A 69,308-nucleotide genomic window follows, 5' to 3' on the forward strand; every position below is an offset into this window, starting at 1 on the left:
AGGCAGACTGGGAGTATGGACCGACCAGTCAACGCCCATGTTCAGCGGGGAAGCAATTACAGAAGCCAGACCTTCCACCTTCTGCAACCCTCAATGACCCTGGGTCCATGCTCACAGAGGGATAGAGAATAGGAAAGCTATCGGGGGAGGGGGTGGGATATGGAGATTGGGCGGTGGGAATTGTGTGGAGTTGTACCCCTCCTACCCTATGGTTTTGTTAATTCTTTCTTAAATAAAAAAGAAAAAAAAAGTTGTAGGTATGAGGTCCAGGTAGTGGCACACCTGGTTAAGCACACACATTACAGTGCACGAGGACCCAGGTTCAGGCCCCTGGTCCCCACCTACAGGGGGGAAAGCTTCACCAGTGGTGAAGAAGGGCTGCAGGTGTCTCTCTGTCTCTTCACCTCTTTATCTCCCCCTCCCTTCTCAATTTTTCTGTCTCTAATAAAATTATTTTTTAATATTTATTTATTTTCCCTTTTTGTTGCCCTTGTTGTTTTTCATTGTTGTTTTAGTTATTGTTGTTGATGTCATCACTGTTAGATAGGACAGAGAAATGGAGAGAGGAGGGGAAGACAGAGAGAGGGAGAGAAAGAGAGACACCTGCAGACCTGCTTCACCGCCTGTGCAGCGACTCCCCTACAGGTGGGGATCCAGGGGCTTAAACTGGGGTTTTTACACTGGTCCTTGCGCTTTGCGCTAAATTTTTTTTTTTTAAGTTTGGATATGAAGGGAGATCTTCCAAAGAGGCCAACACAGTGGACTCTAAAGTCAGAGCCTGTGCTTCCAGCCCAGCTCCACCCAGCTCAGATGCTGCCAGAGGGATCCCGCCTTAATTTCCTCAGGCCATTTAAAACTGCTTTGATCTAAGCCTGCCACTTAGTTCTTCTTCTAGCATTTGCCCTTCTTCCTTAGCCAGTTAACAGCGTCAGGTTGAGCCTGATGTAAGGACAATCAAGAACTCCAGGTTTTTGTTCCCACCCAAACCACGCCTGATCATCTCACTCCTGTCACCTCTCCCAGGCAGCAGGAAAACAGCAGCTGAGCTGGTCCTGCTTCTAGCCTGGCCTCTTTCTAATCCACTTTGCATGAAACATCTGGTCATCTACTTTCAGTGAAGAAAAAACAAAAACAGTCTATTCCTGCTACTTCCCAGTCACTCAACAAATATGGGCTGGGTGCCAGGCTTGGTTCTGAGATAGAGCTGAACAAGGCTGCTGGGGAGGTGGCAGAGCAGGTAGAGGACAGGACTTGCATACAAGAGGTCTTGGGTTCAGTTCCCAGCATCTCATATGCTCCAGCAGTGTTCTGGCCTCTCATAGCCCCCTCTCAGTCTGTGTCTGTCTGTCTGTCTGTCTGTCTGTCTGTGTGCCTGCCTATCTATCTATCTATCTATCTATCTATCTATCTATCTGTCTATATCTTTATCATCTCTAATAAAATAAGCAAATCTCTAAGAAAATGGTTCCAATAAAGGCAAAGTCAGCTCACCCTGTGGCACAGAGGCTAGAGCGCTGAACTTAACAAGCATAAGGTTCTGAGTTTGGTAGCTGGCATCATATGGCATAATGAAGCTTCTGTCATACATAATCTTTTAAAAATATTTAATTAATTTATGTATTGGATGGAGATAGAGAAATTGAGAGGGGCAGAGGGAGAGAGAGAGAGACACCTGCAGCACTGCTTCACCACTCGTGAAGCTTCCTCCACTACAGGTGGAGAAGGGGGGCTTGAACCTGAGTCCTTGAATATTGTAACACGTATGCTCTTCTGGGTGCGTCAGAAAAAGACAATGTCAGAGAGGGGGCTGGGTGGTGGCACACTGGGTTAAGCGCACATACTAGGAAGCACAAGGATCTGCTCAAAGATCCTGGTTCAAGCCCCTGGCTTTTCACCTGCAGAGGGAGTCACTTCACAAGCAGTGAAGCAGGTCCGCATGTGTCTGTCTTTCTCTTGCCCTCTCTATCTTCCCCTCCTCTCTTAACTTCTCTCTATTATATGGACTAAAATGGGGAAAAAATGGCAGCCAGGAGCAGTGGATTAATAGTGCTGGCACCAAACTCCAGCAATAACCCTGGAGGGGGGGAAAAAAAAAGGAAGAAGAAGAAATAGGAGGAGAAAGAGGAGGAGGAGGAGGAAGAGGAGGAGAAATACAGGTCCATGAAGGATGATAAATGACATAGTGGGGGTTGTATTGTTAAATGGGAAACTGGGGAATGTTATGCATGTACAAACTATTATATTTACTGTTGAATGTAAAACATTAATTCCCCAGTAAAGAAATAAATTTAAAAAAAAAAACAAGGGTGAAAGGGAATAAATAAATATTAAAAAATAAAATAAAATAAAAGGAAGAAGAGGAGAAGGAGAAGAAGATGCCAGAGTGCTGAGGTTTCATCTGAGGCAAGTGGACAGTGGGGCTGGGTATGGAGGGGATTCTGGAAGCTGTACCTGTAGGTAGTGTGTGTGTGTTTGTGGGGGGGGGATGGGGTTGGGACACCACAGCCCAGCTCCACCATCCATGGAGCTTTGCCCAGCGCTCTGGAAGTCCCATGTGGTGTTGGGGTTTGAACCTGGCTCCTTGCACCCACTCTCTATGTAACCCACTCTAAGGTCTCAGTACTTTTGGCTCCAACACTTCCCACAACTCCTTTCCTTGTCCCTATCTCACTAACTTCCTGCAAAGTACACTTCTGTCTCACTGCATGTTACCGCCATAGGAATTTTTCCAAAATATTAAATGTAAGGGTCAGGCAGTTGTGTTAAGCATACACAGTACAGCATGCAAGGACCCGGGTTCAAGCCCTTGGTCCCCACCTGCTGGTGGGGAGTGGTGAAGCAGGGCTGCAAATGTCTATCTCTCTCTCCTCTCCATTGCTCTCTGCCTCTATCCAATAATAAATAAATAAAATTGTATATTATTTAATTATTGGATAGAGGCAGAGAGAATTCAAGAGGGAAGTGGGGAGAGAGAGACAGACACACCTGCAGCCTTGCTTAACCACTTGTGAAGCTTTCCCCCTACACGTGGGGACTGGGGGCTTAAAGCTGGGTCCTTATGCATTGCAACATAGGCACCTTCACCTGGCTCCATAGCCTTCTCTTAAGCCCTGTCTGAGGTTCGATCCTCCTTGGCATTCTCCGAGTCACTTGGGAGACATGTACTCACTGAGTGATTTTTTAAAAAATTTTATTTATAAAAAGGAAACACTGACAAAAACCATAGGATAAAGGGGGTACAACTCCACACAATTCCCACCACTGGAACTTCGTATCCCATACCCTCCCCTGATAGCTTTCCTACTCTTTATCCCTCTGGGAGTATGGACCCAGGGTCATTATGGAGTGCAGAAGGTGAAGGTCTGGCTTCTATAATTGCTTCCCTGCTGAACATGGGCGTTGGCAGGTCGATCCACACTCCAGCCACTCACTGAGTGATTTATGAGCATCTGTTTGAGGTCTGTGTTCTCTACTGAGACTGCTGGTCTCTGTGGAGTTTTGGCAGGAACGCTAGTTGTTGAGGTCACTATTTGTTCTTCGTGTCTTGCCCAGCAGCTGGCGCATGGCAGGAACCCTATAGACTGCTGGGTGAGTGCCAGGCTGCCCAGCCAAGCAGGCATCTTAGCATTCAAGGTGGTGGGAGATACAGAGGACCCCTTGAGCCAAAGGGGTGAGACTGGATGACCCTGGCAGCAGAAGAGCAGCTGAGCTCTGCAGTGACTGCCACACTTCCAGAAGGTTCCTCTAGAAGATGCTCACTGAGTGGGTTAGAGGAGGACAGCCTGGAGGGGAGGAGACCCAGCATTTCATTTACTGAATCAATCTTTCTTTCTGTCTGTCTGTCTTTCTCCCTTTCTTTCTTTCTTTCTTTCTTTCTTTCTTTCTTTCACTCTTCTTCTTTTTCTTCCTCTTCTTCTTCTCCTTCTTCTCCTCCTTCTCCTTCTCCTCCTCCTCCTCCTCCTTCTTCTCCTTCTTCCTCTTCTTTTTTTGCCTCCAGGGTTATTACTGTGGCTTGGTAGCCATACTATGAACCCACTGCTCTTGAAGGTCATTTTATCCCATTTTGTTGGATCAAACAGAGAGAAACTGAGAGGGGGAGGGGAGACAGAAAGGGAGAGAGAAAGAGAGACACCCACAGACCTGCTTCACCTCTCATGAAGTTTCCCCTTCAAGTGGGGAGCCGGAAGCCTAAACCCAGATCCATGTGCTTAGTACGATGTCCCCTTAACCAGGTGCACCACTGCCCAGCCCCCACCCCAACCATATCTTTACTGAAGCTCCATTGTATGCCAGGCAGACCCTGGCCTAGGTACTGGGGACAGCACTGTGACCAAAACCAGAGGTCTCCTATTCTGGGGAGCTGATGACAGAATGTGATGGTTCAGTGGTGAGGGTGGGGAGGGGGTTCCTTTAAGGCTTTGAGTGTCTATTTTTGAAAAAGATTTATTTATTTATTTATTTTATTTTTTAAACTTTCTTTTTTAATTTTTTTAAAAATTTATTTCTTTATTGGGGAATTAATGTTTTACATTGAACAGTAAATACAATAGTTTGTACATGCATAACATTCCCCAGTTTCCCATTTAACAATACAACCCCCTCTATGTCATTTATCATCCTTCATGGACCTGTATTCTCCCCACCCACCTACCCCAGAGTCTTTTACTTTGGTGTAATATGCCAATTCCATTTCAGGTTCTACTTGTGTTTTCTTTTCTGATCTTGTTTTTCAACTTCTGCCTGAGAGTGAGATCATCCCATATTCATCCTGTTTCTGACTTATTTCACTCAACATGATTTTTTTCAAGGTCCATCTAAGATCGGCTGAAAATGGTGGAGCCACCTTTTTTAAAAAATTTCTTTATTGAGGAGTTAATGTTTTACATTCAACAGTAAATACAATAGTTTGTACATGCATAACATTCCCCAGTTTCCCATTTAACAATACAACCCCCACTATGTCATTTATCATCCTTCATGGATCTGTAATCCCCCCACCCACCCACCCCAGAGTCTTTTACTTTGGTGCGATACGCCAATTCCATTTCAGGTTCGACTTGTGTTTTCTTTTCTGATCTTGTTTTTCAACTTCTGCCTGAGAGTGAGATCATCCCATATTCATCCTTCTGTTTCTGACTTATTTCACTCAACATGATTTTTTCAAGGTCCATCCAAGATCGGCTGAAAACGGTGAAGTCACCATTTTTTAATAACTGTGTAGTATTCCATTGTGTATATATACCACAACTTGCTCAGCCACTCATCTGTTGTTGTACACCTGTCTTGCTTCTAGGTTTTGGCTATTACAAATTGCGCTGCCAAGAACATATGTATACACAGATCTTTTTAGATGGGTGTGTTGGGTTCCTTAGGATATATCCCCAGGAGGGGAATTGCAGGATCATAGGTTAGGTCCATTTCTAGTCTTCTGAGAGTTCTCTAGACTGCTCTCCACAGAGGTTAGACCAATTTACATTCCCACAAGCAGTGTAGGAGGGCTCCTTTGAGCCCACAACCTCTCCAGCATTTGCTGCTGCTACCTTTCCTGATGTAAGACATTCTCATAGGCGTGAAGTGGTATCTCATTGTTGTCTTTATGTGCATTTGCCTGACAATCAAAGACTTGGAGCATTTTTTCATGTGTTTCTCGGCCTTTTGTATCTCTTCTGTGGTGAATATTCTATCCATGTCCTCCCCCCCCCCATTTTTGGATGGGGTTATTTGTTTTCTTGTTGTTGAGTTTGGCAAGCTCTTTATATATGTTGGTTATTAAACTCTTGTCTGATGTATGGCATGTAAAGATCTTCTTCCATTCTGTGAGGGGTCTCTTGGTTTGGATAGTGGTTTCTTTTGCTGTGAAGAAGCTTTTTAATTTGATGTAGTCCCATAGGTTTATACTTGCCTTAGTCTTCTTTGTAATTGGATTCGTTTCATTGAAGATGTCTTTAAAATTTAGGCGGAAAAGAGTTCTGCCAATATTTTCCTCTAAGTATTTGATAGTTTGTGGTCTAACATCCAAGTCCTTGATCCACTTGGAATTTACTTTTGTATTTGGTGAAATACAGTGATTCAGTTTCATTCTTCTGCATGTTTCAACCCATTGTTTCCAACACCATTTGTTGAAGAGACTGCTTTCCCCATGTAATAGTCTGGGCCCCTTTGTCAAAGATTAGATGTCCATAGGTGTGGGACCTTCATTTATTTATTTATTGAGTGAGAAGGGTAGAAAGAGAGAGAACTAGAGCATCACTCTTATGCTTGAGAGTCCCAAGCTTCATCCACTACACCACCTCCTAGGCTGCAAACGAGCCATTTCACCAGCCTTTTTTCTTTTCTTTTTTCCCCACTTTATGCTTTATGTAGGTTATTGCTGGTGCTGGGAGTCAAATCTGGTTCCGCTTGCATGCAAACCCTGTGCGCTACTGCTGTGCTGTTTCTCCAGCCCAAGTTCCACTTCTTACACAACAAAGTCTCTGGTCTGAGGCCACAAACCCTACTACACAGCAGAAACCAGCTCATGGCCAATATCAAGCTATGACTGAGAAAGGCTGCGGAAGTCCAATCCAGGATGCCCCCAGGCTGCTCTTGAAAAAGAAGAAGATCCTAAGTGGAGGCAGGAAATTGATGAGGGTCCAGAGATAGATGTGTTACCACTTTAAATCAACACCCTGGGGTGGTGGTGGTGGTGATGGTGAAACAGCTCTTTGGGATGTTTGGGATGTTGTGGCAGGTTTGCCACGTACTTGCCCTGGGTTTGAGCCTGGGCCCCCACTGTGTTGAAGGAAGCTCCGGTGCTGTGATTTCTTTCCGCCTCTCTGCTTCTTAATTGTTATGTCATCTCCTGAGAAGCAGGGTTTAGTTTTAAAACATACAATCTTTTAAATTTTAATTAAACTAATTTATTATTAGATAAAGACAGAGAGAAATCGAGAGGGGAGGGAGTGATAGAGAAGGAAAAAGACAGAGACACTTGCAGTCCTGCTTCACCCCTTGTGAAGCTTTCCCCCTGCTTGAACCCTGGTCTACGTGCATTCTTTTTTTTTAATATTTACTTTATTTATTTATTCCCTTTCGTTACCCTTGTTGTTTTACTGTTGTAATTATTATTGATGTCGTTGTTGTTGGATAGGACAGAGAGAAATGGAGAGAGGAGGGGGAAGACAGAGAGGGAGAGAGAAAGATAGACACCTGCAGACCTGCTTCACCACTTGTGAAGTGACTCCCCTGCAGGTGGGGAGTCGGGGCTCGAACCGGGATCCTTTCGCTGGACCTTGTGCTTTGCGTGGTGCCACCTGCGCTTAACCCACTACGCTACAGCCCGACTCCCTACGTGCATTCTAAGTGTGCACTTAACCAGTTGCATCACTGCCTGGCCCTGAAGCAAACCCCTTTTTAAGGTTGTAGTTCTTTTTTTGTTTGTTTGTTTGTTTTGCCTCCAGAGTTATCACTGGGGCTGGCACTATAAATCCACCGCTTCTGGTAGCTTTTTTTTTTTTTTCCTCAATAGGATGGAGAGAAATTGAGAGGGAAGTGCAGGTAGAGGAAGAGAAAGATAGACACCTGCAGACCTGCACTGCCACTTGTGAAGCACCCTCCTGCGGGTGGGGAGCCGGGGGCTGCAACCCTGATCCTTGAGCTTAGTACTAAGTATGCTTAACCCAGTATGCCACTGCTGACACCCAGTATTTTTTTTTTTACTAGCAAGTTTGATTTTTAAAAAAAAAAAAACTTATTAAGGGAACAGTGGGTAAAGGTTAGGTAGAAACAGTAACACTTTAATAGGAAAATATGCCCTTTGAGGCATGGACACTTCCTTTGGGACATAACTACATAGACATTTAAAAAAACAGTTTGGTTTTCTGGCCAACTTGCACATCTTTTCCTATACAAATGTGTGTGTGAATCCCAACACCTGAGGTCTAACCCTAGTTCCTTTCATCATCTCTTTTTTCTCTTCTATTTAATAATTTCTTCTTATTATATTTATTATATTTTTATTTAGTAGATAGAGACTGTCAGAAATTGAGAGAAGGGAAGACAAGGAAAGAAACGGAGAGACACCTACAGCACTGATTCACCACTAGTGAAATTTCCTCCCTACAGGCGCGCCACTGCCTGTCCCCTTTCTTTTCTTTTGAAAAATATTTTACCTATTTATTTTAATGAGAGCTACAGAGGAAAAGACACAAAACGAAGCACCAGAGCACTGCTGAGCTCTTGCTTATGGTGGTGCTGGGGGATGACCCAGGGATTAAAGAGTCTCAAGCATGAAAGTTTGTATTTTTTAATTTATCTATTTATTTTCCCTTTTGTTGCCCTTGTTGTTTTATTGTTGTAGCTATTATTGTTGTTATTGATGTTGTTGGATAGGACACAGAGAAATGGAGAGAGGAGGGGGAGGCAGAGAAAGGAACCTGTAGACGTGCTTCACACCTGTGAAGTGACTCCTCTGCAGGTGGGGAGCCAGGGCTCCAACCGGGATCCTGACGCGGGTCCTTACGCTTTGTGCCACCTGCGCTTAACCCTCTGAGCTACCGCCCGACTCCCCCATGAAAGTCTTTTGCACAACCATCATGCTGTCTCCCTAGCTCCATAGCTTTTTCTAACAGATGGAGGAGTCTGAAGGACCGAAGCCACCAGACCAAGTGTCATCTTGGTAGTGTGCAGTCTGGGAAGAAGGCAAGATAAGGCTGAACTCGGGAAAGAGGGAAGAAGAGCTCCTTTGTAGAATGCTGAATTTTAGAAATTGTTCAAAACGTCGAAGAGGAACTTTCATACGGTAGCGATTCAGTTTGTAACTTGGCAACTCCCCACCATACCCCATCCATCCTTCTTACTCTGTTGGATTTTCCCACCTACGTCCAGCTTTCCCAGGAAAGCTGAAAGAATACTGCAGCCCAGAGAGAAGCAACCACTTGCCTAGGACACAGAACTTGGAAGTAGTCGCCACAATCCAAGTCCCTGGTGGGGGACACAGGGTTGCCTGTTGTAGAAATAGGGTCTAGCAGTCCTTGTTTCTCTAGAATGGAGTGACCCTATGGTAGTCATTAGCAGGGTCCGGCGGGTAGGACAGCTCTCAGAGGGAGTGGGGATTTCCCAGCATTGTGTGCTTCCTCTAACTGCTCCTTTAACACCTTTCCCCTTTGTGTCATTTTAGCGCGAAAAAGTTTCTCCCAAGACCAGGTGCTCTTGGGCGCCTCCGCACTCTAGAACTACATTTCCCACAATGCTCGTGAGACACGGCAGCGCCGGAGAACTACATTGCCCAGAATGCCACGGGGGCGAAGGACGCGCTAAGCTTCGACCCCTACATTCAGACATCTAATTTACCCACTCTCGGTAAGTAGGGTTCAAACAGCAATTTCTTATCCTTTTCCTGCCAAAACTTCCGTTCTTGGGTCGAACTTCCGACTCCCATTATTCGCTGGAGGCGGCGAGAGGGTGGGAGGGAAGAGGCGCGTGGTGGGGCGCATGCGCTCTCGGAGTCGTCTCTGGGCTCCGAGGGAGGTCGTCCGTCGGTACCTCCAGCCTTGCGCATGCGCAGCCGAGATAGCAGCGCCCGGGCGTGGAGGCGCGGGTTTGGTGGCACTTTTTAGCAAAGTCGCACGTGAAGGGCAGCGGTGGCCGGAACCTGGTGAGTACGAGCCAGAGGCCATGCTGGGGAAGCAGGTAGCACGCGGGGTTGGGAGGCTGCTGCCGCCAGCAGGCGAGGCCAAGGTGGAGCCGCGGGGCCTGGCCAGCACGACTGGGGAGGGGTCGGCGGTAGCGCGGAGGTGGGTACTGTGGCCCCGGGACCGGCATCCTCCTCGTTGCTATGCAACCGGGGGCGTCGTTGCTAGGTAACGGAGGCGAGCGCTTCCGGGGAGAAGCGAGTTCGGAGCGCGGCGCTGGGGTGCGGCCGCGGCGGGGTTGACTGCCAGCATGCAAGGGGCGGAGGGGGGAGTGGGGGAGGCCAGGCTGCACTTCACCGCCCTCCACTTCGACGTTCAGCCCTTTGGGCCACCGAGCCCTCTGGGGGTCCCGAACCCCGGGATCTGGACGCATCCCCTGCCGGCCACGCCACCCTGCAGGACTTGGCAGGGACGCGCGGTTCGAAATAGCTCAAGCCGCTGACACCCCACCCCGAGTCGCGGGGGCTGGGCCCCGGGGAGGCGCTGCGAGCCCGGGGGATGGGGTGGCTCCTCCGCCTGCCGCCCTGACCCCCAACAGTTGCTCGCAGGCCCGCAGCTGTCGGGGCGTAGCTGGGGGGCCGCACCCACCTGCCAGCCTCAGGCCTCCTGCATGCTCCTAGGAGCTTCTTTTCGGCTCAGTCTGGCACATTTGAATCCACTTTAAAATAAACTCCTTCCCCTATTTTAAAATAAGCTCCTCTGCCTCCTCCCATTGCTCCGCTCCGAAACTCCTTGGCAGGCCTCCAACTTGCATTTAGTTATTAGTCATCCGTCTGCCCTGGGCGCCCGGGACTCCCAAGAAAAAGTTAAATTGTAGATCTGGGGGAACTACTGCCTCAGTTTTGATTGGGGACGAGGAGGAGGAGGAAGGGGGGAAGCAAGCTAATAGAAATGCTCAGTGACACTACTGTGTAAAAGCAAGTGTTTTGGCGATTCGTGCCCCCCCCCCCCCGCAGCCTTTTGCGTAGAGTCTTTGTAGAAACAGGTGAACTTGATGGCTTTCAAGTGGAGAATGAATGTCAAGGATAAGTAGTCGGTGCCGGGTATTGGTTTCAAGTTGATGGCAGATCTGAGTATGGGATGCAGTTCTTGGCACACTGCTACTGGCCAGGGGGCCTTGCAGACCCTTATGTCTGTGCTGTCCATCAGTCCTAGTCACCAGGCTGGTTATGCATCAAAAATCCCCAGGAGGAGTCTGCAGGACACCTTACTTGGATTGTGCATTGCTTTGCCCAATGTTCAAGACCTAGGTTTGAGCCCAGCACCCACTGGATTAAAGGGAATTTTACTGCTGTAGTCTCTTCCTCTCTCTTTTTCTGCCTTCTTTGTTTCAATCTCTCCACCCTCTTCCCACAAAAAAAAGTTCTGGAGAGCCCATCTCTGGGAAAGAGTAAGCTAGGAGCCCCCATCCGCAGGTGGTGCAGGCTCCTTGTTCTGGTGAGCTCTGCCCACAGGTTTTTATTTAGTTATTACCCCCTTTTTGTTGCCATTGTTTTTTATTGTTGTAGTTATTGTTGTTGTTGTCATTGTTGGATAGAACAGAGAGAAATGGAGAGAGCAGGGGAATACAGAGAGGGGGAGAGAAAGATAGACACCTGCAGACCTGCTTCCCCATTTGTGAAGCGACTCCCCTGCAGGTGGGGCTCTAACTGGGATCCTTATGCCGATCCTTGTGCTTTGTGCCACATGCGTTTAACCCGCTGAGCTACTGCCCGACTTCCTGCCCACAGGTTGTAAGAAGGCAGCAGAGATGAGAACCACTGTTCTGTAAGGGCCTCTCTGAGCCACGATGGGAAACCCTGTGCCAGCAGAGGGCACTATGCCAGCTGCCCATCCTGCCACCTACTGATTCATATTGTGAAAGGAAACCAACCCAGGGAGGGGACTGTGGCCTGGGGTGTTTGTGGACCGCCCCACCCTGCTCTCAGAGCAAACCTCAGATAAGCACATTGTTCCTTTTCACTCACACTAATGGTCATCAGTCAGTGAAATGGCATCTCCAGCCCAGCCAGGCTACCCAGCACTCTGAGAGCTCTGTTGGAGCTGCCTGAACAGAAGTGGCAGGTCCCCAGGTGACAACCGGAAGGTGAGAGAGAGGATCCTTCCCTGGTGTGTGGCTTTCTGATGTGTTGGTGGTGAGCAGGGCAGGGGCCATGCCTTATACCAGCGGGTGGGGGCGGGGGGTGAGAAAACCAGAGAAGACTTAGATCCTGGACTCAGGTCCAGTCCCCATTCTGGTAGGTGAACTTGAATAAGTTGTCTTCTCTCTTTTTAATTATCTTACTTATTGGACAGAGACAGCCAGAAATCAAGAGGGGAGAGGGAGATAGAGAGGGGAGAAAGAGAGAGAGAGAGAGATACCGGCAGCACTGCTTTGCCACTTGCCAAGCTTTCCCTCTTAAAGCCAGGTCCTTGCGCATAGTGACATGTGCTCCCAACCAGGTGTGCCACCACCTGACCCCTTTGACTTCTCAAAAGCATTTATTTTTAGAGTAAAATGGAGGAGGATAGCAATATTACATAACATTGTAAGAGTTAAATGAGGCCAGCTGGCTAAGGAGATAGCATGATGGTTATGCAAAAAGGCTTTCAGCCCTGAGGCACAGAAGGTCCCAAGTTCCATCCCCAGCACCACTATATGCCAGGGCAGAGCAGTGAAAAAAGACACACACACACACACACACACACACACACACACACACACACACATTATAAAGAACCACTCAAGAAACGTGTGCCCTCATGTCACATTGAGAGCTGGCATCAAAGAAGTCTCAGAAACAGTCCCCCTGGCAGTGCTGTGCTTTAGCTTTTGATGACCGTGTCTCTAATAAAAGCATCAGATGGGACCAAAGTAAGGAGAACCAAGAGCGGTGGGTCCGATCCTTACTGCCTGGGATTAACCTGCAGGGAGTGAATAGGAATCCCATTAAGGGAAACAACTTGAAGAAGCGCATCAGCCAGAAACACGCACCCTTATCTGGAAAGGGCGACAGGCCCCAGAATGGCGTTAGATTTGTTCCCCACTGCTGCTCAGGGCAGCTGGCAGTGTACCGCCGGCCTCACTCCGAGGGCTTCTCCCAAGATCCCCTCCACTGGGGCACATGGCCCCTGGGAAGTGGAGGCTGGCACTGCTTACAGTGGGCTGCCATGGGGGAGCAGCTTGGGGCGCCCTGACCTTCTAAGATGGTGGCGGAGACATCTGATCCCTCCTGGTGGAGGTCCTAGGACATAGGATCCAACCCAAGACAGCAGGTCTGCCCTTTGCAGTTCCCAGCCCGCCCGGCCATGACCCAGATAGTGCAGGGGCTGGCCCACACCCACTGCCTCTCAGCACTGGCAGGCAGGAACCATCTGCTTCTACATTTGTGCCAAAAAAGCATAGCAGGCCTCCCAGCCTGAGGTCCCAGGGCTTGAGCAGCATGTCCTGCGCCCTGCCGGCCTGGGAACAGCTGTTTCTGGGCCAGAATGTGCCCCCGAATGAATGCACTATTTTTATAACCCTCACTTGAGCCCTCTTCCTTCCTGCTCAGGATGGGAAGGTCCTTCTCTTCTGCCTCCTGGTGGCCGGCACTTCTGGCTAAGTTCCAGGGAGAGCGTTGGCATCTGCAGACTTCAGACACCTGGCTACTTCCACCTGAGGCAGGGCTGACCAGAGAGCAGGGAGTTTGCCAGTGCTCCCTCATATTTGGCAAGCTCCGTGGCAACTAGAGGTTGGGGCGGAAAGCATTTTTCTCGCCTGAGTCCACGCCCACTTCAATAAGTCCGAACTCACCAGTTCTTGCCTAGGGCGTCCTATACCAAAGGAGATTCGGAGGACAGGGTTTGAGGTAACTCAGAGCTGCTTAGTGGATTTCAGGTTAGCTTGAGTATTCAGTTCTTGCACATCCTTCCTTCCTTTCTTTAAATAAATTTATACTTGCTTTTATTTTTCATGACACAGAAAGATAATGATGCTTTACTTCTCTCCCTCCCTCCTTCTTGTATTAATAAGTAAATAAATCTTAAAAAGAATTAATAAGGAAATTAGGCGGTAGTGTAGCGGGTTAAGCACAGGTGGCTCAAGGACCCACATAAGGATCCTGGTTCGAGCCCCCGGCTCCCCACCTGCAGGGGGAGTCGCTTCACAAGCGGTGAAGCAGGTCTGCAGGTGTCTGTCTTTCTCTCCCCCTCTCTGTCTTCCCCTCCTTTCCATTTCTCCCTGTCCTATCCAACAAAACAACATCAATAACAACAACATTAATAACTACAACAACAACAAAAAACGGGCAACAGAAGGGAAAATAAATTAATTAATTAAAATTTTTTTAGATTTAAAACTAAAAAGAAAGGAGTGAGTCAAATTCTTAAGACTTATTCTATTTATTACATATGAGAGAGAGAATTTCAAATTAGTAAGAGAGGAGAGGGAGAGAGAGAGAGATGCCAGAGCACCACTCTGGTACATGCAATACTGGGGATCAAACCAGGAACCTCAGACACAAAAGCCAGTTGAGCTTTTTCCCCAGCTGCCTGCAAACTATTTTCCAAATTATAGTCCTTTTTCTCCTTTCCATACTGTATAAACAACAGACTTGGAACCTATGATGAAGAAAACTATGGCCTATAGACAAACCTCTATGAACAAAAATTTTATTGGGATTCGGGTGGTAGAGTAGCAGGTTAAGCACAAGTAGCGCAAAGCGCAGGGACCGGCATAAAGATCCCGGTTTGAGCCCCGTGCTCCCCACCTGCAGGGGAGTCGCTTCACAAGCGGTGAAGCAGGTCTGCAGGTGCCTATCTTTCTCTCCCCCTCTCTGTCTTCCCCTCCTCTCTCCACTTCTGTCCTATCCAACAATGACGGCATCAATAGTAACTACAAAAAAAAAAAAAAAACAAGGGCAAAAAAAGGGAATAAATAAATAATTAAAAAAATAATAAAAGCTTGTGTCTTACCTAAACTATGGCAAGCATTGGGGGCTGGGTGCAGACATTCTGTGTCCTGGGTCTCTGCAAGGTGTGTCACTTGGCATGAGTCCAAGCCCAGGTGACAACCAGACTGTAACACCATCACCTCCGGGCTGGGGACAGAGGCCAGGACATGCTTTGTGCAGCTCTTGGGTGACTCCGGTGAACATACACAGAAGGTGATGAGGGAGAACGGCCACTTCACATATGCCCCCCTACAGCGAAGGGCTGAGGCCCATGTAGGTTCTCATGTCAACACATAACCATGGTGTTTCCCATCCACCAGCTGTGTGGGCTCAAACCCAGGGCCTCACACACGGGAGCAGACAAGAGGCTATCTTATTGAGCCACCCCTCCCAACCTGCTTTTCTGTTTGTTTTTATAATTTTTAAAATTATTTATTTATTCTCTTTTGTTGCCCTTGTTTTACTGTTGTAGTTTTTGTTGTTGTTATTGATGTCGTTGTCACTGGATAGGACAGAGAAATGGAGAGAGGAGGGGAAGACAGGGGGAGAGAAAGACAGACACCTGCAGACCTGCTTCACCGCCTGTGAAGCGACTCCCCTGCAGGTGGGGAGCCGGGGGCTCAAACCGGGATCCTTATGCCGGTCCTTGTGCTTTGTGCCACCTGCGCTTAACCCGCTGCGCTACCGCCCGACTCCTTGCTTTTCTTTCTTTCTTTTTTCTTTTTGACACCTGCAGACCTGCTTCACCGCCTGTGAAGCGACTCCCATGCAGGTAGGGAGCCAGGGGCTTGAACCGGGATTCTTAACGCTGGTCCTTGTGCTTTGCGCCACCTGCACTTAACCCGCTGCGCTACCGCCCGACTCCCTGCTTTTCTATTTTTAAGAGCGAGAAAGAAATCAAAGCCCTGCTCCACCCTCCTCAGAGCTCTAGACGCTATTTGGGGATTTTGATTCGTTTTGTCTTTGTTGCTCTCACGCGGTGCTGGGGTTTGAACCGAGAGCCTCGTGCATGCACAGCCTCTGCCACTGAGCCACTTCCCTGGCCCCCGTGTAGTATTTTTTTTTTAAGCCATTTTATCTTTTCATTTTTATCTTCAGTGGATTGTAATCATCAAAGGACAGAGCCTGTTAATTAAAATGCCCTTATGCATGGATGAGAGGAGGAGAGAGAGACCCAGAACATCACTCTCGTACCTGCGATGCTGTGGAATTGAACTCAGAACTTTGCTTGAGAGTCCTGACACTCATGTCACCACCTCCCAGGATGAGCCATAGCTGTGTGTGTGCGTCCACTGAACCAAAGACCCAGAGACAGGCTTTCAGATTTCTTGAACTGGAATCACCTTAGTGATGTCTTAGCGGCTAGCTGATAGGCCCGTGGTGTAGAAGGTGACAGAAGAGCCCTCAGCTCAGGTGGCTGGGCCCAGCTGAAGTTGAGAGTCCCGGTTCTGCCTTTCCCCACTACCAGGGCAACCGTGGAGGAGGGTGCTGGGGCTGCTTGGCGCCAGACTGTCTTTCGAGGCCTGTCCTGGTGCTCTGCTCACCGGTGCTTCTCCCTAACAGATCCACCATGCCTGGTTCAGACAGCAGCAGATCGCCGTGGGGCAGGCGCCTTCTCAGAGTTCTCCCCTCAGTCTTCCTGGCCCTGGTCCTCCTACATGCGGCGTCAGCCCAGTCCCATCAGGACTTCGGCTCACCTGGCCAGCGGAAGAGGGAGGTCCCCACAGACCGCCTGAGCCAGATGGGTCGGTCTTTGCGGGAGACCCTGGACGACTGGGTGGGCCCAGAGACTACGCACCTGGTTTCTGAGGTAAGTGAGGTGCAGCCTGCCACATGCTGGTGACCATCATGCCCTCGACCTTGCGCCCTGCAGAGAGCCCCAGACCCCACACCCTGAAGCCAGGTAGCTTCTCCCCACTCTCAGATTCCTCCCGGAGGCCCTGCTCCCCCTCCCTCCTCCCCCCAGGCTTGACTTTGGCCTGAGTCTGACCAGACGGCTCCACTGGCAAAATGTCCGCACTTGGATCCATTCTTCCTGGTGAGGTGGGGGTGGGGCTGTGCCTTCTGCCAGCGTGTGGCATCCCAGGCCTGGCCTCACTCACCCAGGTCTTTGATAGGTCAGCCTCCTGGCCGAGAGGATTGTTGGTGAGATCGGAGCTTAACAGAGCTGATTGTCCGGGCTTTCACTGAAATGCCTGAGCCCTTTATACACAGTCTTTACGCACTGTCCTGAGTCCCTGATTGGCCAGGAGGAATTCAGTTTTACGGGCTGACTGACAGCTTCAGGGCCTAGGTTTACACACACACACACACACACACACACACACACACACACATCCACTGTCACTAATCCCAGTCATGCTAACACGTCAGTGGAGTCCAGACCCAGATACCCTGGCTTCCAATTCAGAGGAAGAAATGGCCCACCAGGCCCCCAGGATAGATCTCTGAGGCGCAGGTGAGGGTTGGGGGAGAAGCTGCCGCCACCCCCTCCCTCCCAACTCCCCATTTGATCAGACACTCACTGCTCTCCCGCAGACCTTGTCTCAGGTGATGTGGGTCGTCTCCTCCGCCATCTCTGTGGCCTTCTTTGCCCTGTCAGGGATCTCTGCTCAGCTGCTGAACGCCATGGGGCTGGATGGTAAGAGTGTGTGTATATGTGTGGGAGGGGCAGGGGAGCAGGATGATTGACTAGGACTTAGCCTGGCACTTGGGGTTTGGGAGAGCGCCGGACAACGTCCAGACTTGTCCCCTGCCCCAGACCATCCAAGCAGGTGGCTTCATTGGAGCATCTCATTTAACTGTGGCCAGGAGTCCTGATTGCTGCCTCTGAGTAGAGGGAAGCAGATCGGCCTGCAGAAGGAATGGGTCAGCCTGGGGGCGCAGGGGCTGACATTCCAGCCCCTGTCTCAGAGCCTGGGGGAGACAGGATTTGACCACAGTGTGCCTGTGCCTGTGTCCCTGGCCGATTCTGTGCCTCTCTTCCCGCAGGGGAGCTCCTCACCGAGGGCCTGAAGCTCAGCCCCAGCCAGGTGCAGACTTTCCTGCTGTGGGGCGCCATGGCCCTGCTGGCCTATTGGCTCCTGTCGCTGCTGCTTGGCCTGCTCTTGGCCCTGCTGGGCCGAATCCTGTGGGGCCTGAAGCTCGTCCTCTTCCTGGCCGGCTTCGTGGCCCTGGTGCGCTCCGTGCCCGACCCCTCCACCCGGGCCTTGCTCCTCCTGGCCCTGCTGACACTGTACGCCCTGCTCAGCCGGCTCACGGGCAGCCGGGCCTCTGGGGCCCAGCTGGAGACCAAGGTGCGGGGCCTGGAGCGCCAGGTGGAAGAGCTGCGCTGGCGGCAGAGACGGGCGGCCAAGGGGCCCCGCAGCGTGGAGGAGGAGTGATGGGGTGCCCGCCGCACCGCTGCCATAGGTCGTACCAAAGAGCTGAGCTGCTTCTGGGTGGCTCAGCCTCCTCCCCGCCCGGCCCCTGCCCTGCCACCTGCCTCCCCAAAGCTTCAGTACCTTTGTGTCTCTCTATACCCCAGGCTGAGACAGAAGACCAGCTCTGTGGGGGGCCCTGTCTTCTGAGGAACTCTTAACCCCCTCTCTGTACCCCGGCCTGTCTGGGCCTCTCTCAGCACTGCCCTAGGCCTCCACCCCCAGCCTTTACCAGATACCTTGCCTTCCCCCAATGCCTCTGGTCTCCCCCCTTGCCAGGCCCCCAGCCCCTGTCCTCCCTTCCAGCCTGGCATTGCAGCCAGCCCACAGTGCCAGGTGTGCTGCTGTCCTCCAGCCTCTGGGAGGAGGCAGGGCCCATGTCACTGAGGGCAGGGTTGTGTGTGGAGTCTGTTACAAGTGCCTTAATCCCAGCCATCGGTTTCAGCCTTCTCGCCCAGCGACTGTGTGTGGCGCTTTGTGTCAAGTGGACCCAGGATCCCTTCCTGCTAAACACACGCGCACACACACACACACACACACATTCTCTCTTTCTCTCAGTCCCTCCTTCAGCCAGAGCAGGGCCCCCAGCTGCCCTGTGAGATTTCCCCACAGAGCCAGGAAGAAGGGAAAATGCACAGCTCTTGGGGGGTCTACACCCCCCCCCCACTGCCATCAGGGAGTAAGCTGTCAGCAGGCCACTCTTGTGTTCCAGGGGGAGCCCCAAGTTGACTCCCTCTCCACCTACTCTGTGGAGGCCACTCCATCTCCCTTTGAGGTGGGTGTCCTCCAGCCCGGCCCCCACCTCGTGATGTGAAGAATAAAACAAATGCCCAGCTCTTCCTGTTCAGGTCTGGTGTGGAATCAGCTGCCGTGAGCTTTATTTTTATCAATGCTCGGTTTGGTTTTAAATAAAGTGCACACTATTTTATTAACTCCACCTGCATCAAACACAAGTCACTCACAGAGTCGAGGAGGGGAGAGGGGACTCTGACTTCACCCTGACCACCTAAACCCCCTCTCAGTGGGGCCATCTCGCTGGGCATTGCCAAACTGGGAGGAAGGGGGGATGCCCCAAAGCATGGCAGCTAGTACCAGGCACCCTGCCCTTAGGGCTGTGGGGAGCCGGGAAATCATGACCCATTACCAAATTTCCAGAAACCAATTGGCACGGATGGATGGCTAATTTGTGTGTGTGTTGGGGGGGAGGGATCAGGAGGAAGGTACCCCTTTTGCACTCTGTTCAGGCGTGCCAAAGGCTGGCCTCCATCCAGGAATCCTGCCAGCTCCCCCCACCAGGCAGTTGGCTGTGGTTGTTGGGTGGCAGAGTTTGAAGGTGCCTGGGGCTTGCTGGTGTGCTGTTCTGAACCCCTCCCACCCGGGCGGGGGAAGCCAGGACCTGCAAGGCAGGCTCTCCCTGTGGGCAGAGCCCTCACCCTCAGCCTCCTGGGCCCTGGGCCTCTCCCTGGCACAGGGCTGGGCCAGCAACCCGAGCTGCTGGCAGGAGTGGCCCAGGAGCTGCCTCTGCAGGAGTAGACCCAGGTGGTTGCCAACTGGTCCTACACTGTCCCCCCCACCCCCCAACACCATCGCCTGGCCCCTGGGTTTTGGGTCCCATCCAGGGTTCTGGGTCCATCCTGGGTCCTGAGTCCCATCCAGGCTGCCTGGTAAGGGTTTTTCTTCTCGCTGGAGACCTCCGGGGAGGAGTCCTGGAGGCCAGAGTCCCCCTGGCCCGGAGGCGGGCCAAGTGCGGAGACCTCAGCGCAGGGGACGCCCAGGCGGGGCGACGGTGGGGCACTAGGACCCGGTGGGGCGGGCGGGCGGCGCGCTCCCGGCTCCCTCCTCCCGCCCGCCCGCAGCCCGGCTCCGCTCCATTGTCTGGGACCCGGCCGGGCGGGCGGGCGAGCGCGGGAGCCGGCGGCCGGGATGCGGGTCCGGAGCGCGGCCGCCTGAGCCGCCGCCGCCTTCCCAGAGGATGCGCGGCCGCATGGCGGGGCCCCGCGGAGCCGCGCTCGGCCTCCTGCTGGCCCTGGCCCTGGCCCTGGACGTCGCGAGAGGTTAGCGGAGGGCGGGTTGGGGGGTGCCCGGGGGACCCCGATCCCAGCGCCGGCCGCGTGCTCCCGGAGCTGCTGCTGCCACCCCGGGGTGCGCGTCCCGGGGCTGCCCTCACCTTGCTCACCTCACCCCCCCAGCTCCTCCCGGACCCCCGGGTCGGCGGGGACACCACCACCCACCTTCCCGGCCCCTGGAGGGGGGCGCCTGCCTCTGCTACTGCCCCGCCTCCTGGGGGCGCTCAGCTCCCGGATCCCCCCACCTCCTTCCCGCAGGCAACAGAGCCTCCTCCCCCCCCCCCCCCCCCGCCAGTAATCTCTCCACCTAGAAGCCTGCGGAGATTGCCTTGGTACTGCCTGGGGTGTCCCCAGCACTGGAGGAGAAAGCTGTCATCGCCCTGCACCCCAGCTCGGCACCCCTTGGCATAGCCTGTGGATGGTGCCACAGAAGAAGGGGGGAGAACCAGGTTTCCTCTGTCCCCTCCCTAGGCTCCCTCAAAGCTGGCCTCTGGTGGCGGGGGCTCCGTGGGAGTCAGGCCACAGAGCATCTTGTAATTACCCAGGCGGTGGAGCACAGGAGGCAGGGGACTGCCCCCCTGGGAGCCAGGCACTTAACCTGTTACGCCAATCCTGGGCCAGAGGGAGCTTGGAGCGCCATCTCAGACTCACGCTGGAGATGGGGAGGGTCTGGGAAGAGATTAAAACCATCAGCCCCCACACTCCAAGCCCAGCACAGGACTGCGCTCAGCCACCTGCTCCCCTCCCGAGGGATCCAGCAGGAGTCCTAATAACTCTGACCCGCAGATAAGGAAATCAGGCTACATTCATGACACAGTAGTGGCCACCCCTCCTCCAGGCAGCTCTCCAGGGTTTACAACCCCTCACTCCTACCCATCAAGTGCAAACACTGTCCCCAACTTCCCGCTTTCCTCGGGGGGGACATTTCCAAGATGGCCACAGCAGCCCCAAGTGCCAGCCAACCAGCTAGCCAGCCTTGGGTCAGAAAGCTGCCCCACCTAGGAATTCTGAGATGAGTAAGACAAGCCCTGGGGATAGGAAGAGAGAGATAAATTACTCAGACTTAAAAGAAGCAACCCCAGGTGTGGAAGATGGGGATATTGGTGGGGAGAGCAAGGAATCCAGGTGGGCTTCCTTACGGAGGCAGCATTCCCTTTTCCATTTATTATTTTTTAAAATATTTATTTCCCTTTTGTTGCCCTTGTTTTTTTGTTGTAGTTATTATTATTGTTACTGATGTCATCATTGTTGGATAGGACAGAGAGAAATGGAGAGAGGAGGGGAAGACGGGGAGAGAGAGAGCGAGAAAGATACCTACAGACCTGCTTCACTGCCTGTGAAGCAATTCCCCTGCAGGTAGGGAGCCGGGGGCTCCAACCAGGATCCTTATGCTGCGCTACCGCCCGACCCGTATTTATTTATTTTTAACCAAAGCAGTGCTCAGCTCTGGTGTCCGGTGATGCTGGGGATTGAACCTGGGACATTGGAGCCTAGGGCATAAACATCTGTGCATTCATTTAATGCTAGGGAGCAGGGAGAAGGTACCACAGGCTGAAGACAGGAGAGTCCTGTTTTTCCTTCCTTCCTTCCTTCCTTCCTTCCTTCCTTCCTTCCTTTCTCTTTCTTTTTTCTGCCAAGGGTAATTTGCCACATCATTTGGTGGCAGACAGAACCACCAACTTAAAAGCTGGCACAAAAGCAAACAAACTAAAACCCACAGAATGCCGCCATGACCAAAGCTCCTAGATTCATTGAATTCTGACTCCCTCCTGTGGTTTCCTTGTCAGAGCCAGACTGCAGTTCAGCCAGACTTTGTCCCCCCTTGTAGGGAGTAAAGCTCCCAGCCCCAGGCCTGGAGCCTGGGGGGTGGGGGGGTGAGGGGGTGGAGGCTGGAGAGGCTGGATGGTCTTGGGGTTATATCCCTGGGCTCTGCCTTCCAACCCTACCCCTTTCCATCTGAACCACTCAGACTCCTTTTCTGCAGCTGTAACTTGGGAAGTAAGTGGGATTGGAACCTAGTTCTCAGAATTCTTACAAGAATGGAACACAGTTTCTTGTGGGTTTTCATTTTATTTGTTTAATTAAAAAAATTTTTTTTTGAGGAGCTGGGGCCTAGTACATGTCTGTTTTCACTACTTCTGGGTCAACTTTAGCAGAGAGAGAGGGAGAAAAAGATGGAGAGACACCACAGGACCTGAGCTTCCCCCAACCCATCCCCCGTCCCCCGGCATGCCCCTATGGTGTCAGGGCTCCAACCTGGGCCCACACATGGTTAGGCATGTCCTCTATCTACCTAAGTAAATAGTTCAGCTGGTAGGGCATCAGACTTGCAGGCTTGGGGTTCACTGTTCAATCCCCTGAGCTTCATGTGTTGGGGTAATGCTGTAGCTTCTCTCTGTCTCGTGTGAAATATTCTTCTATGCAGTAAATAAAATAAATCATTTTTTAGGTTGGCTTTTTTTTTTTGTGGGTTTGATGTCAAAATTCTTAATGTTTTCTTAAAGATTTTATTTACTTATGAGAAAGATAGGAGGAGAGAGAAAGAACCAGGCATCACTCTGGCACATGTGCTGCCAGGGTTCGAACTCGGGACCTCATGCTTGAGAGTCCAAAGCTTTATCACTGCGCCACCTCTCGGACCACAGTGTTTCCTTATTTAATTTATTATGATACAGAAGTTTGGCGAGGGGGGAGGAGAGAGAGAGAGAGAGAGAGAGATCTTCAGCCCTTCAGCACTTGTTCCACCACTTGTGAAGCTCTCCCTGCAGGTGGGGACCAGGGGCTTGAACCTGGGTCTTCCAGCCCGGTGATTTGTATGCTTTACCGGTTGTACTACCACTCTGTCCCCTCTAATTTTTTTTAAACTTCTCCTTTCTTCCATTCTTTCTTTCTTTCTTTCTTTCTTTCTTTCTTTCTTTCTTTCTTTCTTTCTTTTTCTAAAGCAGCTTGGTAACAGAACACTGGACTCTCAAACATGAGGTCCGAGGTTCAATCCCCAGCGTTGCATGTGCCAAAGTATTGCTCTGGTATTTGTTTGTTTGTTTATTTATTATATAGAAAGTAATTGGGAGGGGAGAGGGAGAGAGGGAAAGAGACGGAGACACACCTGCAGCCCTGCTTCACCACTCATGAAGCTTTCTCCCTGTAGGTGGGGACCAGGGGCTTGAACCTGGGTCCTTGCAGACTGTAGTGCGTGCACTCAACCGGGTGGGTGTGCCACCACCTGGCCCCAGGGTCTTACTGATCTTTTACTCCTTCCTTCCTTCCTTCCTTCCTTCCTTCCTTCCTTCCTTCCTTCCTTTCTTCTTTCACCAATGTACTCAGCTCTGGCTTATGGTGGTGCTGGCTATGGCTGAATCTGGAACTTTGGAGCTTCAGGCATGAGAGGCTCTCTGCATAACTGTTATGCTGTCTCCCCACCCCCTTTGCACTTCTAATTGCTGAATAATCTGACTTTCTCTCTATTTCACCCTACTCTTCATCCTGCTCCATGAGACTTTTTGGGACCCTTTGCTGTACAAGGAGAAGCCCCCCACTTCCTAGGACACTGGGACAGTTTCTTTTTCTTTAAAGAATTTATTTATTCATGAGAAAGATAGGAGGAGAGAAGGAACCAGACATTACACTGGTACATGTGCTGCCAGGGATTGAACTCAGAACCTCATGCTTGAGAATCCAATGCTTTATCCAGTGCACCACCTCCCAGACCACATATATTTTTTTTAATTAGTAATTTAATATTGACTGACAAAATTGCAAGATCACGGGTACAATCCCACAACATTCCCACCACCAGAGTTCTGTATTCCCATTGCCTCCATTGAAAACTGCAGTAGTTCTCCCAGGGTCACAGATGTGGGTTTATTATTATTTCTATAACTGTCTGTTTATACATACATACATTTTTGCCCATGTTTTGTCACACCGCCACCTATTACTACTTTCGGATGTCTTTCCTTTTTTCCTCCTCTCTCTGGATCCTGATGGAATTGGTTTTCAGAGCCCTCTGGTCATCTTTCCCTAACATCTCTCCCCCTCTGGGAGTATGGACCAGAATTCCTTATGGGGTACAGAAGGTGGAAGGTCTGACTTCTGTAATTGCTTCTCTGCTGGTCAATCCATATCCCCAGCCTATTTCTATCTTTCCCCAGTGGGGTAGGGCTCTGGAGAGGTGAGGTCCTGGGACGCATTGATGAGGTCGTCTGCCCAGAAAGGTCAGAATGGAATCATAATAGCATCTGCAACTTGGTGTCTGAAAGACTAAGTTATGAGGCAGGATAAATATTTTCTTAACTATGTATTTTGAAAGGGCAGAGAGAAATTAAGAGGGAAGTGAGATAAAGAGGGAGAGACAAAGGGATACCTGCAGACCTGCTTCGCCACCGGTGAAGCTTCCTCCTTGTGGGTGGGGACCGGGGGCCTGAACCCAAGTCTTTGTGCATTGTAACATGTGCACTTAACCAGGTGTGTTACCACCTGCCCCCCCCCCCCCCCCCGTAACTCTCGCTACCCTCCTCTGCAGGCTCCCATGGTGCCCCTGGAGGCTGACACCATCATCACCCCCCTTCTCCCTCTCCAGGGGTTGCTGACCAGGGCCCATCGGACCCTGTATACCTACCAGCTGCCCTGGAGCTCCTGGATGCCCCTGAACACTTCCGGGTGCAGCAAGTGGGCCACTACCCACCTGCCAACTCCTCGCTGGGCTCCCGCTCAGAGACCTTCCTGCTCCTGCAGCCCTGGCCCCGTGCCCAGCCTCTGCTGCGTGCCTCCTACCCGCCCTTTGCCACCCAGCAGGTAGAGAGAGATCCCCACAGTGGGGGTGGGTGGGGGGCACTGGCACCCTCTCTTCTCAGCTTGTTCCTTCTCCCTCCAGGTGGTCCCTCCTCGTGTCACACAGCCCCACCAGCGTCCGGTGCCCTGGGATGTGCGGGCCGTGTCAGTGGAGGAAGCCGTGACCCCTGCTGAGCCCCAGGCCCGAGTGCTCTTCCATCTCAAAGGGCAGGACTGGCCCCCAGGGCCTGGCAGCCTGCCCTGTGCCCGGCTCCATGCCAGGCACCCTGCGGGCACCACTCACCGTGCCTGCCGCTTCCAGGTGAGAGTCTGGGCTCGGCGGGGCAGGGGAGGCTTCCCATCCCAGGAAGTTTGGGGGATTCCCCCACCTGATTGTGTCTCCCTAGCCATCGCTGGGTGCCTGCGTGGTGGAGCTGGCCTTCCCTGCACACTGGTTCTCCCCAACGGCCACCACTCGGGCAGAGCTGGCCTACACGCTGGAGCCTGCCACCGAGGGCCCCTGGGGTTGTGGGCCAGATCCTGGGCAGGATGACCGTCAGGACCAGGCCCTCCCAGTGGGCAGTGTGGAGCTGCGGCCAGCAGACCCCCCGCGCTACCAGGAGGTGCCCCTGGACGAGGCAGTGACCCTGCAGGTGCCGGATGTGCCTGTGCGGCCCGGCCAGCTGTTCAGCGCCGCCCTCCTGCTTCGCCACAACTTCACGGCCAGCCTGCTGACGCTACGGTGAGGGGGTCCCTGTGTCCCTTCCTGTCCCTTGCACGCCTCCTCTTTCCACTCCCCCATTCACTAGATCTGTCCTGAAAGGACACTTGGAGCCCCACTCTGCAGCCACAGAGAGGAGGGGTGCAGGGCTCTGTCTCCAGCTGCCACCAAGGGACCCAGTGGTAGGGAAGGGGGCTGGAGGGGCCTGAACTGGCACCTGTGCTCTGATGAGAGCTGGAGGCTGGCTGAGCAAAAGCTTTCTAGGAGAAATGGCGCTGGCCAGAGGATTGTGGAATGAGCCAGAAAGAAAGGAAGGGCAGACCAGGCCCTGAAAGAAAATGCTCAGGGGGGCCGGGGAGACTATGTTAAGGGTTTTTATGCAGAAGAGCTGCCCCAGGTGGGGAAAACCTCCTGCCCGAGGCTCTTGAGGTCCCAGTTCAATCTGCAGCATCACCGTAATTCAGAGCTGAGCAAAGCTCTGGGGGAAAAAAAATTTCCCTCAGGCCTTTATGGGGCTCAGCGGGTGGCATAGTGAACTAAGTGTTGGACTCTCAAGCATGAGGTCCTGAGTTTGATTTGCAGCATCACGTTTGCCAGAATTATGCTATTCTTACTTTCTCTCACTTAGATTCTCTCTCCCATCAATAAATAAATCTTAAAACAATAATGAGCTTGTTTACGTGTTGCAGTGCACAAGGACCGGCTCAAGCCGCGAGTTCTCACCTGTGGGGGGGGGGGCTTCGTGAGTGGTGAAGCAGTGCTGCAGGTTCCTCTCTCTTCCTCTGTTTCTGTTTCCCCCTTCCTTCTCAATTTCTGTTTCTTTTTTTTTTTTTTTTTTGCCTCCAGGGTTATTGCTGGGGCTCAGTGCCCGCACTAAGAATCTACTACTCCTGGTGGCCATTTTTCCCATTTTATTGGATAGTTCAGAGAAAAATTGAGAGAAGAGGGGGAGATAGAGAGAGAGCAAGAGAGACAGCTGCAGATCTGCTTTACCGATTGTAAAGCGACGACCGCCCCTCCTCCGCAGGTGGAGTGTAGGGGATCAAACCCAGTTCCCTTGTGTGGGTCCCAGCACTTAGTACTCTGTCCACTTGATCAGGTGTGCCACCACCCAGCTCCCTGATTTCTCTGTTTCTATCCAATAAGTAGTAAATATTGTGTCTGGGGAGACAGAATAGTGGTTCTGCCAAAGACATTCCTGCCTGAGGCTCTGAGGTCCCGGTTTCAATCCCCACCACCATCATAAGCTCTCATTGCTCACCATCATCTGTCTCTCTCATGAAATGAAATATTTTTTGAAAACAATAAATATTGACTGAAACTGGGGGAAACTTTTCACCAGTGGTGAAGCAGGGCTCTAGGTTTCTCCCCCTCTCTCTCTCCCCCTTCCCTCTCAATTCCCTTCTCTCTGTCTCTATTCGAAATAAATGTCGGGGCTGGGTGGTGGTGCACCTGGTTGAGCATATTACATATTACAATGTGCAAGAACCCAGGTTCAAGCCCCTGGTCCCCACCTGCAGGGGAAAAGCTTTGCGAGTGGTGAAGCAGGGCTGCAGGTGTCTCTCTGTGTCTCTCTCTGTATTTCCCCCTCCCTTCTCGATTGCTGGCTGTCTCTATCAAATAAATAGAGTAAAATAAATAAATATAAATAAATATTAAAAAAAGAAAGAAAAGTCTCAGAGGCACAGTTGGTGACCTTGTCCTCAGGAAGGCATGGTGAGCTTGGCCGCCAGGATGGATGAGATTAGTCCCAGCCTGAGATGAAACTGGACAAGGCCCTGGAGGGAGACTTGACCTTGAGGCCATGGGACAGTCCTTGGTGGCCTTTGAGAGAAAAGGAGCTGTGTGGCGGGGCTGGTGATGGCATGGGGTCCTGCTGGGACATAGGAGGATGAAGAGGGAGGTGCGCTGGAGTCCAGGGGCAGACAGGAGCCTGGTGTCCTCGGTCACTATGACACGGCCTCAGTGCGGCAGTCATCTTGACCAGCGAGTCCTCTTCCTCTCCTCAGGATCAAGGTGAAGAAGGGGCTGCATGTGTCAGCTGCCCGCCCAGCCCAGCCCACCCTCTGGACAGCCAAGCTGGACCGCTTCAAGGGCTCTAAGCACCACACCAGCCTCATCACCTGTCATCGTGTGGAAGGATCGGAGGAGCCAGATGCCAGGTGGGCAGCTCCCTGCCCTTTGCAGGGACCTGGGGGCAGTGAGTGTTGATTCTAAAATGTAGGTTGGACAGATTTAGGGGCACCAGGGGCTGGCCAGTCACACCCCTCTCCTGTAAGCAAGTGCATCATTAATAGACCCCTTCCAGGATACAACGCAAACCAGATCCTTGTACCATTTATTCATTCAGCCACTGTTTCTCCATCGTCAACCGTGTGCCAGCTGGGATAAGTAGGAGTCCCATTCCAGGCAGTGCCAGCCTATTTGGGCACCAGCTCCAATCTTCACAACCACCACCTTGCCTCTCACCACCATTCATGGTTCCTTTTTCCCGGGTCATTAATATTCCACCACAGCCAACGTGTAGTTCTTAGTTAGCATCATGAATTTGTCATCTTTGTGTCCCAGCCTGGATCAAGGTCATGGATTCTGCAGCCCCGGTTTGACACCTGGGTTCAGATACTTTGGGGGGTGAATGACCTTAGATAAGTCAGTTACTCTCCCCTCATGCCACTACCCTCTCAGAGGATAATACCACCCCTGGAGGGCTTGGGAAAGGAATGTGAGATACTGTCTCTGGAGCGTCCAGGCTGGTGCTCAGCACGCAGTGGGCACGTAATCAAAGAAAGCGGCCAGGGTGTTCTTTCACGGATTGAGTGCCCAGTCCTGGGGCTTGGAAGGGATCTCCCCCCCCCCCCCTTGGTGGAAAGTGACAGGGGACAAGGGAGATAGCACAGTGGTTCTGCAGAAGGTTTGCATGGGTTCAGTCCCTAGCACCTCCATAAGACAGAGCTCCGCAGTGTCTGGGAGTGAGACACAAAGAGAGAGAAACAGGGAGATAGCATAATGGTTATACCTGAAGAACATCAAGAAAGGGAGGGAAGGAGGGGTTGACAGGGGGTACTTTCTTTCTTTGTTTTTAATATTTATTTATTCCCTTTTTTTTCCATTGTTGTTTTATTGTTGTGGTTATTGATGCTGTTGTTGTTGGATAGGACAGAGAGAAATGGAGAGAGGAGGGGAAGACAGAGAGGGGGAGAGAAAGATAGACACCTGCAGACCTGCTTCACCGCCTGTGAAGCGACTCCCCTGCAGGTGGGGAGCCAGGGCCTGGAACTGGGATCCTTTAGCTGGTCCTTGAGCTTTGCGCCCGACTCCCTAAGGGTACTTTCTGTACCCCAGTGTCTGTGGACAGCTGCCTGAGTGGAAGGGTCTTGGAGAGGCAGAACTTTCAGGATTTGTGGGTGTGTGGTGTGTGGGAGGAAACCCAGGTAGTCACCTGAATCTCTCTCACTTTTTCTTTTAAAATTTATTAGGGACCGGGTGGTGGCGTACCTGGTTGAGCGTACGTTACAGTGCTCAAGGACCTGGGTTCAAGCCCCCGATCCCCACCTGCAAGGGGAAAGCTTTGCGAGTGGTGAAGCAGGGATGCAGGGAGGCAGATGTCTCTTTCTGTCTCTCTCCCTTCCTATTATCCCCTTTCCTCTCAATTTCTTTTTCTCTTTTCATTCTTTTTTTTTTAAAAGACTTTATTTATTCATGAGAAAGATAGGAGGAGAGAGAAAGAACCAGACATCACTCTGGTACATGTGCTGCCAGGGATTGAACTTGGGACCAAGTTGAGAATCCAATCTACTGCACCACCTCCCGGACCACCCCTCTCAATTTCTGGATGTCTTTATCCAATAAACAAATAAAGATGAAAAAAATAAAAAAAAAAAAAACTTTGGGAGTCGGCGGTAGCGCAGCGGGTTAAGCGCACATGGCGCAAAGCACAAGGACCAGCATAAGGATCCTGGTTCGAGCCCCCGGCTCCCCACCTGCAGGGGAGTCGCTTCACAGGCGGTGAAGCAGGTCTGCAGGTGTCTGTCTTTCTCTCCCCCCTCTGTCTTCCCCTCCTCTCTCCATTTCTCTCTGTCCTATCCAACAACAACGATATCAATAATAATATCAACAATAAAACAACAAGGACAACAAAAGGGAATAAATAAATAACTATAAAAAAACTATAGTATTTTGTGTGTTCAGCTCTGGCTTCTGGAGGTGCTGGGAATTGTACCTATAACTTCAGAGCCTCAAGCATGAAAGTCTCATGTCCCCATTATGCAGTCTCCCGCACCCTATAGATTTTTCTTTAAAGATTTATTATTGAGAGGGAGAACCAGAGCATCCCTTTGGCACATGAAGTGCTGGGGCTCGAACTCAGGACCTCATGCTTGAGAATCTAGTACTTTACCCACTGTGCCTCCTCCCAGGTCTTGCTACCTGGCTCTTATAGAGCCCAAGAATGGACACAGCTTGAGCTCTGGAGGCAGGATGCTTGGGTTTCACTCTAGCTCTGCCATGCTTCGCTGGAGTGACCCTGGATGAATTGTAGAACCACCATGCCTCAGTGTCCCCACCTGGACCCATCATAGGCCCTGCCCAGGGCACAGAGGAGTTGCTGGCAGCAGACCTGGCACTCATTCTCCTTGTCTTCTGGCCAGCAGCTCCCTGGACCTGTCTGAGTTCCTGTGGGTGGACTTCCTGGTGGAGAATGGTACTGGTGGGGGCGTGGCTGTCACTCGGCCTGTCACCTGGCAGCTGGAGTACCCAGGTCAGGCCCCTGCAGCAGAGAAGGACAAGATGGTGTGGGAGATGGTAGTGTCTGAGCGCAACATACGAGCCCTCGTGCCCCTGGCCAAGGTAAGCGGTCCCTGCCGGGGTAGGGGGCAGACTGGAGTGGGGGGCAGTGGAGCTGGGACTTAGCTCCTCCCACACCCCCAGGCTGAAGAGTTGGTGAACACAGCACCGCTGACCGGAGTCCCTCGCCAAGTCCCCGTGCGCCTGGTTACCGTGGACATCGGGGGGGTGCTGACCGAGGTGACGGAGCACATTGGCTGCGAGTCAGCCAACACACAGGTCCTACAGGTGAGTGGCGCCCAGGAGCCCCATGGGAGTACTCAGGGCGCCCTGAGTAATGGGCAAGACTGGGCACTGAGGTGAGTGGACATTGGAAAAACTGGGGTTAGGGACTCTGAGTCTGGGGGGTTTAGTCTGAGACCCATCCTTGTCAGCTGTGTGATCAAGAGCAAGTATTGCCTCTCTGAGCCTCAGTTTCTTTTTCTCTTCTCTGTCTTCTTCTCCTCTCTCTCTCTCTTTCTCTCTCTCTCTCTCTTTCTCTTTCTCTCCTCTTTAGCAGAGTACTTCTAAGCTACAACTTCTGGTGGTGCTGGGGATTGAACCTGGGACCTTTGGTGCCTCACGCATGATTCATTTTGTGTAACCACTATGTTATCTTCCCAGCCCATGAGCTTTAGCCTTCCTCTCTCTCCCCTTTCCCTTTCTTTCCTCCCTCCCTCTCTCTCTCTCTCTCAGGTCGCACAGCACTGAAGTGTCCTTCATTGCAGTGGGGACCAGGCTTGAAAACCTGGGTTGTGTACATGGCAAAACAGTGCGCTGTCCAAGGAAGCTGTGTGACCAACCTGGGCCTCAGTTTCTTAAACTTTAACATGGAAATATATCTCTGGGGCAGGAGGTGAGACCACAGATGAAGTGCTGAGGTCTTGATTTCCACCCTGGACACCTCATGCACCAGAATGATGCTCTGCTCCTCTTTCTCTCTTATTAAAAAGTAAATCTTTAAAAAATTGGGCATATATCCGTATGAATACCCTCTATGAATACTTTCTTCAGTCCCCAGCTCTGCTCTAAACTGAGTCAAGTCAGATGGGAGTATATCTTAATATTGCAAAAAGCAAAAAAAAAAACAAACCACCCTAAGATAAGGAACTGAAAAAATATGACAGCTCGGAGCTGGGTGGTAGCATAGTGGCTTAAGCGTACATGGTGCAAAGCCAGTTAAGGATCCCAGTTTGGGTCCCCAGCTCCCCACCTGCAAGGAGTTGCTTCACAAGCGGTGAAGCAGGTCTCCAGGTCTGTCTTTCTCTCCCCCTCTCTGTCTTCCCTTCCTCTCTCCATTTCTCTCTGTCCTATCCAACAACAACAACAGGTATGACAACAATAACAACTACAACAAGTGCAATAACAAGGGCAACAAAATGGGAAAAATGGCCTCCAGGAGCAGTGGATTCGTCGTGCTGGCACTGAGGCCCAGCGATAACCCTGGAGGCAAATATATGTATGACAGCTACTGCTATTACAATAATGCAGTTACTACATACTGGAAAAGGTAACAATAATTATGAAGGAAGCCTTTTTTCCATATTTATTTATTCCCTTTTGTTGCCCTTGTTTTATTGTTGTAGTTATTGTTGATGTCATCGTTGTTGGATAGGACAGAGAGAAATGGAGAGATATGGGGAAGACAGAGAGGGGGACAGAAAGATAGGCACCTGCAGACCTGCTTCACCGCCTGTGAGGCGACTCCCCTGCAGGTGGAGAGCTAGGGGCTCGAACAAGGATCCTTATGCTGGTCCTTGTGCTTCTTGCCACGTGCGCTTAATCTGCTGTGCTACCGCCGACTCCCAGGACTATGCTTATCACTGATTTGTCTGGAAATATTTTTTTTAGTGTTCTCAGACCCCCAAAACAGTCTGACATGGAGATAGGAGACAGCATAAAGGTGATGCAAAAAGACCTCATGCCTGCGGTACCAAAGGTCCAAGGTTCAATCCCAGAAGCAGTGCTCTAGTATAAGTAAATCAGTTAGTAAGTAAATAAAATCAAATAGGAGCCAGTGATTACAAGTAGGTGGGGAAAGTTGTAGCCTCAGTTTCTCCAGCAGGGCTCCAGGTGAACTCAGAAACAGCTGGCACCTCCAGGGGAAATGGATCTTAGGTGCATGAAGCAATCACTTTTCTTTCCCTTCCCTTGAACTTTTCTCTTTCTTTTTCTCTACAGCTTTAGGGCCTCACACATGCATGAGTCTATTCCTCCTGGGCCAACGTTTTCTTTTTTCGATTTGGGAGAGAGAGAGAGAGAGAGAACGAGAGAGAGAGAGTGCACATTCATAAGCACACAATACTGCTTCTCCATCTGTGGAGCTTCCCTCAGTGCTGTGGTGCTCCTGGGTGGTGCCAGGGTTTTAACCTGGGGTCTCACTCATGGTAACGCAGGTACTGTACTAGGTATATTACCGCCCCACAGTGAAATCAATCTAAGAACATGGTAAAAAAAAAAAAAAAAAAAAAAAAAAGGCCAGGTGGTGGTGCACCTGGTTGAGTGCACATGTTACAATGTGAAAGGATCCTGGTTCAAGCCCCTCGTCCCCACACTTTCAAGGGGAAAGCTTCACAAGTGGTGAAGCAGGGCTGCAGGTGTCTCTCTGTCTCTCCCCCTTCTCATTTTCTGGCTGTTGCTATCCAATAAATAAATAAAGATGACAAAAAAAATAGAAACACTTAAAAAAGGAACATGAGGAGTAGCGCAGTGGGTTAAGCGCCGGTGGCGCAAAGAGCAAGGAATGGCTCAAGGATCCTGGTCCGAGCAGGTCTGCAGGTGTCTATCTTTCTCTCCCCCTCTCTGTCTTCCCCTCCTCTCTCCATTTCTCTCTGTCCTATCCAACAATGATGACATCAGTAACTACAACAATAAAACAAGGGCAACAAAAGGGAATAAATAAATATTTAAAAAATAAAAAAAAAGGACATGGTGCTGATAAGATACAGAATTGGATTGTACCTCTTCTTAGAGGTGGACCAGGGGCACCTTCTCCAGGCCCCATTTCAGAAGCCTAGCCCACCCCCGGCCGGCCCTCTGTCCCCCTACAGGTGTCAGAGGCCTGTGACGCCGTGTTTGTGTCTGGCAAGGAGAACCGGGGTGCTCAAGGGCTGCGCGTGGACTTCTGGTGGCGCCGGCTGCGGGCCTCACTGCGGCTGACGGTGTGGGCCCCGCTGCTGCCCCTGCGTGTGGAGCTGACTGACACCACACTTGAGCAGGTCCGAGGATGGAGGGTGCCTGGCCCTGCTGAAGGGTGAGTGGAAGCAGGGAAGAGAGGGCTACCAGCAGGCCTTGGCAAGGTGACTCTGGGATTGAGAGGGCTCAGAACATGCAGGGATACAGCCAAGGACCCCACTCAGTTGCTCTCAAACCCTCTACCCATCCACCCAACCAGTGTCAGCTTTGTTTGCAATTACTGAGCCGAACTTCCTGCCTCCTTCCCAGCCTCACTTCTCTCCATAGACTTCTTCTAGCGTTTGCCTCTCCATAGACTGAACCATCTGGTTGATCTTGGTGGGCTGCCCACCCTTCTGCCTTGCTCTGGGAGAATGCATACCTCAGAAGATAGGGAAGAGAGTTAAGACCAGGAGCTTAGAGATCAGAGGGGTTTGGTTTGAAACTCAGTCTTGTTATTGTCTAGCTGTATGATCGTGGACAAATGTCCTCTCTGGGTCTCAGTTTCCTGAACTTTAAAATGTCTATCTGGGAGTCGGGCGGTAGTGCAGTGGTTAAGTGCAGGTGGCGCAAAGCGCAAGGACTGGCATAAGTATCCCAGTTTGAGCCCGTGGCTCCCCACCCGCAGGGGAGTCGCTTCACAGGTGGTGAAGCAGGTCTGCAGGTGTCTTTCTCTCCCCCTCTCTTTCTTCCCCTCTTCTCTCCATTTCTCTCTGTCCTGTCCAACAATGATGACATCAATAGCAACAACAATAATTACAATAATAAAACAACAAAGGCAACAAAAGGGAAAATAAATAAACTTAAAGAAGTAAAAAGTCTGTATCTGTAAACAATCTGCTGGCATTTTTGTTTGTTTTGTTTTGCTTTAATTGCCACCAGGGTTATCACTGGGGCTCAATGCCTGCACAAGGAACTCATTGCTCTTGGTGTTAGAGAAGAAAGATAGGGAGAGAGAAAGGTGAGCTTGGGAGGTGGCACAATGGATAAAGCATTAGACTCTCAAGCATGAGGTCCTGAGTTGAATCCCCAGCAGCACATGTACCAGAATGATGTCTGGCTCTTTCTCCTATCTTTCTCTTAAACAAATAAATAAATAGAATCTTTTAAAAGAGAGAGAGAGGAGAGAGACATTTGCAGCACTGCTTCACCACTTGAACATCACCACCACCACCGCCACCACCACCACTCTCAGCAGGTGGGGACTGGGGACTTGAACCTGGGTCCTTGTGCACAGTAACATGTGCTAAAGTGCATGCAACCGTGTGGACCACTGCCCAGCCTCCAGCATCTTGTTTTCACTGCTGTGTTCGCAAAACTCAAGAGGACACATAGCTTAGCAAATACTATGGGGAAATTCAGAGACACTCTAAGTGGTGACCTCGAGCCCTCCAGAGTGAAGGGCGCCTAGGTTTCCCCTGTAAGAGAGGGTTGTCTTCCCCTTCACCCAGGTCCCAACTAGGAGCACGAAGTGGGTGGGGTGTCGTGATGCATAGGCGCAGGCACCAATGAGGGAGGGGCAGAGGTGGGGCATAGGGCTTGGCTCCACCCCCGGAGGCTTTACTTGTGCCCAATGAGAGTTCATAGTCTAAAGTGGGCTGATGTTCCCGCCCACCCTGGCCCGCAGGATCCCGGAGCCAGAGGCCAGTGTGGCAGAAGAAGCCGAGCGGCGAGCTAGGGGCTGCCGCCTGCAGTACCAGCGCGCCAGCGTGCGCTTCCTCGTCCCCTTTGCGGCCCACCCGCTGGACGGCGGCCGCCCCCTCACCTACCTTCTCGGCCCGGACTGGCTGCTGGACGTGACCCACTTGGTGGCAACTCACGCCCGCGTGCAGGACCCACGTGTGGCCTCGCTGGAGGGGGGCCGTGTGCTGGTGGGCCGGGAGCCCGGGATCACCTCCATTGAGGTGAGCAGATGCCCCTGGAAGATGACTGCAGGGACCCCAGAAACCTCAGAAGCGAGGGTGAAGAGTTTGGGGGACCCAGAATGGAGCTGGGGAGCTCAGTGGGGTTGGGATCTGGTGGCAGAATAGTAGGGGAATCTTCCAAGTTCAAGTGCAGGGCTGGTTATGTGGAGGCCGGGTCCTGAGTGCAAAGGGAGGTATCCCTTGGTGTGGGATTGGGGGCCAGGTGCACCTAGGGTCCGTAACGGGTGCAGAGGCTGCTGGGAAGCAGCTTTGAGGATGCTGGGAGGCAGAGCACAGAAGGGGGGGTTAGCGCTGGTCCCACAGAGGGAACAGGCTGTGGACTTTGTCCCTCAGGTGCGGTCCCCGCTGTCCGACTCCATCCTGGGGGAGCAGGCACTGGCCGTGACAGATGACAAAGTGTCGGTGCTGGACCTGCGAGTGCAGCCGGTGATGGGCATCTCGCTGGCCCTGAGCCGGGGCACCATCCACCCCGGGGAGGTCACGGCCACATGCTGGGCGCAGTCGGCCATGCCAGCCCCAAAGCAGGTGACAGCTGGAGGATGGGGTGGGGAGTGGGAGGTGTCCCCAGCCCTCACCATAGGGCTTCTGGCATGACTGGCTGTCCTCTGAGGTAGTGAGCTCCCCGAGGCCGGCGGTGACCAAGTCAGTGGCAATGGGAGGTTGGCTAAGCTGGCTCTCAGAGGACCGTTCCCACAGCTCAGACCCCGGGGGGGGCTGTGTGACAGGCAGGTGATTGACGCATGTCCCCTCTCTCCCTGTGTCTTGTCCATCCGCGTGTGTCTCGTTCTCTCTTTTGTCTCCCCTGTCTCTGGGGGAGCGGTCTCTGTGTGCATGCATGCCTGCCCTCGCTGTCTCTGCCTGTGTCCGTGTGCCCCACAGGAAGTCGCCCTGTCCCTGTGGCTGTCCTTCTCCGACCACACCCTGGCCCCAGCCGAGCTCTATGACCACCGAGACCTGGGACTGTCCGTCTCAGCTGAGGAGCCCGGGGCCGTCCTGCCGGCCCAGGAGAGGGGCAGCCAGCTCGGGGTGGTGGTGAATGGAGCAGGCTCCGAGGGGCTGCCCCTGCACGTGGCCCTGCACCCCCCTGAGCCCTGCCGCCGGGGGGCCCGCCACCGTGTGCCCCTGGCCTCTGGCACCGCCTGGCTCGGGCTGCCCCCCAGCCCCACTCCGGGACCCTCTGCCCTCCCATCCAGCCCAGTCCACAGCTCACTGGTCACCCAGACCAGCCTGGGGGGTGAGCGGCAGGGGCTGGGCAGTGCAGGGACCAGTGGGGGTGTGAGGGGCAAGTTCGATCGGGCAGAGGAGGGGTCTGAGGCTGAGGAGGAGGAGGAGGAGGGGGGGGGAGAGGAGGAAGAAGAGATGATTCCGGCTCCCCGGCGGGTCACCAGTCTGGAGCTGGGCATGTATGCCTTGCTGGGCATCTTCTGCCTGGCCATCCTCATCTTCCTGGTCAACGGCGTGGTCTTTGTGCTGCGCTACCAGCACAAGGAACCCCCCGATGGCGCCGCTGACCCTGCCTCCCCCCAGCCCCACAACTGGGTCTGGCTGGGCACCGACCAGGAGGAACTGAGCCGTCAGTTGGACCGCCAGGCCCCTGATCCACCCAAGGGGGAAGGGGGGTGCCCCTGCGAGAGTGGGGGAGGAGGAGGAGAGGAGCCCCCAGTCCTGGCCCCCACCAGCTCCCCCAGCACCTTGACGCGGAAGGAGGCCGGGGGGCGAAGGAAGCGGGTCGAGTTTGTGACATTTGCAAAGGCGCCCCCGGTCCCGCTGCCTGAGGAGCCCGCGGGGGCTCCGGCTGTGCAGTCCATCCTAGTGGCGGGCGAGGACGACATCCGTTGGGTGTGTGAGGACATGGGGCTGAAGGACCCTGAAGAACTGCGCAGCTACATGGAGAGGATTCGGGGCAGCTCCTGACCGGGCCCCCCATCCCACCCCTGCTACCCCCACTGCTGCTTGCTGACCTCAGTCCCCTGCCCAGGTCCCTCAAGAGAGGATGCCTACCCAAGCCTCTTCTGTCTGTCCCCACCCCCCCCCACCCCCTTCCCCCGCCTTGTCATGGACCATGAGGAAGAGCTTGATGCCCTGTATTTATGGGAACCATTTCATCCTGATATTGGGGACAGAATAAACTGAGAAGGGAACCCCAGGCTGCTTGTCTGTTCTGGGGGGTTGGTGGGAGGCAGCTCAGCCCCGGTCCCTGCTGGGACCACCTCTAGGGGGCGAACTCTCGTAGCGACCCGTGATCCAGATGAACAGGAGCCCTGTGGCTGCCTGGATCCCGGCCAACAGAAAGAAATAGTTGTCCATGTGGCATTTGTTGATGTTCCCTGGAGGGAGGAGAGGTGGGTGGGTCTGGGGACCCCTGGACACTAGCCCTCTAACATCTGGCCACTTCAGGCAGGAGACACACTCTTCTTGCTGGGGGCTTGAGACCCAGATCCTGGGGTCTCAGCAGCAGGAATGCACCATGTGTCTGCTGTTTTCCATACTTCCTTTTTTAGACACTTGGAGAAACTGAGGCCCAGGAAGGGGAGTGCTTGGCCAGCCGGCTTGCTTCTTTCTGTTCTGGGGTACCCTGGCCTCCCTGCCCTGGGCCCCACTCACCAGTATCCTGGGGGCAGTGCATCCAGCCACCCGGCAGGGTCAGCAGTGCCAGTAGGCCGGAGCCCAGCAGTGAGCCGACCCCTGACAGGCAGAAGAAGATGCCCATGATGGCGCCCTGCATGGAGCGTGGGGCCTCGGAGTAGGCAAACTCTAGGCCTGCAGGGAGAGAAGGAGGGAGTCCTGCCTGTGGGGGATGGAGGGACAGCCCAGCCCCCATGGAGCCAGCAAGCTGCCCCCCTCTCCTCATAGTGCCCATCCTGTGGCTAGGGTACCTCTGCCCCCTCACAGACAAACTCCAGTGACCCCCTACCTCCACCATGTTCACCCAGCCCAACTGGAACCCTTCTGCTGGATGCTCCCATCCCCCTCCCCCCCGAAAGTTCTTGCTCCTCTTCTTCTTGGGGTTCCCATTTCAGAGGCAGTGTGCACCTCAAGACTTGCTGTTCCCCTGCCTGTGAGGGTTCCTACCCCTGTTGCCTTTTCCGTCCTCCGGGACAGTGCCCCCATCCTGGGGCTCCCCCACCCCTGCATATCTTTCCACTTGGTTACTGTTTGCACTACTTCGCTCACACCCACATACGCTGAGTCAGTCCCACCCAGTCCAGCTCTGGGCCTGCCGCTGGGGCAGCCCTGCTTCTCAGAGGATAGAAGAGGCTGCCCCTTTGGGGCTGGCTCAGGGTGTGCCAGGTAAAGCGCATGTGTTACCATGCACGAGGACCCAGGTTCGAGCCCCGTCCCACCTGCTGGAGGGAAGCTTAACGAGTGGTGGAGCAGTGCTACAGGTGTCATCCTCTCAATTTCTCTTGATTCTATTTTTAAAAAATTGAAAAAAAAAATGCCCCCAGGAGTGGTGGGTTCATCCTTTAGGCACCAAACTCAGTGATAACCTTGGTGGTTATTAAAAAAGAGGAGAGACTGACACACAAAAATGTTCACACAAAAATGACACACAAAAATGTGATAGAGGGGACGGGGACCCCTACTCTGTGCCAACCAGGAGTCTTGGGGAGGGCTTCCTGGAAGAGATAGCACTTAGGCTCAGAGGTAGAGAGGAGACTGGAGCTCCCCTTTTTATTTATTATTATTATTTTTATGCCACCAGGGTTATTGCTGGAGCTTGGTGTTGGCACTACAAATCCCATTATACCCCTATATCACTGCTCCCTGTGGCTGATTCCCCTCCATTTTTTTTTTTTTGGACAGGACAGAGAAAATTGAGAGGAGGGGGAATAGAGAAGGAGAGAGAGAGATAGACACCTGCAGACCTGCTTCATCTCTCATGAAGCGTTGTCCCCCCTGCAGGTGGAGAGTGGGGGTTCAGACCCGGGTCTGCGCACAGGGTAACGTGCATTTAAACAGGTTTGCTACTGCCCGGCCCTCTGAAGCTCCCTTTTAGTCTGAGGCAAAGGGGAACAGCAACTACAAAGACACAGGGTGGGCAGAGCCCAGTGTGGGGGAAGACAGGAAACACTGTGTCCCCAGCCTGGCCTGGTTTAACCCAAGTGCTGCCACTGAGTCCCGTCACTTACTCCCACCTTCTGTGCAGAGGAAGCCCAAGGGCTGACCGGAATGCCAGCTGTGTGTGCGTGCGCGTGTATGTGGGGGTGGGGTGCAGGGTACCTGGGATGCTGGCGAAAATCTCACTGATCCCAATGAGCAGGTACTGTGGGACCTGCCACCAGATGGACAGTGGTGCCGCGTAGTACGTTTCCTGGCCAATCTGCTGGGCCACCGTCTGGTTGAGCTGGATATATTGTAACCGCTCCCTTTCCAGGACTCCTAGTATGGGTGTGGTGGGGGGGGTTCAGTCAGGCTCACCTACAGAGCTCTGCATGTGATAGCTACTCACTAGGGAGCCGATGGTCACATAGCAGTTAATGGGGAAAAAACTGGGAGTTGTCACTATCTGGATGCTGACTCTTTCTCTTTTTGCCTTGACTGCTAGGAAGCTCAGAGCTGGGATCTGCCCAAGGCAACAGGTCTTATGAACTGAGAACCTGTTCTACGCTGGGCATTCAAAATGCATGGCCAGCTGGATTTGATCCCGGCTGTGTTTCAAAGTTTCAAAGCCGGCCCGTGTTCCATGGTTTCACATAACTCCCTGACTGCCATGTTAAGTAACATACGAGGCTTTCTTTTTCAACGTTTTTTAATTCTTGTTTTTAAAAATATATTTATTTATTTGGTATTGGATAGAGACAGAGAGAAAGTGAGAGGGGAGGGGGAAATAGAGATGGAGAGAGACAGAGAGGCACCTACAGTCCAGTTTCACCACCTGTGAAGTTTTCCTCCTGCAGGTGGGGACCAGGGATTTGAACCTGGGCCCGTGCACACTGTGATGTGAGTTGCACACCGTAATGTGAGTACTCAGCCAGGTGCACCGCCACAGGCGCCCCCCTTTAAGGACTCAATTATTTATTTGTTAGAAAGGAGGAGAGTGAAAGAACCAGAGTCTCACTCTGGCACATTCAGTGCAGGGCCTGAGCTCAGAACCTCATGCCTGAGAGTCCAGCATTTTACCCACTGTGCCACCTCCTCGACACTCACAGTAGGATCTCTAGCCTGGCTTCTGTCCTTCCCCTTCATTGCTTAGAAAATAACTGGGTTCTGGTGGAGTAAGTGCAGGATGTGGAGACGGGATTTGAGCTCTAGTCCTGCCCCAATCTCTGCCTGGCTGTGTGAATTTAGGCAAATCACTCGCCCTCTCTGAGAGCTATAGGTAGCTTCCTCTAAAGGAAGGATGGATAAAGATCCCAAGGTCACCCAACACTGGCTGAAAAAGAAACTCAAAGTAGCCCAGGGAGAGAGCTCGGCATCAGAGCACAGGACGCACATGTCTGAGGCCCCCAGAAGTTCCTCAGGCCAAAGCTGAGTAGTGCTATGTTCTTTCTCTAGCTCATGAAAACACACACATGCACACACACTTTTTAAGAGTCTCTGAGTGGGTCGGGGAGGTGACACGCCTGGTTAAAGTGTACATGTTAGCAAGTGCAAGGTTCTGGGTTTGAGCCCCAGCTCCCCACCTGCAAGGGTCTGCTTCACATGCAGTGAAGCAGGTCTGCAGGTATCTATCTGTCTTTCTCTTGCTCTCTCCAGATCCCTGTCCTCTCTTAGTCCTGTCTAATAAAAATTAGAGAGAAAGAGAGAAAAAAAGGAAAAAAAAATGGCCACCAGGAGTGGTGGATTTGTGGTGCCAGCACCGAACCTCACTAATAACGTTGGTAGCAATAAAATCATAATAATAATTGGTTCTGAATAACTTCAGCATCATTATGAGACTCACTGAAAAGGCTGAAGGTTCTGTAGTAGTAAGAAAAGACTGTTGTAGGGGGTGGGAGTAGATAGCATGATGGTTATACAAATAGACTCTCATGCCTGAAACTCCCAAGTCACAGGTTCAATCCCCACACCACCATAAGCTGGAGCTGAGTAGTGAGTGCTCTGGTAAAAGTTTGTTATATCTGAGAACCCTTTTTTCATCAGTGACTTCAGTCCATTTTGAAAAGTAAAGAGAGTGGATAATAAATATACTTTTTAAAAAATGGCCCTGGGTCTGGTGGTGGTGTACCCGGTTGAGTGCGCATGTTACAGTGCACAAAGACCCAGGTTCAAGACCCCAGTTCCCACCTGCAGGGGGGAAGCTTCACAAGTGGTGAAACAGTGTTGCAGGTGTGTGTGTGTGTGTGTCCCTCTCTATCTCCCCCTTCCCTCTCAATTTCTGTCTCTATCCAAAATAAGTAAATAATAACTGAAGACCCTATGAGTCAAAGAGGTAGTTCAGTGACAAAGCACTCAACTTGCCTTACCTACATGAGGCCCCAGGTGATACGGCTTCTCTCTCTCCCTTTCATATTTTGCAGGTAATTTCTTCTTTTCTTTTTTTTCTTTCTTTCTTTTCTTTCTTTCTTTTTTTTTTTTTTTTTACAAAAGCCTTCCTAGTTTTCCAGGGGGCTGTGTATTTGGAAAATGCACTCAAAGACCATCAAATTAGCTCATTTGGATAGTGCACTGCTTTGTCATGGGCAAGACTTAAGTTCAAGGCTGGACCTCACTACATAAGAGGGAAGGGTTGATGTTGGGACATCTTTCTTTCTCTCTCTCACATCTCTAGCTTAAGAAAAAATTCGACCTACATTGACAAATGCATTCAGTGAGTTTATCAAGCACACACATGCATCATTCATAGTAGTGGGAGAAAAAAAATATCTCTACCTTCAAGGGAGCTGCCATCCCATGGGGGAGAGTATTTTTCCCCCTCTCTCTTTTTAAACCTTTTTTAATTGTCTTTATTTATTGGATAGAGACAGCCTGAAATGAAGAGGAAAGGGGGTGATAAAGAGGGAGAGAGTCAGAGAGGCACCTGCAACAGTGCTTCACCACTCGCAAAGCTTGCCTCATGCAGGTGGGGATCAAGGGCTCGAACCCTTATGCATTGTAACATGTGTGCTCAACTGCATTGTAAGATGTGCGCTCAACCAGGTGCACCACCGTCACCCCCTCCCCCCCTTTTTTTTTAACCAGGGCACTGTTCAGCTTTGGCTTATGGTGGTGCAGGGGACTGAACTTGGGACTTTGGAGCCTCAGGCATGAGAGTCTCTTTGCATAACCATTATGCTGTCTACCCCTGCCCATCCCCCTTTTTATTAACAAAATTTTTAATTTTTAATTTTTTTTTTTTTTTAGCAGAGTACTGCTCAGCTCTGGCTTATGGTGGTGCAGGGGATTGAGCCTGGGACTTTGGAGCCTCAGGCAGGAAAGTCTCTTTCCATAACCGTTATGCTATCTACCCCTGCTCTCGGCCCCTTTTTGGGGCCAGGTATCGGTGCATCTGGCAGAACACACATGTTATCATTCACAAGGACCCTGGTACCCTCCTGCAGAGGGGAAGCTTTGCTAGTGGTGAAGCAGTGCTGCAGGTGGGTCTCTCTCTCCTTTCTTAATCTCTTTCTATATCCAATAAATAAGTAAATGAATAGAAATATTAGTATATTATTATTATTTATTAGTGAGAATGAGGGGGGAGAGAGAGAATGAGGAAGAGAGAGCCAGAGCATCATTCTGCCACATGTAACACTGGGGATTGAACTCAGGGACCTCATGCCCTCAAGTGCAATACTCTAACCACCACACCACCTCCCTCCCCCTCTACCTGACCATCTGTCATGGTGAGGGGAGAAACAACTCTCTGAATTCTGGGAAAGTAAGACCCGGGGAGGTTGTTCTCAGCCAGGGGCCACAGCATCAGCAGGAGCTGAGGGGTAGCCTGTGCTCCCCCCCCCCGCCCTGCACCCACACACCTGCCACGATGACGGAGGTGAACCCAAAGAACATGCCGAGTGCCATTTTCTGCAGAGCCGAGGGGAAGAGCTTGCAGCTCCGCAGCAGTGGGTCGAGCACACGGTCCTTCAGGGGCACCAGCACCAACACCACCGCCACGTTGGCCAGCAGCAGCCAGGCTTCCGGGATCTGGGCAAGAGGGAGCCACGGGGGTGCCCTGGCTGAGCAGAAGGAGCCTTGTGGGGTGCGGAGTGGGGGATGGGGGCGGGGGGGACCACTGGGGACACTTCAGGGTCCTGGCATGTGGCATCTGCCTGGGGTAAGGGAGGGACATCTGGTCACCTGGATGCCACTCAGTGGTCACTCTGGGCTGCTCTGGTTTGAGAAGTGTGACAGGCCAAAAAGTCTAGGTGGAGGGGCTGGGAGTTAGTACACACATTATCATGTGTAAGAACCCAGGTTCAAAGCCCAGGTCCCCACCTGCAGGGGTAGAAGCTTCACAAACAGTGAAGCAATGCTGTAGGTGTCTCCATACTCCCCTCTATTTTTTTTGCCTGTATCCAAATAAACAAACTATTTTAATGTTTATTTTAAATGGCTTTAATTTTTTTTACCTATCTATTTATTGAATAAAGACATCCAGAAATCATGAGGGGACGGTGGGATAGAGAGAAAGAGAGACAGAGAGACACCCACAGCACTGCTTCACCACTTGTGAAGCTTTCCCCCTGCAGGTGGGGACTGGGGACTCGAACCAGGGTCCTTGTGCATTGTAACATGTGCGCTCAACCAGGTGCACCACCACCCGGTGCCTTCAATGGTTTATTTTAAATTTTTTATCTCCTTTTCCCCCTCTACTTTTATTAGATAGATAGGACAGAAAGAAATTGAGAGAGAAGGGGGAGAGAGGGAGAGAAAGACACCTGCCAACCTGCTTCATTGCTTGTGTAGCATCCCCCCCTGCAGGTCGGGAGCAGGGACTCGAACCCAAGTCCTTGCACTTGGTAATAGGTGCACTTAACCAGGTGCATCACTGCCTGGCCTTTAAAAGTTTGTTTTCTTTTTAAAAATTTCTTTTAATATATTTATTTTTTAATTTTATTTTCCCTTTTGTTGCCCTTGTTTATTGTTGATATTATTGTTGTTGTTGTTGATAGGACAGAGAGAAATGGAGAGAGGAGGGGCAGATGGGGAGAGAAAGATAGACACCTGCAGACTTGCTTCACCACCTGTGAAGCGACTCCCCTGCAGGTGGGGAGCCAGGGGCTCTAACCAGGATCCTTAAACCGGTCCTTGCGCTTTGCACCACGTGCGCTTAACTCGCTGTGCCACCACCTGGCTCCCAAAAGTTTATTTTCAAAAAGTCCAAATGGAAGACAGGGACTGGAACCTAGGGTCCCAGAGATGCTGGGAGCTGGGTGCAGAATTCTGAGAGGGGTGGGGTGGGGGGACCTGAATGTGACAAAGGGTCATGCATTCATCTCAGGGCCACTGGGAGGGCAGCCTTCTAGAAAATTCTCTATAGCAACTGAGACTCTCCAGGGAATTCCCAGACTGTGGCATGAGGTGCGCTGCCCCTGCAGGGGACACTTCTTGCACCCCAAGGAGGATGTCCTGGCTCTGGGGGAGGGAAGTGCTAGCGTGGTTTCATTTCCTCTTCTCCCAGGACTGAACCACCTGGCCACCTGCATCTCACCTTATAGCTGCTTCTCCCAGTGCTCTGGACCATGAAGCTGTTGGTGGGGCCAGCTGGGAAAATGTTGGGGATCCGAAGGTGGAGGCCCTGCAGAACGTAGGTGGACTGCATCTGCCGAGGACACAGTGGTGGGCTGGTCAGCACTCTGGAGCAAGGAGGGGCTTCCCCATCGCGGCCCTGGACCACTGGGCAGAGACCCAGCTCCCATCCCCATGGGGGTATGCCCACAGCCACATCCTGGGGCCCCTGGTCTGACTCAGACGAGTGACTCCAGGGCCTGGCACTGGGAGAGCATGCATTCTAGACAGCATGGGTGTGCTGTGACATGGCTGTCCCTGCAGGGAGCTCTCTGACTCCGAGGTGATGCAGGCAAGAGCTGTGCAAGCAATGACCCAACCAACGGATGGATGTGGACATGGCCAGACAAGAGACCAGACCAGGCAGTGCCCCTAGTAAAGGGGCTGGGGCTGAGGAGGGGCTGGATCTGCCCAGAGACGCAGCCCCCCACCAGCTGAAGGCTGTCAGTACTCTGAGGGTCAGGAGTCCCTGTGCTGGCTGACACTATTCATCTCTGTCCCCGACTGGCCTGTACAACCCCCATTCCTGTTAATGGATGGCAGGAGGCAGTGGCTGGGGCACAGGGGCTGATGGGAAGCTGCTGCCAACCCTACACACACACACACACTACATACCTAGTACACACATCACACACACTACATACCCAGTACACACATCATACACTCTACATGCCCATCACACACTACACACCACAAACACATATGACATCAACGCAATACTACATGCCACACATATAACCAGAACACACATGCTACATGCCACTCACACACATATACATGCCAAACATATGTATGCACACACATACCACATACCATGCGTGCACAGTACTCACACTCATACCACAACACACACATTAAATAACATACACACCGCACCGCACCATACAAACACCACACACACTTGCACCCACACCCACTAGCCTGCCCCTTGGGGATTGTGAGAAGCAGTGGTTCTCACCTGGCTGTCCTCTGAAACTGAGGCACCTCCCTCCACCCCCAACCCCTCCAACAGCAATTTGTAGTCTGGGCTGGGACTCAGAAGTTTGTATTTTTTTGAAACCTCCACGGTGGTTCTGAGGCCCAGTCATGCTGGGATCTTGCCCTAACTTGTTGTGGGGCCCTGAGCTGCCCCCTTGTCTCACCAGGGCTTTGTGGGTCAAGCCAGGGTCTCTGAAGGCTAAGAGGCGCTGACGGAGGCCCTCATCTAAATCACCATTTTACACTGAGGAAGCCAGGGCCCAGAGAGGGGCGACTTCTCTGTGTGGCCAGCCCCCAGCCCTGCTACAGAACTCCTCCAGGTGCCCCTTAGGGATTTTCATTGGTGGGGGGCTCTGTGGGACTCCTCACCACTTGCACGAAGCAGTCCGCATCCCTCCCTTCCTCTTCTCACATGGCCTGGGCTTCCACAGTGAGAGCAGAGACCAGGAAGCTCAGGCTGGCAGCCCCCTCCCCAAGCAGGACGGCAGGAATGCTTACCTGGAAGTACACCATCCAGTAGGGCACCAGGGTCACCATGACAGGCAGGATCTTCACCAGCACCTGGAAATTGGCCAAGTCCTCTTGTGGGGAAGGGCCGGACTGGGGAGAACTCTGGTCAGGGAGCAGTTGGTCTCCCGGAGGGTCTCTGTGAGGCCAAGGAGGGCAGCAGATGGGACGGCAGCCCTCATTAGTTCTGCCTCCACCACCACCACCACCATTAGCATCACCATCATCATCATCACCATGACCACTATCACCATCATCTCCATTATGGTCACCACCACTGCCATCATTATCACCATTATCACCTCCACCACTTTTCCCTTCATGCAAAAGCTGGTGTGACGGAACCAAAGAGTAGTTCACCTAGTAGAACACATACCTTGCCAGGCACAAGGCCCTGGGTTCAATTTCTAGCACATGGGCAGCACTGGGGAGCTCTGTGGATGGGGAGGCGTTATTGTGAAATCTCTCTCTCTCTCTCTTTCCCTCTCTTCCCCCTCCACCCCTTCCAACCAGAAGAGGGCTCAGCTATAGCTTATGATGGTGTCAGGGGGCTCTCTTTCCCTCTCTATCTGCCCTTCCCCTCTCAATTTCTCTATCCAATAGTAAATAATAAATAATTTTTTATATTTATTTATTTTCCCTTTTGTTCTTGTTTTTTTATTGTTGTTGTAGTTGTTGTTATTGAAGTTGTCGTTGTTGGATAGGACAGAGAGAAATGGAGAGAGGAGGGGAAGAAAGAGAGAGGGAGAGAAAGATAGACACCTGCAGACCTGCTTCACCACCTGTGAAGCGACTCCCCTGCAGGTGGGGAGCTGGGGACTCAAACCGGAATCCTTAAGCTGGGCCTTTGCGCTACCACCTGACTCCAAATAAATAATTTTTTAAAGAGAGAGAGAGAGAGACTACAGCACCAAAGTTTCCTTCAATGTGGTGGAGGCCAGGTTCGAACCTAGGTTGTGCGCATGCCAAAGCAGTGCGCTATCCTAGTGAGCTATTTTGCCTACTTTTCTTTTCCTCCCTCCCTCTCTTTCTGCCTGCCTTCCTTTCTTTTTGCCACCAGGGTTATCACTGGGGCTCAATGCCTACACAACTCCATCATTTCCTGTGTCTTTTTTTCCCCCCTTCTGATGGAAGGTAAGACATAGAGACCAAGAGAAGTGAGAGGCAGAGAGACACCCGCAGCACTGCTTCACTGCTTGTGGAACCAGGCCCTTGAACCTGGGTCCTCAGGCATGGTAACGTGCGTGCTCAGCCAGGTCTCCCCCACCCTCTTATAGTTAGTCCATGACCAGTGCCTTGAGCTCCAGTGCCACTCAACGGATACGTCTCCATCAAAGGGCCACCACCGTGGGCCCCGCCTCCAAGGACCATGCCTCCCCTGGGGGTGGGGGGGGGGCAGCCACGAACCCCACAGTCCCAAAGCCCCTTCCTCACCTGGTGGCACGTTGGCACCACAGCCGGGGACAGCAGCTCTGGAAGGCAAGCTTGAGCATAGAGGACACTTGGCTGCCCGTGGGGGGCTTGGTGACAAAGATGGGGGTGGCAAAGAGGAAAAGGACAAAGGCCAGGCCCAGGCAGCACACAAGGACGCTGTAACCCAGCAAGAAGCTGATGTTCTGCTGGATAAAGGCCACCACCAGCAGCGACAGCACGGCTCCCAGGTTGATGCTCCAGTAAAACCAGTTGAAGAAACGGCGTGTGGTCTGGCGGCCGAGATCCATCACCTGTGGGCCGGGGGGGGGGGCGCAGGAAGAGCTGAGGGGGGTCTGGGGTACCTGCACCCTCATTCCTACACATACACACATCTGCGGCCTGTGGGTGGGCACTGGGACACTTGGCTACCCCTGATCACTGAGTAGACACTCAGCAAATATTTTTCTTGGAATGAATGAATGAATAAACAAACAAATGACCGAGTCATTCTCTCGGGATTCACTTGTTACTGCTGCGGACATTCCGGCACAGCTGTTTTTCCATGTCCCTGGCACACAATGTCATTTTTAAAATTTTTTTGTTGCGACACAACAGAAGTCTCTGGTGTCATTTGGTTCATTTGATTTATCCCTTTGCCTTTGACTGAGCCACCTGCACCACCAGCCCCCTTACAAGCGAGATGAGCCAATGATGCGCTCAGCCAATGGTGAGCTCAGGGCTGTTGCCCGTTATTCTAAATGATGCTTGGGGCTTGTGAGGCTAGAAGCCAGATTGGGAGCTTCCTTTGCAGCTTGGGGGTGCAAGGCTTTTCTTTTTAAAAATCAATTTATTTATTCATTATTAGATAGACACAGAAATTGAGAGGGGAAGGGGAGATAGAGAGGGAAAGAGACAGAGAGACACCTGCAACCTTGCTGCACCACTCGTGGGGTGGGGATGGGGGGGGGCTTGAACACTGTAATGTGTACAGTTAACCAGCTGTGCCACCACCTGGTCTCTTTTTCTTATTTTATTTTTAAATTTCTTTATTGGGGAATTAATGTTTTACATTCAACAGTAAATACAATACATGCATAACATTTCTCAGTTTTCCACATAACAGTACAACCCCCACTAGGTCCTCTATCACCCTTCTTGGATCTATATTCTCCCCACCCACCCGGATCTGTATTCTACCCACCCACCCACCCCAGAGTCTTTTACTTTGCTGCAATATGCCAATTCCAGTTCAGCTTCTACTTGTGTTTTCTTTTCTAATCTTGTTTTTTCCTTATTTTATTTTAATGCTTTTTTTTTCTTTTAAAATGTACTTTGGATACATAGGGTGGAGGTAGGTAGCATAATGGTTCTGCAAAGAGACTCTAATGCCTGAGGCTTCAAATTCCCAGGTTCAGTTCCCCACACCAGCATAAACTAGAGTTGAGCAGTGCTCTAGCAAAAAGAATGGATAGATATAGAGAGAGTAGTTGAGAGGGAAGGGGGAGATAGTGAGAAAAAGAGACACCTGTAGCACTGCTTCACTACTTGTGAAGTGTCCCCCTCCCCAGCCCGCAGGTGGCGACCAAGGGCTCAAACTCAGGTCCTCGAGCATGCTAATTAATGTGTATTTCATCCAGGTGCACCACAAAAGTTTCCCTTCCCTTCCCTTCCTCTCCCCTCCCCTCCCTTCCTTTTCTTTCTCCCTTTTTCCCTTCCTCCCTTCCTCTCTCTCTCTCTCTCTCTCTCTCTTTCTTTCTTTCTCTCTTTCTTCTTTTTGAAATATTTTATTTATTTTTTGAGAGAGATTCAAGGAGAAAGACACAGAGAAACACCAGAGCACTGCTCAGCTCTGGCTTATGGTAGTGCAGGGGATTGAACCTGGAACTTTGGAGCCTCAGGCATGAGAGTCTGTTTGCATAACTATTATGCTATCCCCCTTCCCTTTCCCCTTCTCCTTCTTTTCCCTTTTCTTTTCCTTTCTTTTTAAGATAGAGACAGAGTCAGAGAAGAATCGACAGCACCAAAGCTTCCTCCAAATGCAGTGGGGGCCAGGCTTGAACCTGGATTGCACATATGGCAAAGCAGCGGACAATCCCAGCGAGCTGTTTTGCCCGCCTGCAAACGGTTTTCTATAATGACCCAGCTCTCCTACCCTCCCCAGCTTGTCCACTCTGATATATAAAGTCGTGAGGTCTTGAGGTCACTCCTTCAGCCAAACAAAGTTTGGCATAGTCAGCAGAGTGCCCAGCACTGGGTTAGCAAAAGCAAAAACAAACAAACAAAAAACACCCAGGACCTCTAGCAAGAGGAAAAAGGCTGAACATCTTTTTTTTTATTTTTTAAAATATTTATTTATTTTTCCTTTTGTTGCCCTTGTTGTTTAGCATTGTTGTGGTTATTGTTGTTGTTATTGATGTTGTTGTTGTTGGCTAGGACAGAGAGACATGGGAGGGGGGACATAAATAGGGAGAGAAAGACAGACACCTGCAGACCTGCTTCTCCGCTTGTGAAGCGACGTCCCTGCAGGTGGGGAGCTGGGGGTTCGAACTGGATCCTCAAGCCAGTCCCTGAACTTTGTGCCACAGGCGCTTAACCTGCTGTGCCACCTCCCAACTCCCAAGGCTGAACATCTTCACCCAGGATCTCTATCAGTTTCTAGCAGTTTGGCACCTGGCCCCTTTCTGGGGGGCTAGCTTGGGTCAGCTGTACCTACCTTTTCCCCCAGACCCCTGATTTTGACTCAGTGGATCTGGGGCAAGGCCTGGGCATTGGCATTGGCATTGGCATAAAAATGTTGGGGGATAGGTGGTGACACACCTGGTTGAATGAATACACCACCATGTGCAAGGACCCAAGTTCAAGTCCCCGGTCCCCACCTGCAGGGGAGATGCTTCACAAGTGGTGAAGCAGTGCTCTAGTTGTCTCCCTTTTTCCTTCACTCTCTATCTCTTGAGTCTCACTCAGTTTTTCTCTGGGGCCGGTGATGGCGCACTTGTTTTTGTTTGTTTTAATTTGATTTATTTATTTTCCCTGTTGTTGCCCTTGTTGTCTTTTTATTGTTGTTGTAGTTATTATTGTTGTTGTTGGATAGGACAGAGAGAAATGGAGAGAGGAGGGGAAGACAGAGAGGGGGAGAGAAAGACAGACACCTGCAGACTTGCTTCACCTCCTGTGAAGTGATTCCCCTATACGTGGGGAGCCGGGGGCTCGAACTGGGATTCTTATGCTGGTCCTTGCGCTTTGTGCCACATGCACTTAACCCGCTGTGCTACTGCCCATGGCGCACTTGGTTAAGCACACAGATCACCATGCACAAGGATCCGGGTTTGAACCTCTGCTCCCTCCTCAACTACAGGGAGAACACTTCATGAGCAGTGAGGCAGGTCTGCCAGTGTCAGTCTTTCACTCTCCCTCTCTCTCCTCTTCCCTCTCAATTTCTCTCTGTAACTGTCAAATAAAATAAAATGGAAAGGAAAAAAGAAAATTTTACCAGGAGCCAAGGATTCATAGTGCCAGCACTGAGTCTCAGTGTTGACCCTGGTGGCAATAAAAAAAGAAAAACAAACAAACAACAACAAAAATGGTACATGGGACTGAGGAGACAGTTGTGGTCATGCAAAAAAAAAAAAAAAGCTTTCATATCTGAGGTTCTGAGGTCCCAGGTTCAAGATCCACTACCACCATTAGCCAGAACTGAGCAGTGCTCTGGTCTCTCTCTCTCTTTCACTTAATTTTTTTAAATTATATTTATTTATTTATTGGTTAGAGACTGCCAGAAATTAAGAGGAAAAGGGAAACAGGGAGGCAGAGAGATACCTGCAATACTATTTCACCACTTGTGAAGTTTTCCCCCTGCAGGTGGGGATCAGGGGTTCAAACCCTGGTCCTTGCATGTTGCAACATGTGCACTCAACCAGGTGCAGAACCACCTGGCCCCTCTTGCGCTTTGAAATAGATACAATATTAAAGAAGAGAAATATTTCATTTTAAAAAACATATATATATATATATATATATATATATATATATATATATATATGTTTGTGAAGACTAGGACTTGAGGTCATTCCTTGAGGAAAAGTATCCAAATGTGAAATCCACTTTCCACAAAAGAGTTTAAAAGCACATTTCTGGGAGTTGGGTGGTAGCACAGCGGCTAAGGGCACATGGTGCAAAGTGCAAGGACAAGCGTAAGGATCCCGGTTCGAGCCCCCAGCTCCCCACCTGCAGGGGAGTCGCTTCACAGGTGTCTGTCTTTCTCTCTCCCTCTCTGTCTTCCCCTCCTCTCTCCATTTCTCTCTGTCCTATCCAACAACAACAACATCAATAACAACAGCAACAATAAAAACAACAAGAGCAACAAAATGGAAAATAAATAAGTATAATAATAATAAAAAAGCACATTTCTCTGGAGGTTCAGAGGGGTACTCTCAGTAATGGGCAGGGTGCCCTCTTCTTATGGAAAACCCGTGCTCTGGACTCTCAAGCAGAAAATTGAATCCATCCCATTGCAGTGGCAGGAGGAAGCTTCCCTTTGTTAATTGGATGTAACTGGATGTGACAATCGCCCCTCTGTAGGGAGCACAGGCGGCCCACTCCGGATCTGAGGGAGCTGGCCCCCAGCCGGGCACTTTCAGATGATGGATGGCCCCTTTCTGGAATCAGCATGTGTGCTGAAATGAGCTCCTTCCTCCTGGCTAGAGCTACCTGCCAGATGGTGCTCACCCCTCCCACCTCGCACACACCATCTGCCTGCTTCCTGAATTCTGCAGCAGTCCTGTCCTTGCTGGGGGGCACCCACTCCTGACGCCCCCATCCCCTTGCTATGCTGTAGGCGGCACCATTTTTAAAGAGCCCAGTGACATCATCCTGGACTCACATGATTTCCCAGCCCGGGAACCAACATGCTTAGGGTGCAGGGTCGGGCCTGGGCAGCAGCCTCACCCCACCTAGAGCTCACTTCCCAGTGAGTAGCAGACTGCATGAAGTCTGGGTGGGTGGCCTCTGCGGGAGGGAGAGAAGGGAGGCACTAATGGTGCCGCCCTCTGGAGGCCAGTGAGGTTAAGGGCTCAGAAGGTGCAACAGAAGAGTAGAAATTGGAGAACAAGCAAGCAGTGGTGCATTCACAACAGGAGTTGAAGACCTGGGTTTGAGCTCCCCACCTGTAGGGGGAAGCTTCATGAGCAGTGAAGCAGGTCTGCAGGTATCCTTCTTTCTCTATTCCTTGTCCGGCTAGCTTGGCCTGACAATCCCTCTCTATTTTCACTTCCCCTCTCAATTTCTTTCTTTTTTATAAATATTTTTATATTTATTTATTTTCCTTTTTGTTGTCCTTGTTGTTTTTTATTGTTGTGGTTATTGTTGTTATTGATGTCGTCATTGTTAGATAAAACAGAAAGAAATGGAGAGAGGAGGGGAAGACAGAAAGGGGGGAGAGAAAGACAGACACCTGCAGACCTACTTCACCATTTTCGTAGCGACTCCCCTGAAGTTGGGGAGCCGGGGTCTCCAACCGGTTGGGATCCTTACGCAGGTCCTTGTGCTTCTCACCATGTGCCTTAACCCACTGGACTCCTGGTGGTGCTGGGCATTGAACTTGGGACCTGGGTGCCTCAGGCATGAGAGTCTGTTTGCATAACCAGTATGCTCCACAGGGAACTCTTTCTCCCTCTGTATCTACCCCTTCCCTCTTGATTCCTTTCTCTCTCTCTCTCTCTCTCTCTCTCTGGCTTTGATTTTACCAGAGCACTACTCAGCTCTGGTTTATGGTGGTGTGCAGGATTGAACTGGGGACTTTGGAGCCTCAGGCATGAAAGTTTCTTTGCATAACCATTATGCTATCTCCCTCCACCCCCACCTTTGTTTCTAGCAAATAAAAAGAAAAAGAAATCAACAAACCCATGAAAGTGCTCAGCCAAGGGCCCAGCCATGGAAGACTGAATGTCCGTCCCCCCCCCCCCCGCCCCCAACACACACAAGCAGAAAAGGGAAGTGGCTTGTCCAGGGTCACGCAGCGACCTGGTCCCGGGGACCCCAGGGCCCAAGTGCCTCCACCCCGGGATGAGCCACTCACCTGGTCGGCCCCAAAGGAGGGGAGGTTGCTGCGGACGGAGCTGGCGGCCAGGCCGAGCAGCAACAGAGCCCCGTAGATGGTGGGCGCGCAGTAGGGCGCGGGGGTGGCGGGTGGGCAGCCGGGCGCAGGGCAGGCGGGCTGCAGGGGCGCGGGGAGCAGGGACCCGCAGAAGGAGGCGCGGCCGTCGGGGCAGGCGGTGGCGGCCAGCAGCGCGGAGCCCGCCAGGTAGAGCAACAGGCTGAGCGCGATGGCGCACGAGCGGCCCAGGTACACGTCGGCCAGCCAGCCGCCCACGGGCGCCAGCAGCTGGGACGCGCCCAGGAAGACCAGCGCGGCCCGGGAAGCCTGCGAGCCGGCCCATTTGAAATCGGCGCTGTTGAGGTACAGCACGAGGTTGGCCGCCACCCCGAAAAAGGCCAAGCGCTCCAGCACCACCACCAGCAGCAAGGCCGCCGCTGCCACCCGCCGCCACCCCCGCCGGGGAGCCCTCAGCCTGCGCCCCAGCAGTGGCCTGAGCTCCCCGGACACCGAGGGGGGCTCCCCAGGCATCCTGGGCACCCCTTCTCCCACGTGCTCCGCTCCTTCTTAAGTCTCTCTTTCCACTCCCTAAAACCCTGTGCCTTCCCTTTTCACCCCTTCTGCTCCCCCCTCTGTGGCCCTGAATCCCCTCTTCTCAAGGAACACCCCCACTTTCTCTCCCGCTGCTGCTCCTCAGATTAATCCACTTCCTTCCCCCCCACCACCACCCCCAGTTCCTGACTGGCCCTTCTCCCTCTACAGCCACCCTTGAACTGGCTCTCCCCGTCCTTTGTCCTTCCTTTCCTCTTGTTTTTTTAGGGGGGTAGGCTCCCCTTCTTTTGTTATTGGTTTCGCCTCCTGATTGCCTTTTTTAACTGTTGTTTTAACTCTCCCCCCTCCCACCAAGCCCACCAAGAGACCTGCCCTGCACCTCCAGGAGATGGGGTGCTCTCTCAGGGGCTGCCTCTGCCCCCCACCCCTGCCCCAGGACCCTGGTTCTCCCTCTTAGTGACTTAGCCTCTGTCCAGTTTAGGGCTTCTATGGAGAAACTCTGGGCACCCCTGACTTCCCCTTTCACTGCATCTGTGGCCCCCCGGCCTGTCACATGGCCCCTTGGGAGCACAGCTGCCTCCCAGCTTTCAACAAACCTCCTTCCTTCCTCTGCCCCACCCCCTCGTCCCCAGTCCTGCTTTGGGAATGTTTCCATCTTTCACTTTCATTTCTCTCCAGACCCATCCTCCTGCAATCACATTCCAAATCCTTAAAGGACTCTGAGGCGTGGGTTCATCCCTGTACAGAGATGGAGACCTGGGGGAGGGGAGGGGAAATAACAAGTTCATGGTCATTGCGCTGGGGGGTGGTGTGGGGGCGGGGAAGCCACAGTCTGGCTCAGGGCTACAGAGGAAGCGCTCAGCCTGCCCCCAGGATTGTGCAAATGATCCTGTGAGGACAGAAGCTAGGGGCACTATAGTCCAAGTCCCTGGGGGCCCAAAGCTAGCCTCTGCCCTCCCATCTTGATCTCCAGCCCACTGGGTGCTAGGGAGAGAGCACAGTGGTGTGGCACAGGCCATGGGGTTCAATACTGGCCACTGCCACCCAGCAGAGCCCTCTCATGAAAATAAATAAACAAACCTTTAAAAAAAGGAGATGAGAGAGAGAAAAGAAAGTGAACCAGAGCATCACTGGCATATGCAATACCAGGGATTGAACTTGAGACCTCTTGCCTGTAAATCCAGTGCTCTAGCCACTGTACCACCTTCTAGGCTGCAATTTTTAAAGCCCAGTAAGAGACCTTCTCTACTGCACGTCCATTCACATCTAGACTCTTGGGCCTCCTTTGTGTGTCACCCCATCTGAGCCCAGGGCCTTTGTTCTGCTGTGTCCCCCCATCAGGACTATTCTTCCTCCAGATACCACAGCACAACAGGCCTCTTTGTTTATTTATTCATTTTTAAACCAGGTCACTACTCAGCTCTGGCTTCTGGTGGTATCAGGGATTGAATCCCGTGAGTACCCATTCATTGGGGAAACTGACGATCCTTCCTAGCCGACTGAATCCACATGGATCCCAGTCACTTTCAAAGCCAGCAACAAGCAGCTCCTGACAGCTTTCAACCTGACACTGTTGACTGGCTACGGAAGAAGGGCAAACGCTAGAAGAAGAAGGCATTGAATCTGGGCTCTACAGCCCCAGGCAGGAGAATCTGTGTTAATCCCCAGCCCTCGACTCTTCTCTTCAGTGAAGTGTCAGCTATAATGTCTTCTCCCCAGTGAGACCTTCCCAGTTCACCCTCTGTAGAAGTCGCCCACTGGGGTCTCTTTGTCACGTCCCCTTCCCCTTTTCATATCTCCGAAACACACACCAGGCTCATTCAGTTACTGGGCTATTATCTCCCATGTGGAATAGAACTGCCACTGGGTCAAGAACCTTGTCTAACACTGAAAAAAAAATTAACTACATTTATTTCATGAACTACAGGGAGAGAGACAGAGACAGAAAGAGAAGGATGGGGAAGGAGGGGGAGGGGGGCCATAAGTGGTGCTGGGAACTGAACTCAGGACCTCACATTTGCAAACCTGAAGTTTTACCATTGTGCCATTGCTTGGGCACTTCTTAAGCTTATTTTCACTATCTGATTTTTTTTTTTCTTTCTTTCTCCAGAGCACTGCTCAGCTCTGGTTTATGGATTAAAGCTGGGACCATGGAAGTCTAAGGCATGGAAGTCTTTATCATAATTAGCTATCTCCCCCACCCTTGTGACCGGATTTATTTTAAAAACATACTGAATTTTGGGGGGTGGTGGTGCTGGGTGGTGGTGCACCTGGTTGAGCACACACTAACATGCAAGAACTCAGGTTCAAGCTTCCAGTCCCCACCTGCGGGGATGGGGTGGGGGGAGGGGGAACCTTTATGAGCAGTGAATTAGTGAGGCAGGTGTCTTTCTTTCTCTCCCTCCCTCTCTGTGTCCTCCTTTCCTGTTGATTTGTTTGTTTCTATCCAATAAATTAATTTAAAATTAAAAATGTTGAAAAATAAAGATATACTTATTTCATGAGAGATCGAGAGAGCATGACTGTCATATATGGTGTCAGGCAGGGAGGGTTGTGGCATACCCAGCTGAACACACATATTACCATGTGTACTTCAGGCAGCAAAGAAGATAAGAATAATTTCTCTTTTTAATTAATTAATTAATTAATTATTATTTCACCTCCATGGTTATTACTGGGGCTAGGTGCCTGTGCTGCAAATCCACTGCTTCTGGTGGCCATTTTTTTCCATTTTAGTGGATAGGACAGAGAGAAATTGAGAGAGGAGGGGGAATAGAGAAGGAGAGATAAAGATAGACACCTACAGACCTGCTTTGTCTCTCATGAAATATCTCCATGTAGGAAGGGAACAGGGGTTTGAACCTGGATCCTTGTGTGGGTCCTTGAGATTAATTTTCTAGTTAAATAAGAGAAAGACAGCTGATGTGCTCTCTTGATGTACAAGTAAACGACCTTTGAGTTTGTTGCTCTTCTTTTAAATGTGTTGCTATCAGGAAGCTGAAAAATGTAGAAAAGCAATAGCTCCAGTTTACTCTGGGATCATTTTATTTATTTTGATAGGCATCTGCTAAGCCTCCTGGCATCATATAAATGCTGCTTCCTGCTAAACTGCCTAGTTGTGTTCCATCTCTGTCTGAAAACCCCGCAACACAAAGACCAGGCCCCAGTGTCTACCTTCAAGGCAGGAACTTTTTGCTTCCCCTCTCCCTTTCTATGTCCCCCTCTTTCAACTTCTCTCTGTCCTATTAAGTAAAAAGAAAAACACATGCAGTGCCAGGGCTCAAACTCAGAGCCTCATGAATGTAAGGAACCAGTTCTACCTATTTAGCTACCCCACCCCTCCCCCCAGCACAGTGACTTAAGCAAAGGAAGCAGTAGGCCCTGCACCTGACATCTCAATTCCAAAAAGGGTGTGTTCATAGCAGCCCTGCGTGGCCCTTCGAACATCACCTTTAGGCCACTGTATGTCACCTGTCCACAGTGTCACCTGTGCTGGCTTCTGTAAGGGTGGCCAGCATATGGTCCAGGCAGTGGGCCCTAGTTTCTCTCCCAGGTCTTCCCCAAGACCTGACACTCACACAATTTTGTTTTTCGTCTGCCTGGTCAATCTGTTCTCTATATTGGGAAGTCATCCTGGACCTAGAGATGGAGCCACTTGAATGAATAAATAGGAGCCGTGATGGAGGAGGAGGAGGAGGAGAAGGAGGAGGAAGATCCGCCACAAGGAGAGAGGGTTAGTGCCGGCTCTGAGCAGTACTGGTGTCCTTCCTTAAACTCCCTGTGCCCAGCCAGGGCAGTCAGTCCCAGCATGTACCATCATGTAGGAGGTTCATGGACACAGGAGTTGTTCAGAAATGTGTAGGCAAGGCTCCCATTCCCCACATAGCCCATAGCAGTGCCAAGCAGAATGGGATTTCAGATAGTTTGGAGGGTGGCATCACTATTTCTGAAAAAAGGAACAGTTCAAAGAGTTTGAAAGAATTGTAATCAGAAATACAGGAACAACAAATGAGACTCTGGAAGAAAACACTAACTATCTCAAGGTTATTAGAGAGCTGAAAGCTGAAATAGCTGAGCTAAGAACACAACTAGTTGAACAAGCTAAAACAGTATCAGAACAGGGTAACAAAATAGATGAACTCCAGAAAACAGTAGAGGGCAGAGAGAATAGAATCAATGAGGCTGAAGACAGAATTAGCAAGATCAAGGACAAATTAGAGACAACTAAAAAAGAAGTAAGAGATCTCAAAAACAGATTAAGAGATGCTGAAAACAACAACAGAGACCTATGGGATGACTTCAAAAGAAACAATATACGCATTATTGGCTTACCAGAGGAAGAAAGAGAGGGAGAGGAAGAAAGCATTCTTCAAGCCATAATAGCTGAAAACTTCTCTAGTCTAGACAACATCAAAGACATAAAGATTCAAGAAGCCCAGAGGGTCCCAAACAGAATTAACCCCAGCTTAAAGACACCAAGACACATCATATTTAGAATGAAAAGGAATAAGGATAAAGAAAGGATTCTGAAGGCTACAAGAGAAAAACAAAGAGTCACCTACAAAGGAAAACCCATAAGATTAGCAGCAGACTTCTCCACACAAACACTACAGGCCAGAAGAGAATGGCAAGATATCTACTGAGTGCTCAGTGAGAAAGGCTTTCAACCAAGAATACTGTATCCTGCTAGACTGTCATTCAGACTAGATGGAGGCATCAAAACCTTCTCAGACAAGCAACAGTTGAAGGAATCAACTATCACTAGGCCTGCCCTGAAAGAAGTTCTGAAAGGTCTTCTATAAACAGTCAGACCATCATAAATAGGACATATATCAGAACACTCTAAAACTCTACAAGAATGGCGTTAAAATATCTTCAATCTTTGATATCAATAAATGTCAATGGCCTGAATTCACCTATTAAAAGACACAGAGTAGGAAGATGGATCAGATAATACAACCTAACAATTTGCTGTCTACAGGAAACCCACCTAATTCAACAAGACAAACACAGACTTAAAGTGAAAGGATGGAAAACTATCATACAAGCCAACAGCCCACAAAAAAGGGCAGGAACAGCTATTCTCATATCTGACACTATAGACTTTAAAATAGATAAGATTAAAAAAGGTAGGAATGGACACTACTTAATGCTCAGAGGACCAGTCAATCAAGAGGACTTAACAATTATTAACATCTATGCACCCAATGAGAAGCCATCTAAATACATCAAACGTCTACTGAAAGAGCTACAGCAATATATTAACAGCAACACAGTCATAGTAGGGGACTTCAACACCCCACTCTCTCAACTTGACAGATCATCCAGGCAGAAAATCAATAAAGACATAGATAAACTAGAACTATTGGACATTTTCAGAGTCATTCATCCCAAGAAACTGGAATACACATTTTACTCAAATCCACATGGATCATTCTCAAGGATAGACCATATGTTAGGCCACAAAGACAGCATCAGCAAGTTCAAGAGCATCCAAATCATCCCAAGCATCTTCTCAGACCACAGTGGAACTAAACTAACACTTAACAATCAACAAAAGATTAGTAATAGTCCCAAAATGTGGAAGCTCAACAGTACACTTCTTAACAACCTCTGGGTCAAAGAGAAAATCAAGGAAGAAATCGAAATGTTTCGAGACTTCAATGAAAATGAAGACACAAGCTATCAAAATATTTGGGACACAGCTAAGGTAGTACTGAGAGGGAAGTTCATAGCTATACAAGCACACATTAGGAAACAAGAAAAAGCACAAATAAACAGCCTGATTGCACATCTTAAAGAACTAGAAGAAGAAGAACAAAGGAACCCTAAAGCAATCAGAAGGACAGAAATCACTAAAGTTAGGGCAGAAATAAATAACATTGAGAATAAGGAAACCATACAAAAGATCAACAAAAGTAAATGTTGGTTCTTCGAAAGAGTGAACAAAATCAACAAAACTTTAACCAGACTCACAAAACAAAAAAGGGAGAAGACACAAATAAATTGGATAGTAAATGAAAGAGGAGATATCACAATAGACACCGCAGAAATTCAATATATCATGCCAGGCTTCTATGAACAACTATATGCCACCAAGCTAGAGAACCAGAAAGAAATGGACGATTTCCTAGATACCTACCAACTTCTAAAACTAAGTAAAGAGGAAGTGGATAACATGAACAGGCCCATCACAGCTAATGAAATTGAAACAGTTATCAAAAATCTTCCCAAAAATAAAAGTCCTGGACCAGATGGTTTTACAAATGAATTCTACAAAACCTTCAAAGAAGAACTAATACCTCTATGTTGGATAGTATGCCAGCTCCCCCTGGCTTCTGCTTAACACTATTCTATTTACATAACCACTGCATTATATTTACATAACCACTGTTAACTAGCACCACCCTCCCTCCAGGGCATTGGTGGTTCAGTGATAGGATTCTTGCCTGCTCTGCCCCCTCCTTGTCACACTCTGATTTTCACCAGTCACTTTTCTCTCCACCCTCTCTATATCACATCCTGTTTCCACCCTACTTGGAGAGTATAAAAACAGCTGCTCTTCTGATTAAAGACACTTGGAGATTGCTTTCCAGCTCCGAGAGTTCCAGAGTGTATCTCCTGCGAAGTTAGTGCGGCACGAGTTCCTGATCCCTCTCCCACGCAGCAGCCTAGATCAGCTCCAGTTGAGTTCTCTCCAACCCAGAGAGCACTAGCTCGGGAAGAAGTACCCTCAGAGTATCCCGGCACCTCTACTTTTTTTTTTAAATTTTTTTTATTTTAGAAAGGATTAATTAACAAAACCATAGGGTAGGAGGGGTACAACTCCACACAATTCCAAACACCCAATCTCCATAACCCATCCCCTCCCCTGATAGCTTTCCCATTCTCTATCCCTCTGGGAGCATGGACCCAGGGTCATGGAGGGTGGCAGAAGGTAGAAGGTCTGGCTTCTGTAATTGCTTCCCCGCTGAACATGGGCGTTGACTGGTCGGTCCATACTCCCAGTCTGCCTCTATCTTTCCCTAGTAGGGTGTGTCTCTGGGGAAGCTGCGCTCCAGGACACATTGGTGGGGTCTTCAATCCAGGGAATCCTGGCCAGCATCCTGGTGGCATCTGGAACCTGGTGATTGAAAAGAGAGTTAACGTACGAAGCCAAACAAATTGTTGAGCAATCATGGACCCAAAGCTTGGAATAGTGGAGAGGAAGTGTTAGGGAGGTACTCACTGCAAACTAGTGTACTTCTGCTTTCAGGTATATATTTTGCAGTAGTTTATGGGTACGTGTGAACATAAGCTCTCTCTCACAGAAAACTGGTGTATATCTAGGTTTTGGGACTTCGTTGGAAAGTGAACCACCTGAGATGAAATTAGAGTGTACTATAAATGGAAAGGTCTCACCCGAGTAATGAAGCTGAAGGGTTGTCATTCCACACGTGAAGTCTCTGGACACAGTCTGAGGTGAAGCATGTTGAGGTGGCAATCGTTGCATTGGTTAGGTTGTGATCGGCGGATGCAATATTATTTGATATGGATTGGGAGAGGCATATGGGAAAGTGGGCCCTATCCAAGGGTTCCAGGACTGGGGGAAGTAGGGGCTCTATAGTGGAGATGTGAGGTTCCTGCTGTCTTAGGGTTCAAAAATACAATGGATAGTTAATGTTATAATCACATTATTTGGTAATTGGGTTAACTTTTCAAAGTCCTTTTGTTATGGTTTGCTGTACAGTATCCAGTATCTTGTATATAGCTGTGCTATTGGATGCTTCTAATCTACTTGGTCTAGGCTTTTGAGAGAGTGCGCATATCAAATACACAGCCTATATATTAAAAAGATTCAGTTTGTGTTTTGAAAAACTTTGAGACATACAATGATTTTCCCCCTCTCATATTAATTAACTACTGATTTGTATGTCTACATTTTGCTAGGAGTGTACATAAACACCATTCCTGTTGTAGAGCCAGATGTTGTAGTGCGCGGGCCACAGAGAAGAGAGAGAGAGAGGGTCCGGAGTGAAGAGGAAACACAAATCTTTATTCGCGCTGGCACCTCAGAGTTGGGTGTTAGAGAAGCAGGTTGGGCCACGTGGAGGTAGAGAAAATGGCCGCCTCACGCAGTAACCTTTCCTGCATCTGAACACCAGAGTGGAGCGCTGGCAAGAGAACGAGGTGCGGAAAACGAAGGGTTTTTATAGGAGTAGCTTTCGCAAGAATGGGAAGGGGGAGGAGTAACCATAGCACTCCAGGATAGGATGATAACTCTCGTGAGAATGGGAGGGGGGAGGAGTAACCAGAGCACTCTAGATATCGCGGGGATACAGACAATGTCCTGAGGGCACAACATGGCTGAACAGGCACTCCGAGAATGTCCCAACTCTCGCGGGAACTAGCAGTAGCCTGAGGGGACAACATGGAAGATGTGACTGCATTGGCACAATTTCCCAGCAATTCCCACCACCAAAAGACTGTGACCCATCCCTCCCACCCACTCCCACCCCCCACTGGCCCAGGAAGCTGCATGTCTACCCCTCACCACAGGGTTTTTACTTTGGTGCCCTACTTACAATTTGATCAGATTTAGTTTCCCTTTCAGATCTTCTTAGTCAACTTCTGTTGAGTGGGATCATCCCATACTCATCTTTATCTTTCTGACTTAGCTCACTTAACATAATTCCTTCTAGCTCTATCCAAGATGGGTCAGAGAAGGTGGGTTCATTGTTCTTGATAGCTGCATAAAATACCTCTACTTTTAAAAGTCTTCCGGAAGATTGAAGACACTGGAATACTCCCTGCCAGCTTCTATGAAGCCAACATCACTCTGATACCCAAAAGCAGACCAAAAAAGAAAACTATAGACCAATATCTCTGATGAACCTAGATGCTAAAATGCTGAACAAAATTCTAGCAAACCAGATACAGAAGTATATTAAAAAGATTGTTCATCTTGACCAAGTGAGGTTTATCCCAGGCATGCAAGGTTGGTTTAATATATGTAAATCAATCAATGTGATCCACCACATCAACAAAAGCAAGACCAAAAACCACATAGTCATATCAGTAGATGCAGAGAAAGCCTTTGACAAAATACAACATCCCTTTATGATCAAAACACTACAAAAAATGGGAATAGATGGAAAATTCCTGAAGATATGGAGTCTATATATAGCAAACCTACAGCCAACATCATACTCAATGGTGAAAAACTGGAAGCATTTCCCCTCAGATCAGGTACTATACAGGGCTGCCCACGATCACCATTACTATTCAAGATAGTGTTGGAAGTTCTTGCCATAGCAATCAGGCAGGAGCAAGGAATTAAAGGGATACAGATTGGAAGAGAAGAAGTCAAACTCTCCCTATTTGCTGATGACATGATAGTATACACAGAAAAACCTAAGGAATTCAGCAAGAAGCTTTTGGAAATCATCAGGCAATACAGTAAGGTGTCAGGTTACAAAATTAACATTCAAAAGTCAGTGGCATTCCTCTATGCAAACACTAAGCTAGAAGAAATTGAAATCCAGAAATCAATTCCTTTTACTATAGCAACAACAAAAAAATAAAATATCTAGGAGTAAACCTAACCAAAGAAGTGAAAGACTTGTATACTGAAAATTATGAGTCACTACTCAAGGAAATTGAAAAAGACACAAAGAAGTGGAAAGTTATTCCATGTTCCTGGGTTGGTAGAATTAACATCATCAAAATGAATATACTACACAGAGCCATCTACAAATTTAATGCTATCTCCATCAAGATACCAAGCACATTTTTTAGGAGAATAGAACAAATGTTACAACTGTTTATCTGGAACCAGAAAAGACCTAGAATTGCCAAAACAATCTTGAGAAAAAAGAACAGAACCAGAGGCATCACACTCCCAGATCTCAAATTGTATTATAGGGCCATTGTCATCAAAACTGCTTGGTACTGGAACATGAATAGACACAATGACCAGTGGAATAGAACTGAGAGCACAGAAGTGAGCCCCCACACCTATGGACATCTAATCTTTGACAAAGGGGCCCAGACTATTACATGGAGAAAGCAGAGTCTCTTCAACAAATGGTGTTGGAAACAATGGGTTGAAACATGCAGAAGAATGAAACCGAACCACTGTATTCCACCAAATACAAAAGTAAATTCCAAGTGGATCAAGGACTTGGATGTTAGACCACAAACTATCAGATACTTAGAGGAAAATATTGGCAGAACTCTTTTCCGCATAAATTTTAAAGACATCTTCAATGAAACGAATCCAATTACAAAGAAGACTAAGGCAAGTATAAACCTATGGGACTACATCAAATTAAAAAGCTTCTTCACAGCAAAAGAAACCACTACCCAAACCAAGAGACCCCTCAGGAATGGAAGAAGATCTTTACATGCCATACATCAGACAAGAGTTTAATAACCAACATATATAAAGAGCTTGCCAAACTCAACAAGAAGACAACAAATTACCCCATCCAAAAATGGGGGGAGGAAATGGACAGAATATTCACTACAGAAGAGATCTAAAAGGCCTAGAGACACATGAAAAAATGCTCCAAGTCTCTGATTGTCAGAGAAATGCAAATAAAGACAACAACAAGATACCACTTCACTCCTGTGAGAATGTCATACAACAGAAAAGGTAACAGCAGCCAATGCTGGAGAGGGTGTGGGGTTAAAGGAATCCTCCTACACTGTTGGTGGGAATGTCAATTGGTCCAACCTCTGTGGAGAAAAGTCTGGAGAACTCTCAGAAGGCTAGAAATGGACCTACTCTATCATGCTGCAATTCCTCTCCTGGGGATATATCCTAAGGAACCCAACACACTCATCCAACATGATCTGTGTACACATATGTTCTTGGCAGCACAATTTGTAATAGCCAAAACTTGGAAGCAACCCAGGTGTCCAACAGCAGATGAGTGGCTGAGCAAGTTGTGGTATATATACACAAATGGAATACTACTCAGCTGTAAAAAATGGTGACTTCACCATTTTCAGCTGATCTTGGATGGACCTTGAAAAAATCATATTGAGTGAAATAAGTCAGAAACAGAAGGGTGAATATGGGATGATATCACTCTCTGGCAGAAGATGAAAACAAGATCAGAAAAGAAAACAGAAGTAGAACCTGAAATGGAATTGGCGTATTGCACCAAAGTAAAAGACTCTGGGTTGGGTGAGTGGGGAGAATACAGGTCCAAGAAGGATTCAGAGGACCTAGTGGGGGTTGTATTGTTATATGGGAAACTGGGGAATGCTATGCATGTACAAACTATTGTACTTACTGTTGAATGTAAAACATTAATTCCTCAATAATAAAAAAAATAATAAAAAAGGAACAGTTCAATGAGCTAGTGGATAAAACTCCCAAGTTCTTCAGCTACTGGATGATTCTGCAGATCTACTTGGGAACCCTTTGAGAAGCAATAAAAACAACTGATTTGGGGGGGTGGGAAATGAAGACATAGCAGACACTTCTTCAAGGGTCTAAGGTCAGAATGAATGAGTAGGACATCCCCATGGTCGCAGCTGAAAATGGGGCATAGCTGGTGGGTGGGTCTGTGGGAGCCCATGGCACCCTTCCCATGTCCTCCTTGCCCTCTGCATGCGTGAGTGAGATCTAGAGCCTGCCAAGGGTCCTGTCTTTAAGCCCCACAGTTGTGCCTGATTCCCTGCTCATTTCTCTCACTGGACTAGAGACATCTTGATGTCTTTTTTTATCCATGTGCACCAGGGCATGAATGACACACTGGAGTCCCAGCTTCCCTAAAGGAGCAAACTCAAGGGTTGGACACCTGACATTTCAGTCAACAACAGAGCACCTGTATACAATGGGGGTTTTCACTGGTCACCAGACACAGCCTAGGTGTGTACTTGGCTATGGGACTACCTAACAAGACATGGCTGAACTCACCCCCATTGTTTAGCAATGGAAGACTCTGTGTGTATATACACTACATACATGCACAGTGAAATTTTATTCAGTAATAAAAAAGAACATATTGCCTTTTGTAACAGCAGGGATGAACCTCAGGAGTATTGTGTTGAATGAGATGAGTCAGATGGAGAGGAACAGACACTGATTCTACTTAGACACGGAGTCTCTCAAGAGAAAGTCTCATTTATTGAAGCAGAAGAAAGACTAACAATGGCCAAAGGGTGAAAGGGATGAATGGAGGTGGGGGGGGCGGCGGAGGAGACACAGAAAGGCAGAAATCAGGGAAGATCACACAGAAGAGAATGTACCACGAAGACAGAAATGAAGACTGGTGAGGTGGGGCCACAAGCCAAGGAAAGTCTGCGTCAGAAGAAGGTGCAAGAATCACAGGATGGATTCTCTCAAAGAAGTTACAGAAGGAAGGAGAATGTGAGTCACACTTGGGCTCTGGTCCTCAGATTTGTGAGGCAATCACTTTGTGGTCATGTGTCTCAGTAGCCACAGGAAATCAATGCAGAAGTGGTCCCTCTTCGGTGAGTGCGGTTTTGCTACTGCATCCTAAGCACAGAATTCATAAATCGCAGAATTTATGAAAGAAGGTTGACATGGGTGAAGGCAGTGCTGTTTGCAGGTCTTACATGACTGCAAGTGTTGACAACAAGTGTAACGGTGGACTCCAGACCATGGGGATGCTGATGGGGCAATTTGATGTGAATCAAATGGCTTTTATGAAGCTGAACGTCTGATGGGAAAGGACCTGGATGACATGAGGGCTATGACAGGGCAGACAATGCCTCGGGGATTTTTCACTATTAGGCAACGCAGGGTGAGTCAACTGCTCGCGTGAGGCCCCCCGCAGCCATGGACCACTGGCTGGTGGTCAAGGCGATGAGAGCAGAAGGGCATGAGTGATCATTTCCTAGTTCTGCCTTTCTCTCACGTGGTCCTAGAACCTGGCTTGCTCTACAGAAGTCGGTCTCGGTACCAGAGGTGTGTGCTCAGGCCAATCAGAAGGGCCTTTGAGGTACTTTGAGGAATCCTTTCAACAAGGACAAAACCCACTCTTAAGCAAGAAGGCAATGGCGGCCATGGGAGGGGAAGGGAAGTGATGAAGGAGCAGGTCTAGAGGCTCTTTTGGTGGGTGCTGAACTTGGTGGCAGGAGCTTATACACACAGACAGAGGTGCACAACTGTACTTTCCCAAGTTTATGATATTGCATTGCTTTATTTATTTTTATAGGAAAGAGAGAACCTGAGAGAGGATATATATATATATTCCAGTCTGCAGCACTGCTTCACCACTTGTGAAGCTTTTCCCCGCCCCCCCCCCACAGGTGGAGAACAGAGGCTTGAATCGTGGTCTCTGTTATAATAACAAGTGTGTCCAATGGGGTGCACCAACGCCCAGCCCCTAGTGTTGCATTTTTATTAATATAATTTCACTTTATTTACTTTATGTACATATTTTATTTATTAATGAGAGAGAGAAGAAGAAAGAGGAGGAGGAGGCAGAGGGAGAATCAGAGCGTCACTCTGGCACATACAGTGCTGGGAAATGAACTCAAGACCTCATGCCTGAGAGTTCAGCACATGATCCACGGCAGCACTCCTGCATCACTTATTATTATTATTATTATTTACTTTATTGGGGGAGATTAATGGTTTATATTCAACAGTAAAATACAGTGGTTGGCACATTTCTGTTTTCTGCCTAATATATATATATTTTTTAAAGAAGTCTCAAAGAATTGCAATGAATCACTGTGGAAAGACTTCTTCTTTTTTTAAAAAATATTTTATTTTATTTATTTATTCCCTTTTGTTGCCCTTGTTGTTTTATTGTTGTAGTTATTATTGTTGTTGTCATCGTCGTTGGATAGGACAGAGAGAAATGGAGAGAGGAGGGGAAGACAGAGAGGGGGAGAGAAAGATAGACACCTGCAGACCTGCTTCACCGCCTGTGAAGCGATTCCCCTGCAGGTGGGGAGCCGGGGCTCGAACCGGGATCCTTATGCCGGTCCTTGTGCTTTGCGCCACCTGCACTTAACCCTCTGCTCTACAGCCCGACTCCCTGCCTAATATTTTTTATATTTATTTATTTATTCCCTTTTGTTGCCCTTTTTTAAAATTGCTGTATGTAGGACTATGTGAGAGCTTGGTAGAGCTTAGGGGATCTCTCCCATCCTTGGATGGAGGTCTGGAAAGACACCCCACTTGTTGGCCTCTCCCGTATAGACATGAGCTAAGAGGGAAAAGTCTTCTGTGACTCAGTTTCCCCTTGTTAGTCTCTCAAGCCCACAGAAAGCCTAAAAGCCTCTCATACTTAGTTCTTCCCTCTGCTAGCAGGCCAAATGGCTGCCTGCTTGAGGGTTCACTCAAAGTTCACACGGTCACTATAAGTTCACTTTTTGATCATATAGGAGAACATACTCTATCATACACCCCTGCCAGTGACTTGGCAGTGAGACCCCCACATCTATTTCCTTGCTTGCCTTTGATATCTATGATTTGCATCAAGCTCTGTCTCTCTCTGTTTCATCTCACTCTACTGGTTTAGCCACTATGTTTTTCTTAATACCTTTGGATAATTAACATGCCCACATCATGGAGACTAATTGTTCTGATCTTTTGGTATCACATCAACTCTTGTCATTCCTACACCTCCCCACTATAGGGGCAAGCTGACCTTTAAGAAACC

General features: G+C 50.2%; 3 protein-coding genes across 7 annotated transcripts; 2 read left to right on the top strand and 1 right to left on the bottom strand.

Moving 5' to 3' along the window:
* The first annotated feature begins 9,496 nt into the window (after positions 1-9,496).
* TMEM109 (transmembrane protein 109) lies at positions 9,497-18,940 on the top strand. The gene is made up of 4 exons (XM_007519513.3): positions 9,497-9,634; positions 16,148-16,394; positions 17,123-17,225; positions 17,576-18,940. The coding sequence occupies exons 2-4, from the start codon at positions 16,155-16,157 to the stop codon at positions 17,965-17,967; spliced, it is 735 nt and encodes a 244-aa protein (XP_007519575.1). The 5' UTR covers positions 9,497-9,634; positions 16,148-16,154; the 3' UTR covers positions 17,968-18,940.
* An 847-nt stretch (positions 18,941-19,787) lies between these two features.
* On the top strand, positions 19,788-37,621 carry TMEM132A (transmembrane protein 132A). 2 transcript variants are annotated; one of them, XM_060176276.1, is made up of 11 exons: positions 19,788-20,057; positions 24,649-24,863; positions 24,943-25,161; positions 25,247-25,581; positions 27,570-27,722; positions 30,207-30,405; positions 30,487-30,630; positions 33,432-33,634; positions 35,183-35,459; positions 35,814-36,005; positions 36,360-37,621. In XM_060176276.1, the coding sequence occupies exons 1-11, from the start codon at positions 19,976-19,978 to the stop codon at positions 37,392-37,394; spliced, it is 3,054 nt and encodes a 1,017-aa protein (XP_060032259.1). In that variant the 5' UTR covers positions 19,788-19,975; the 3' UTR covers positions 37,395-37,621. The 2 variants fall into 2 exon arrangements, with proteins under 2 accessions (XP_060032259.1, XP_016042096.2); XM_016186610.2 differs by having other exon boundaries at positions 30,210-30,405.
* Positions 37,549-55,220, bottom strand: SLC15A3 (solute carrier family 15 member 3). Of its 4 annotated transcripts, XM_007519651.3 has the most exons (8): positions 54,106-55,217; positions 48,054-48,343; positions 46,611-46,758; positions 45,058-45,168; positions 43,382-43,550; positions 39,705-39,863; positions 38,085-38,240; positions 37,549-37,807 (listed from the first exon to the last, which is right to left on the bottom strand). In XM_007519651.3, exons 1-8 carry the CDS (start codon positions 54,652-54,654, stop codon positions 37,665-37,667), a joined length of 1,725 nt encoding a protein of 574 aa, XP_007519713.1. In that variant the 5' UTR covers positions 54,655-55,217; the 3' UTR covers positions 37,549-37,664. The 4 variants fall into 4 exon arrangements, with proteins under 4 accessions (XP_007519713.1, XP_060032260.1, XP_060032261.1 ...); XM_060176277.1 differs by lacking the exon at positions 39,705-39,863 and having other exon boundaries at positions 43,382-43,578; positions 54,106-55,220; XM_060176278.1 differs by lacking the exon at positions 39,705-39,863 and having other exon boundaries at positions 54,106-55,219.
* Between the last annotated feature and the right edge of the window lie 14,088 nt (positions 55,221-69,308).

Source organism: Erinaceus europaeus, chromosome 17 (genome assembly GCF_950295315.1).
Source record: "Erinaceus europaeus chromosome 17, mEriEur2.1, whole genome shotgun sequence".
NCBI classification, from domain to species: Eukaryota; Metazoa; Chordata; class Mammalia; order Eulipotyphla; family Erinaceidae; genus Erinaceus; species Erinaceus europaeus.

What these genes read in the sequence shown, in the direction of transcription:
- TMEM109 (XM_007519513.3), top strand. Translation starts at nt 16,155, where the DNA reads ATGCCTGGTTCAGACAGCAGCAGATCGCCGTGGGGCAGGCGCCTTCTC. An exon ending in CTACGCACCTGGTTTCTGAG is followed by an intron (nt 16,395 to 17,122) that starts GTAAGTGAGGTG and finishes GCTCTCCCGCAG; the next exon opens with ACCTTGTCTCAGGTGATGTG. An exon ending in GAACGCCATGGGGCTGGATG is followed by an intron (nt 17,226 to 17,575) that starts GTAAGAGTGTGT and finishes CTCTTCCCGCAG; the next exon opens with GGGAGCTCCTCACCGAGGGC.
- TMEM132A (XM_060176276.1), top strand. Translation starts at nt 19,976, where the DNA reads ATGCGCGGCCGCATGGCGGGGCCCCGCGGAGCCGCGCTCGGCCTCCTG. An exon ending in ACCGTGCCTGCCGCTTCCAG is followed by an intron (nt 25,162 to 25,246) that starts GTGAGAGTCTGG and finishes GTGTCTCCCTAG; the next exon opens with CCATCGCTGGGTGCCTGCGT. An exon ending in TCGGAGGAGCCAGATGCCAG is followed by an intron (nt 27,723 to 30,206) that starts GTGGGCAGCTCC and finishes TCTTCTGGCCAG; the next exon opens with CAGCTCCCTGGACCTGTCTG.
- SLC15A3 (XM_007519651.3), bottom strand. Translation starts at nt 54,654, where the DNA reads ATGCCTGGGGAGCCCCCCTCGGTGTCCGGGGAGCTCAGGCCACTGCTG. An exon ending in ACTGGATGGTGTACTTCCAG is followed by an intron (nt 45,169 to 46,610) that starts GTAAGCATTCCT and finishes TGTCCTCGGCAG; the next exon opens with ATGCAGTCCACCTACGTTCT. An exon ending in GATTTTCGCCAGCATCCCAG is followed by an intron (nt 38,241 to 39,704) that starts GTACCCTGCACC and finishes CTCTCCCTGCAG; the next exon opens with GCCTAGAGTTTGCCTACTCC.